Source organism: Schistocerca serialis, chromosome 12 (genome assembly GCF_023864345.2).
Source record: "Schistocerca serialis cubense isolate TAMUIC-IGC-003099 chromosome 12, iqSchSeri2.2, whole genome shotgun sequence".
Taxonomy (NCBI): domain Eukaryota; kingdom Metazoa; phylum Arthropoda; class Insecta; order Orthoptera; family Acrididae; genus Schistocerca; species Schistocerca serialis.
Window position 1 is genome coordinate 100,043,586 of NC_064649.1, and position 72,089 is coordinate 100,115,674.

The window sequence follows — 72,089 nt, forward strand, 5'->3', positions numbered from 1 at the left end:
GTGCGGGAACACGCTAGGATCGCTGGCGGCACGCATGGACTGGCTGGCTATGAGCACTATGGGACTTACCTTCTGAGGTCATCAGTCCCGTAGAACGTAGAACTACTTAAAAACCTAACTAACCTAAGGACATCACACACATCCATGCCCGGGGCAGGATTCGAACCTGCGACCGTAGCGGTCGCGCGGTTCCAGACTGTAGCGCCTAGAACCATTCGGCCACTCCGGCAGGCCACCGTTAACAATATGTTGGTTTGTACTTAGGATGATTTTCGCTTGATTTCTCGCTTCCATCACGGAACGTCGTCTGCTTGTCTGCTACCACATCGTCGACGTTTTTCTGCTTTTCTTAGATGTATAAAAACAAACAGAAAACAATGGTTCGTGGAAAAGTGTGCAGTCAAAAACGTTAGAAATCATAGTGCTACAGAAGAAGTAAAAATTATACTACAATTATCCATGTCTAAAGCAGAAAAATATCAACGATGTTCTAGCAGACGGCATAGTTAACGAACTGTTTTCGATCTTAAAGCAAATCAAAATGTAAATAACTTAAGTACAGACCACTGATGATGCTGTAGCCCTATAAAACGAAACGCGTCTGGTGAAAAACAAAACACAACGACAGAACAAAAATACCCTCAAGAATTGTAAAGCAACTGCAGACAATATGGCCACACAAATGAAGACTTTAAAAACTATTGCATTTGGAGTGGTGATGTCACTGAGAAATATGGACGGCTGTTGTATGGCGCCGCATCGTGTTCAGCGATGATTCGTGGTTCTGCACTACCTCGGATGGTCATCGTCGGCAAATAGGGCGCAACCGGGGTGAGCCGTGGCGAGCTGGCGCCAGTGTTATTTTGTTCATGTATCGTTGAGATCGACTGTAGTTGAGCTAAGCTCCCTTTGCTTCTCGCGTGTCTTATCTTCCGGGTTGACGGGCGAAGCGAGTTGGGTTGTTAGCCTTCGACGGGTAACCCTCGAGATCTCGTGACATTCGCTGGGAGAACAGTGTCAACGGCTGCCGAACGAGCGTGATGACCGATATGTTGTGGTGTGAAGTTGGACGGGCGTTTTGGAGACATGGGCAGGTTGGAGATACAAGTTCTGTGACTTCACTGGGAACAAAATTTGAAGTGAATCGGTGAAGCTGTGGAACCCGCTCAAAAAAATCAAATGGCCCCGAGCACTATGGGACTTAACTTCTGAGGTCACAGCCGCCTGCAAATTACAACTACTTAAACCTCACTAACCTAAGGACATCACACACATCCATGCCCGAGGCAGGATTCGAACCTGCGATCGTAGCGGTCATGCGGTTCCAGACTGTAGCGCCTAGAACCGCTCAGTCACTCCGGCCGGCGGAACCCGCTCCTTCGTATCGCGTGCGTGATGTGAAGTAAGTGGTCGTAATTGTGTTTGTTGATCGACGCAATCAGCCGCATTACATTTTATTATTATGGTGAGACTTTCACTGTCCAACTTTTAAGATAGTGTGGAAGAGTTCAGTTGGCCTAGTTAAATGGTGGCCGTTATCTGAAAGTTTTTTCAGATGTTTTACTAGTGCTCTGTGTTTCTTGTGATCAAATGATTTTATGTTGGCGTTTTCAAAGCCTGCACGCTATTAATACAGTTGTCCACGTGTAAAATGCTTAAAGTCAAAGTTGCGAAATTGTCAGTAGTGCAATGTGTTCCATTACACCCGTACCCATATATCTAGTCAAAGGTTCTGCCGAGTGTCTCTATGTTTCAGAGTTATTGAAATGTCTTTGTGATTCGCGCAAAAACCTTTGATTGTGCCAGCGCCATGGCGGGGGGCGAAATGTCATCCGAGGTCTAGGCCTGGCAGTGTTTAAGAATCTGGCCTCTACCGAGAGTTGTTCACTTACCGCCTTTCAAAGTTTACTATTTATCTTCTTTCCGCCAAGGCGGGCTAAGGTGGCAGATGTACAAATATATATTGTATGTAACCTGATACGAACCTGTTCCTTAAATACACTCCTGGAAATTGAAATAAGAACACCGTGAATTCATTGTCCCAGGAAGGGGAAACTTTATTGACACATTCCTGGGGTCAGATACATCACATGATCACACTGACAGACCCACAGGCACATAGACACAGGCAACAGAGCATGCACAATGTCGGCACTAGTACAGTGTATATCCACCTTTCGCAGCAATGCAGGCTGCTATTCTCCCATGGAGACGATCGTAGAGATGCTGGATGTAGTCCTGTGGAACGGCTTGCCATGCCATTTCCACCTGGCGCCTCAGTTGGACCAGCGTTCGTGCTGGACGTGCAGACCGCGTGAGACGACGCTTCATCCAGTCCCAAACATGCTCAATGGGGGACAGATCCGGAGATCTTGCTGGCCAGGGTAGTTGACTTACACCTTCTAGAGCACGTTGGGTGGCACGGGATACATGCGGACGTGCATTGTCCTGTTGGAACAGCAAGTTCCCTTGCCGGTCTAGGAATGGTAGAACGATGGGTTCGATGACGGTTTGCATGTACCGTGCACTATTCAGTGTCCCCTCGACGATCATCAGTGGTGTACGGCCAGTGTAGGAGATCGCACCCCACACCATGGTGCCGGGTGTTGGCCCTGTGTGCCTCGGTCGTATGCAGTCCTGATTGTGGCGCTCACCTGCACGGCGCCAAACACGCATACGACCATCATTGGCACCAAGGCAGAAGCGACTCTCATCGCTGAAGACGACACGTCTCCATTCGTCCCTCCATTCACGCCTGTCGCGACACCACTGGAGGCGGGCTGCACGATGTTGGGGCGTGAGCGGAAGACGTCCTAACGGTGTGCGCGACCGTAGCCCAGCTTCATGGACACGGTTGCGAATGGTCTTCGCCGATACCCCAGGAGCAACAGTGTCCCTAATTTGCTGGGAAGTGGCGGTGCGGTCCCCTACGGCACTGCGTAGGATCCTACGGTCTTGGCGTGCATCCGTGCGTCGCTGCGGTCCGGTCCCAGGTCGACGGGCACGTGCACCTTCCGCCGACCACTGGCGACAACATCGATGTACTGTGGAGACCTCACGCCCCACGTGTTGAGCAATTCGGCGGTACGTCCACCCGGCCTCCCGCATGCCCACTATACGCCCTCGCTCAAAGTCCGTCAACTGCACATACGGTTCACGTCCACGCTGTCGCGGCATGCTACCAGTGTTAAAGACTGCGATGGAGCTCCGTATGCCACGGCAAACTGGCTGACACTGACGGCGGCGGTGCACAAATGCTGCGCAGCTAGCGCCATTCGACGGCCAACACCGCGGTTCCTGGTGTGTCCGCTGTGCCGTGCGTGTGATCATTGCTTGTACAGCCCTCTCGCAGTGTCCGGAGCAAGTATGGTGGGTCTGACACACCCGTGTCAATGTGTTCTTTTTTCCATTTCCAGGAGTGTATATTGCATGTAACCTGTTCTGATACGAACCTTTTTCCTTAAATATTAGCGACTGGCAACTGGCTAAACTTTGAATTGCATAGCACCTGCTGAGATCCTTGCGCAGCTCTTTCTACTAGTCTTTACGTCTGAGCACGTGAACATTCATCTTTAAAGATCAGTGTTTCTGCTGTAGTTTTTTATGTAAGTTGTTCTATCATATTATGTAATTGGATCTTAGCTTGGCACTAGTGTTGAAGTGTCATTAAGTTATCCTTTTATTGGTAACTGTTCTCATCACATGTATTTTGGGGGAAATCCTATACGGGAGTTTGAATTTTTGAAGTTTGTCAGTAATTCTGTTTTCTTAATAAGGGGAAATAAAGCCAGGGGTATTAGTGCCCGGTAACGTTAAGTTTGTAACTGACCTTCTAACAAGTGCTTCTTTAACAGATTAAAGTAGTAAGTTCATAAGGGTATTTTAGTGAAGAATGTTAAGTGTGGCCGTCTTAATGTAATAGCTGGTTTTATGGAGTTTGATGAAGTGGCTATGTGAAGTAATTGATAGCTGCTATGCTTAAGGTTTCTATAAATAAATGATAATTAATTGAAACCCTCAGCTGCCGACAGGTGTTGTTGACATACCTTGCTGGGGACAGTCGAAAATGTGTGCCCCGACTGGGACTCGAGCCCGGGGTCTCCTGCTTACATGGCAAACGCTCTATCCATCTGAGGCACCGAGGACACAGATGAATAGCGCGAGTGCAGGGACTTATCTGTTGCACGCTTTCCGTGAGACCCACATTCCCAACTGTCCACAATCTACATACGTAATGTTCCTAATAGATACTATCTTATATGCGTAGTTTCTATAAATGCCTGGCACGTTAAGTTTTTTATAACTTTCTCTTAAGGGACTGTTTATTTGAGTACTGAGTACGTTGGGTTTCTAACTGCATTTGCAAAGCTTTATGTAGTGGCTCGTCCACATTTGTAATTGTTAAATTCTTTAAAAGCCGTAATGTCAATAAACTGTCTTAATTATAAATTGTGACTACCAACCACGAATCCATCCCGCTTCCTCTTTTACGGTATCTGAGATATGGTGGGTAAGTGTGGTACGACTGGGGAGCCACATACCACGGGTGAGACGTCCCCAATCTTCCGATGTTTTGGAGAGGCACAGAGCTGGTGTTTAGTCATCGTGTCGCGGTGTGGGGAGCCATCGCGTACGACTTCACCTCAGTGCTGTTAGTGACTGAGAGAACTGTGTCGGCACAACGGTACATAACGGACATCCTGCGTCCTCTTCTATTAGCTCTCATTACAATAGTGTGGTAGTGCCGTTGTTCAACACGAAAGCTCTCCTCCACACGTGGCACGAACCTATATGAAGTGTCTGCGTGGTGTTGAGGTACTTATGTGACCATTAACCTCCCTGTGTCTGTCCCCATTGGAACATTGATGGGACCAGATTGGATGTCAACTCTGTCCCACTGCTAGTATACATGAGATCATGGGTCAGCTGCAACAGGTGTGGCCCGGTTTGCGTCAGCAAAGGTGACAACAGCTTTGGACACACTTCCCAGCTGAATTAGTGCATGCATCTAGGCTAGAGCGGGTGAAAGGTGTTCTCCGTAAATTTAAATCGATTTTGCGATCAGCTAAATAACACTACATACTCCCTAAACCAGTGAAGTTTCATTCCGTTTCTTCAGGCCACTGTGGCCGAGCGGTTGTGGGTGCTTCAGTCCGGAACCGCGCTGCTGCTATGGTCGCAAGTTCGAATCCTGCCTCGGGCATGGATGTGTGTGATGTCCTTAGGTTAGCTAGGTTTAAGTACTTCTAAGTTCTAGGAGGACTGATGACCTCAGATGTTAAGTCCCATAGTGCTTAGAGCCATTCCGTTTCTTCCCTCCCCTTCTGCGTGCTACAGTTTATTTTGTTAGGCAGTGTAGTTGGCAATAAGAGTGATTGATTTCACCAAACGTGGTATCAAAGTTTGTTGGATGAACTTCGTTTTGCAGCAGTATTGTCTCACCAGCAAGACGGGTAGAGTACCGTTTGCTGTATCTCCAGGTGCATCGACGTGTGGAGAGGAATTGGGATACGACATCACATGGAAACGGCCCTGGGTCCCCTCGAGATTCCTGGAATGCCACGCGTGCTTTAGTCTGCCTGGCGTTACGGGAAGGGCGGGAGGAACCAGGGCCACGCCCCCGAGGAAAACGTCAGAGCAGCGAGAGCTGAGCCACGTCCTGAAGATTCTAGTCACGACCCTTCGTTCTCTTGTCAGTAACATGCTTTCCACTAGTCTGTTGCTTATCCTTGCACGTCCGCATAAACTGTCCTCAATATTCTGTTTTGCATCGTGTCAACTTGTCTTTATCTACTACTAGTAGTTATTCTCAATCTCTCTCAACCTAACAGTTGTTGGGGGAACATGAAGCTGTGATGCTAATTTTCACTGACTAAGCGATTTCTCTGACTAAGTAATTTAACTTACCAAGTAACTGCTTACCCGGATTGCCTGCGAGGTGCCGTGGCTAGCAGTGTATTTAACACTAAATTCTTCTAGAATCTCCATATGGAAATGACGCTCTAAGCCGCCCCTTTTCCAACTCAGACTTTTGCTGTTGCACATGGATTATGAAGAAACACGAACTGACTGTAATCTACCCTGCAAGTGGAGTAGAAAAGAGTTTGGCACCTGCAGTAATTTAATTTGATAGAAATTAAACTGATAAAGGAAAGTTTCATTAACGTTGTGAGAAATGAAAGGGTTGCTCTACCGATCTACAGAATGAAAGTTCTGTCCAAATAACAATTTCATTTATTATGGCTAAACTCAAAGTAATAAACAAAGCACATGAAACATTTACAATATGTCAAATTGGAGACTCAAATAAATGCTGTGAAGGTGAAGTTGTCCATAAACTATATTGTGACATTGATGACCAAGTGGTATGTGGAGCCAATTCCTTCCAACTCAAATCTTAAGAGAAACACCCAGCCAACCCAACATTAATTGCTACTACACTGGTGAGAACTCAGACAATGAACACCCAAGACGGAACCATGGTAGAAAAGACGGGAACAGGTGCGCTCTGCTGAGCTCTGATTATCACATAGCAAAATTCCCTACTCTGCCCGTGCTGCAGATATATATATAACCAAGCTGTCTTCTTAACTGCAAGGACACGATCTGGCGTACTGGAGGCGATGGCTGGTTGCTTCGACGTCCCATCGTGGTGATGATATTGTCGCGAGTATAGCCCGAAACAAATTATCCTGGTCTGGTTGTTCCAGACTAAAGACTTCCTAGTAATAAAAATGCGCCTCTGAGGGAGACATAGAAGGCTCGCCACACAAGCACTGACGGTACAGTGATTGGTTTTAACAAGCGAAGTCACACAGTAGCTCTGATACAGTCAACTTTACCCAAAACTGCTCAAGACGAACAACATAGGCCGCTTGTGCGCAGAACGCTCAATTGCCAACCGTACTTAGAAAGACGAAACTTCAGAAACTTCGTCAACAGTTACAATTTAATGAAATTATATTAGACAGCCGATGGAAGGCAGGCTGTCCAGAGCAGCGAGAGCTCAGTCTTGTAACCTACTCTGACCGAAAGGCGAGAGCTGACTCTACCAAAGGCACCCGTGCAAGCCGAACACAGAAAATTCCCGCCCCCACCACAGTGGCCATCGTTAAACGTGCGAATCAGCAACTCGAAAACCGGTGGAAAATGTCACTCTATTGCCGAAGCACTACTATTCCACCAATGGAGATACTTGGCGCCAATTTGCTACGCCACGGAGCTATCCCCTGGGCAAGCCAATCACAGTTATGATTTTGAAGAAAACGCGGGAATTTGCCCACCAAGACTGCCTGGGAACACAAGTCATTCCCACGCCTCGCTGGTAGCCCATCAGAAAGTGTTTTCACTAAGTTTTTACGAAGTAACGGAATCTCTAACCCCAGCCGCTCCTTCGGCCCCTGTGGGCGTGTCGTCCCCGCTCTTATGTCAATGTCGCCATCTGGACAGCATCCATTCGCCTCCCTCACACCTGTCGGCATAACCCTTTGAAGATCAGCAGAACCCACCTGTCAACGGACCACCCGGGTGACGAGAGACGCTGTGTGGGAAGTCCGTGTGTGAAGGAATAGCAACTTTTCACCGCATGCAATTAGAGAGGAAAATATTTGTATCTTCTGAGTTCTCAATACTAGCCTTGTAATGACCATACTCGGCTATACTTCCCCAAATCGAATTGCTCAGAGTTAGATATAAATATGAGAGGGGGCAACTCACTGTGTGCATCATAAAGGAATGCCACCTCTCATGCCCAATTTACTTCTTCATTCCAATCTTGTTTTGTGTGTGGTTGAAATTCCTCTAAGTGTTGCAGGCTTGTGTTATCCATGTCATCACTTCTACCACCATCTCAACATGTAGGATTGCCATCAATGAGTGTGGCGATAATGATGCTGATTTGCAATGGCCTTTAGGGATGTCCATAAATGCTCATTCGATATTCACCAGTCCTCCTGAATTTCCACCATTCTTTTCGTATTTGTTGGTGATTTGATGTTGCCAATCAGCTGATATCTTAGACGTCACATGCACTTCCCAGTTGCCATTTATCATTTGCACCCATTGTTAGGCAATCTCTGTTCATCCAGTACCCAATACAATTTCTTTTTCTTGTCTTACTAGTTTCCAGCATTAGCCTTTTCTTAATCATTCTTTGTAACATCATCATCATTCTTTACTTTAATCTTTCCGTTTTTCTCCAAATCCACATCTAAAAAGCCTCTAAAACTGTGTCGTCTATCACCGCTAAGATACGGCACAATGCAAGACAAAACTCCTTACAAAACGCTTCTCTAATCTTTACCTCTATTTTTACTTAATGGACCCCAGAATACATGACTCCTCCTGCAAAAGATATTGCTTACAACACGTCTCATTGCTTTTATTTCACGTTTACATATCACGTTATCGGTTATGTTGCATCTAAGGTACTGGATGTTATCACCTTTTTCAGTAATTAACTTTTATCTTTGTAACTGTATTATTGAAATAATTATCTCACTTTTCTTTTCATTACTCCACAGTTCATATTCCTCACAGCCGCTGCTCGGTACTCGTAACATATTATTATCCATTTTCTGTTATTCTTACATAGTTGACTATAATTGCTCTTGTTGACTCAGCGCTCTTTTGTTGAAAATAGTCTTTAAGTAAATCATCCAAATAGGTATTTAACAGACAGGTAAGAGAAAACAATCTTGCCCAACCCCTCACGTAATTTTAATTCCTTCTGTCATCTCATTTTCTATTCTTAGCGCCTAATTACCCTAACGACCGCAAAAAATACGTATTCGACTCTAACGCATACCATTTTAGACTGTTTTGTTTTCGACATCATTTTATTTCAGGATATTACGCAATATATGTACTCAGTTTGACAGAACTGCCCCGGAAGTTCTAGAGATATCTTTACATGTCACTGCTTTCAGATTCCCATCTGGACGGATTGATTAACCCCGCAGCTGCCACTAGTAAGCCTGACAACCTCAAAAATTGTGGACTCGACACTAATATAGGACATTTTGGATTATTTGTATATATCATCTCTTTCATATCATCACTGAAATCCAAAAGCATGCTCGAAGTGCCTTACCGCAACCACATCTATATACCGTTACACCTTTGCCACAGTTATACACGCTTATAGCTTTACCGGCTTCGTACTTTCATACCTTTGTTTCATTTATACCTTTAACTCATTTACCGTCATCACCATTATACTTTTACATCTTTACGATCTGTGTACCTTTTCACAACCACTGTACCTTAACACCTTTATATCTTTACACCATTACCACATTTATACGGTTACACGATCGCCCCACGGTTTTTGTCTCCTTGTACTATGTTACACAACAATCCAGAATTTCTAAAACAGTTTATAACAGGTGACGAAATATGGATATATGGGTATGACGCCGAAACAAAGGCCCAATTCACAGTCGTCGCAGTGGAAACTGCCTGAAGAGACCGAAAAAAAAAAAGAAAAAATATACTCGACAAGTTCGATCACACTTCTCACTGTTTTCTTGGTGAAGGTACTTCTCACTGTTTTCTTGGATTACAATGGGATAGTGTTCTTGCCTCATGATCGTACGATAAACAAAGGAATATTGCCTGGAAGTGGTGCGCCGTTTGTGTGAAGAATTTAGAAGAAAACGAAAGGAATTGTGGCAAAACCATTCCTGAATATTGCATCGAGTAAATGCTCTCGTTCACACCTCAATGCTTGTCCTTTTCGTCTCTTCTTCTTCACTCCTTTTTCCAAAGAAAACCGATATGTTGCCTCTTTCTATTCCCGAGACAGAAGAGAACCAAGACAGAACGTCGTTTTGCCGCTATTGATAAGATGAAAACAGAATCGATGTAAGAGCTAAACACCATAACGAAAAATGAGTTCCAGAAGTTCTTCAGAAACTGGAAAAAGCACCGGCACAAGTCTGTTATATCTGAGAGCGATTACTTGGAAGGGGACAAAATTGAAGTTGACGAATAAATAAAGATTCTTTTAAAAAGAATAAGAAAAGAGCTGAACATCAAAACGAAAAGTTGTGTCCAGAAACCCTTCCAAGATTGGAAATAGCGGTGGTACAAGTGTTTTATATCTGAGGTAGATTACGTTGAAGGGAACAAAACTGATGCTGATGAATCAAGATTCTTTAAAAGAAGCAAAAGTTTCCGTACGTCGTACGTTAAACGACGACCATATCAGAAGGCACTGAAAACTGGATAAAAGCAGAACGAGATGAGCTTTTATTTTAGAAGAAATACGTATTACGTAAATGCAAAGACCGACTTCCAGTAGCATTATTGTAAAGCGACTTATGACATTATGGGCACACTAACGAGGAATTATGCCCTACCAAGCGATCCCTTCTTCTAGTGAAGTTGGCAGGGCATATTCTGAGGCATCAAGGGATCACCAATTTAGTATTGGAGGGCAGCGTGGAGGGTAAAAATTGTAGAGGGAGACCAAGAGATGAATACACTAAACAGATTCAGAAGGATGTAGGTTGCAGTAGATACTGGGAGATGAAGAAGCTTGCACAGGATAGTGTAGCATGGAGAACTGCATCAAACCAGTCTCTGGACAGAAGACAACAACAACGAAGAATTAAATAAAAGAAAAATTAGTCGCACAGGTGAGCCTTGGGCAGAAGACACGGCCGTGAGGCGGAGGCTAATCTATCAGTTTCATGGAAACCTGCCACTGTACCGCTGTCCGACGGCGAGCAGGGAGCGCCCGACTATAAAAGCCACACACGACCGAGGTCGTCGGTGGTCTTGTGGTCAGAGTGTCTGGAAAGTTACAGCACCTCGGCTGGGGCTATTCACCACGGCCGTCACTGGAATTTTCAGATTTCTCTGCCCTGCAAGTGGAGCATGCCGGGAACCCCACTTGGGGTCCGTGCTACGGATCCCTCGTGGAGCTCACACCCGAACTGCAAACATTTATCATTTTATATTTTCTGTTTTTTTTTCGTCTAATTTCTGTGTATACACGAATACTTCCATGCTGTACTCCCACATTTTCAATGTAGATTATATACAATTCTCTTTTATGGCATACATCTTCGTATATTTTCAGGATACTTTTTCCGTGAAGTAACTCGCTGTTAAAACGGAATGCACAATATTACATATCTTGGATTACAACAAAAAAGGTTAATAAAAATGAAACTGGGTTATTCTTGTCGTTTTTAGTGTGCTGAATGCCAATATGATGAAAAATACTATATCATACTTTTCTCTTAGAGTTAATTCTCAATACTTTTTTCACCTATCTTACTAATACACATTTCATATAGTGCACTTCCAACATTTTCAGTAACGAACACAGCATTTTTTCCTAAATTATATCAGTGTCAAAACGAAATGCCATGCTATTACTAAGTCCAACAATCACAAAAAACTTTTTTGATACCTAAGCAACTTATTCTTCAATGTGTTGAATTTTGATATGATAAAAATATCGTTTCAGCCATCTTTCTTTTGCAGTTAAGACTGCACATAAAAAGCAAATGATTATCAGAAATTTCACTTATAGTACTATTTCTGCAGACGTAGTTGCAGTGGTGGTGTGTATAAGAGAATTACTACGACAAGTACTTTGGCTGTATTGTGTGGGACAGAACCTCGTCGACCCGAAAAAAAGTTTTGCAACTGTATTGAAATCCTTAAGGAAATATGGAGAATGTTTCGAGAATATCTACGAGACGTTTGGTAATTTATACAAAGCGAAACTAAAAATAAGAAACTGGTAGGATGTACATATTGTACTGTTATACAACTGCAGATGCATTGTCAAAAAGTTATTTAACGTAATTTTTGCTGTTTAAAGTCCTGGAAGCCACAATACTGTCAAATTATTTTGATACTGTATAATGTAAGAAAAAAGAGACCCCTTCCTCTACACTGCAGGAAAAACTGCAACAAAGCGTCGAAATTTTTCTACTGAAATAAATAATTAAATAAACAAATGAATAAGTAAATGAACTGCTGCATCAAATTCAGTGTCATACCTCCATTTTAAATGTTTAAAAATCGACGAAAAATGGTTTTATTAATATTAATTTACACAGGATTGCATTAAACGTTCTGCAAACGTTGAGGTCACTACACATACAGTTACCATTACCTCCTAAACCACCGGACTGATGGGAAAGAAACCCTTTTACCCTCCTGTTAGGCGACAATACCTGAGGTGGAGAAAACGACGTACCTGTCAAGGTGTGAGGGAGGGGGGGAAAAAAAAGCGGTGCCCTCGACGACTCGCTATATCTGTCCAGTATTTGTGACTGAGGTAACTTAGCGACTTGCAAGAAATGTACACACAATTTCAAACCTTTACAATTTTGTTTTTCTCGCTGGCAGTTCCTACAAAATAATGTAAGGAAAAATGTTTATCACTTACTATTTTTCCGCTGTTCGTGCAGTAAAAGTACCACATGTGGCATGACGTTATAATTTTTTACATATTTCCTAACTCTATTAGCGATATATATTAGAAAAGGGATGCACATACAGGGTGTTACAAACAGGTACGGCCAAACTTTCAGGAAACATTCCTCACACACAAATAAAGAAAAGATGTTATGTGGACATGTGTCCGGAAACGCTTAATTTCCATGTTAGAGCTCATTTTAGTTTCGTCAGTATGTACTGTACTTCCTCGATTCACCGCCATGGATTTCATACGGGATACTCTACCTGTGCTGCTAGAACGTGTGCCTTTACAAGTACGACACAACATGTGGTTCATGCACGATGGAGCTCCTGCACAATTCAGTCGAAGTGTTCGTACACTTCTCAACAACAGATTCGGTGACCGATGGATTGGTAGAGGTGGACCAATTCCATGGCCTCCACGCTCTCCTCACCTCAACCCTCTTCACTTTCATTTATGGGGGCATTTGAAAGCTCTCGTCTACGCAACCCCGGTACCAAATGTAGAGACTCTTCGTCCTCGTATTGTGGACGGCTGTGATACAATACGCCATTCTCCAGGGCTGCATCAGCGCATCAGGGATTCCGTGCGACGGAGGGTGGATGCATGTATCCTCGCTAACGGAGGACATTTTGAACATTTCCGGTAACAAAGTGTTTGAAGTCACGCTGGTACGTTCTGTTGCTGTGTGTTTCCATTCCATGATTAATGTGATTCGAAAAGAAGTAATAAAATGAGCTCTAACATGGAAACTAAGCGTTTCCGGACACATGTCCACATAACATCTTTTCTTTCTTTGTGTGTAAGGAATGTTTCCTGAAAGTTTGGCCGTACCTTTTTGTAACACCCTGTATATCACTGAATGTAAGTGCAAAATTTCTTCACTGTACAACATACTTCAGCAGATTTGACCTCATGCGTGAAAAACTACCGCATCATGCGTGACGTTTAAATGTATTACTTCGTTGCTGCTAACTCCATCCGCAACACATTTTTCAGATAGTATCCTTATATGCCGGTGAATGTACCTACAAAATCACTGTATGATTGCACGATGTACAGTGCAGGAGATATGGCGTCCACAAGGCCACACGCTGCCAGGTACGGACGTGGCCGCGCAGCTGTAAAGAAATAGCTGAGCAACGCCGAGTTCCTTCACTAGTAGGCGATAAAACAAAACTTAGTCCGCCCGACGTTCCCGAAAAGTGATTAGTGGTTGAATACTAAAACACCGGTATTATACTACTGATTCAAATTATTTTGAAACTCTGCTCATGCCACTATTTGGACGTTACGAATAGTCACTGCTAAAGGGTGAAAACTGAGGTTGGAGATCTCTGTTTTTCGTGCTAATTTTTCCGTTTCCAAGGGATACAAGCACATAAACGCATATTACGTAGATACAGGCAGCAGACCAACAAATTTCAAATTTTTATTGTGTACTACGAATGAACTGTTGTTGTGCGCCCCCAATAGCTGAGAGGTCAGCGCAACAGGCTGTCAATTCTAAGGGCCCGGGTTCGATTCCCGGCTGGGTCGGAGATTTTCTCTGCTCAGGGACTGGGTGTTGTGTTGTCCTAAACATTATCATTTCATCCCCATCGACGCGCAAGGCACCGAAATTGTGTCAAATCGAAAGACTTGCACCCAGCGAACGGTCTACCTGACGGGTGGCCCTAATCACACGACATTTACATTTAACTGTTGTTAAGTTTTTAATTTATTACTGATTCCCTAATTTCCTTTCTGTTTCATTATTTCATAGATATAGCAGACAAATCTTTAGCCTTTCAAAGCAAATCAAGCATTGTACTGCACTGATAAGCCACCTAGTGAAAATATTTCCGGACCACACTTGGTGCAACTGTGCAGTACAGCGGACGTCCGGAGATGACAGCGGGAAACTGCCGCATACTACGAGGGAGCAAGTCCGCCACACGGCACGTACACGAGTGCCTTCAGCCACGACACGCGGCGACAGCGACATTGCTGTCTCAGTAATCGTCTACAAATTTTAACGCCATGTGTTAGTTGCTCGTTTGTCTCGGTATTGTTATTAAAATGGCACCGATCGCATTTCCCATTTTCTACAACAACGCGCTATTCCAAACCAGTGCAAATTTTGCGTATAAAAATTAGACTTTTTTTTTAAAAAAAAAAGTGGTTTATTTTAAAAAAAATTTAGCACTGCTGCTATAGCTTATTGATATTTTCATTTTTCTACAAGGTTACTAGTAAAACAATAAAGAATAACTGTTATAATACGGACCAAACGAATCCCGAAAAATATCGGTTATTTAGAACTAAATGCCGGTATCATTTTTAACCGGTCGGTTTTTCCCATCCCTAAAAGCCACAGTGAGGTGCTTGACAAAGGGTACTTCCCAATGTCCAGTTATCAGGTCTTCTTTCCTTGAGATTCACATATGGACGCGTGAAAAATGGTTGCTTAAACACATCTGTGGTGCTGTAGTTAATTCTCACAATAAGTAAATGGTTGTTTCATAATTCTAGGTTCTTCATATTAAGTTGGCGTTTAAAACTTAGTAAGTAGGATTTCGTCTGCCTTGAAGTACCTGGTCAGTGTTTTCAGCATCTCTGTAACGCTGGCCACGCGGGGTAGCCGTGCGGTTTAAGGCGACTTGTCACGGTTCGCGCGGCTCCCCCTGTCGGAGGTTCGTGTCCTTCCTCGGGCATGGGTGTGTGTGTTGTCCTTAGTGTAAGTTGGTTTAAGTTTGATCAAGTAATGCGTAAGCCTAGGGACCGATGACCTCAGCAGTTTGGTCCCATAATCCTTACCACAAATTTCCAATTTTCTGTAACGCTCGGGCTCCCGGTAAACTAACTCGTGATCATCCGAGTTGACCTTCCCTGTATAGTTCAACTAGCCGACACACCCAGCATTGCTCGAGTATTTATTTTGTCACTTTTCTATTAGGAACCAAAATAAAAAAATGATCTGTGTTTATAGTGAAGTACTGAAACATTTCATTTGCATGTACTCATGACATCATCTTTGAAATTACGAAACAGCCGTACAAAGAAATAGGAAAAGTGTACGAATGTATAAGTACTGTATCCGGATTAAGAAACATGATCCCGGGCAGTTTTCTGTACGTTGGGAGCAGGTACTTCGCGAACGTCGCTATGCCACCGCCTTCTCATCGCTCTGTAGACGTTACGTTTTTCGTCTCCAGCCGTTTGTGCATCGCAGTTGAAAGCTCACAAAATCGCTACCAGGTATCCAGGATTTCCTTAATTCGACTCCACTATACGAGATTCTTAGTAGTAAAGAATAAATATATTGAAGTTTGATACATGGTGAGTGGTTATGACGTCGTATCTTCTAAACTATCTTGGGTAATTCCTTCTCCCACAGGGATTGTTGCCTGACAGTAAAGGATATGTGCACTAAGTTGGGTCCAAATCGCCACTGTGGTTGAGGATGAGATGTGGGTTAAAAAAAACACACACACACACACACACACACACACACACACACACACACACACACACGGGATGTTTTCTGACGGTATCTGAGAATTACCCTCTTGTCCTCCTTCGGTTTGGTGTTCCTTCTACAGGATGAACCAGACCTCAGGCCAGAAACACTCAGAGGTGGGAGTATAGACCAAAAGAAAAAAAAAAACGGTCTGGTAAGCATGAACTCTACAATGCTTACCGGTACAGGCTTATGAGCACTTGTTTCTCTTCGCTGCAGTGAAACATATCTCTTCCACTGAAGAAGTGCACATAGCTCTTAAGGTGTGCATTGTTGAGCCCACGTTTGCTAGACGTTTTTTCCTTGTTTTGGTCCATACCGGCATCTATGAAAATCTGTCGGAGGTTAATCCTGAATTGTCTTGTCTGTTAGGGCACTACAGCAAGGTCTGCGGCACATCACCTAAGCGACGGCTGCGGCGTCTTCTTCACATTATTGCCATCGAAGTACGTTCGTCTCCCGATTTCCTCAGTACTTCACCATTCTTTCCTTTACTTGTCCAGGGTATCCATACTATTCGGCGGCAGCACTGCGTCTTTTAAAAACTTGGACTCGGTGAATCAGTATGTGATTCCGAAGAAGTCAAGTAGAAGGAGTAGTACCAAAACTTACGTAATGAATACCAAAGAATGAATGAATTACCTCTTACACAACTATTTATAAACTGAGTTTCTTTTTTTTTATTTTGACAAGAAAAGACTAGTATGGCGTAATTGATCGAGAGACCCGTGCGGCCGGCCGGTGTGGCCGTGCGGTTCTAGGCGCTTCAGTCTGGAACCGCGTGACAGCTGCGGTTGCAGGTTCGAATCCTGCCTCGGGCATGGATGTGTGTGATGTCCTTAGGTTAGTTAGGTTTAAGTAGATCTAAGTTCTAGGGGACTCATGACACAGATGTTAAGTCCCATAATACTCAGAGCCAGACCCATGCGAGCTATTCACCGCCTAATCGAAATGGTAATCTTCCTCCGTTTACAGTGGTCTCTTCACAGGTGCCCTATGACAGTTGTCGTAAGTGTGTTTGTTGAGTGTGGGTGACTGTTGTAGGTGTTCATGTTCCTGCTGCATAATGTAGAGAGGAGGGACAGGGCGAAAACATGTGGCGACACTGCGTCTACTCTTGGAATAGCACCGTGGGCGGACTTAGCGACAGCATCAGACGCATGGATCATCAGCAACAACAGTTTGAAATTTTAGAAATCATTCGGTGACTGGAGCACAGCGATCGGTATAAAATGCTAAAAATCAAATAAAAACAAGGTTTATAATTTATATAAAAAACAGCTACCAGCCACATATATGGTTTAAAAAAGGTTTATTATCATCAGACCATGACCGGTTTCTGATTTTTCTTTACAAATCCATCTTCAGATGGCAGATTACAAGCACTCTTAGTTGGACCTAGTTTTGTTTGTGTTATTCGTTTGCTGCACTGGGAAAGAAAAGAAATATTTTTGTTGTCATATCGGTAAAGGTATTTTTACGAAAGATTTACTTCTTTTACAAAATCTAATTGCTCATGAGATGGTTTTTATAAATATTAGTAAACTTGCACGTTAGTGTACTTACGAGCTGTGTAGTTCTGCCTGACGAAATATTCATGCGTCTATGTTTTCGAACGTAAGCTTAATACACTTTTCAATATGCACTATGTGAGTCCTATTCCAGTCAATGGACGTCACTTCCAATCTCATCATCTTAATTACACACGCAGCACACACGAATAACGTTTACAAAATGTGGCCCAGCTTCACATTACAAACGAGAACAATATTTGCAAAGAGCTTACAGTCATAACGATGTTAACTTACAGATGCTGTATAGTCGATATGGGTACAGTAAAATATCTCTTTGCTGTTGTATGAAATTAATCTAAAACGGAATAAATAAAATTACATACAAATAAGATTACAAACATTATATGTAGTACAGAATTACTGTGTGTTACTAATTAGTTGTTACAATAGTAGGACATAAATTCTAATATATGACATAATATGCAATGCACATGTTTTCATTATGCAATTTTTCAGTGACATATAAGCAGTTTTTGGGGCCTGTATACTGAATGTTTTTGATGGAATATTAGGCTTAAGTTATTTAAAAAAAAGTGAAAGCTTCTTCAAAGTTATTTAGGAAGGGGGTGTTAACTGATTCTGTCTGTTCATTCAAAATAAGATCAGGGAACCTGTTTTGATGTGTATGAATCTCAATCTCCTCTAGGAGATTCAATGTGAAACCTTTGTCTTTGAGGTGTAATATCTGCAGGTTGTCTTCTATATTCTCAACTGTATGATTGTTTTCTGCAAGATGGGTGGCAAAAGCAGATTGGCTTAGGTTTTTCAGACGTAGGGCATCAAGGTGTTCCTTGAATCTTGTTTCAAAAGCTCTACCTGTTTGGCCAATGTAGAATTTAGGACAGTTGTTACACTTGAGTTTATATATTCCAGATCTTTTATGGGGTATGCTATTGTGTGGGAGTGAGTGTATGACTCTTTGTTGAAGTTTGTTATTGGTAGAGAAACTGATTTTGACATTCTTCTTCTTGAATAAGTTGGAAATTTTATATGAAAGTGGGCCTGTATATGGTAGAGCTACATATTTTACTGATTTTTTGTCTTTCATAGTTATTGTGGCTGTTGCTTGTTGCAAAGACTTATTGTTAGCAATTTTTACTTTTGTTTTTTTAGAGAGTTTGTCTATGATTGAAGCATCATAGTCATTATTTTGGGCAAAATAAAAGTAAAAATTGCTAACAATAAGTCTTTGCAACAAGCAACAGCCACAATAACTATGAAAGACAAAAAATCAGTAAAATATATAGCCCTACCATATACAGGCCCACTTTCATATAAAATTTCCAACTTATTCAAGAAGAAGAATGTCAAAATCAGTTTCTGTACCAATAACAAACTTCAACAAAGAGTCATACACCCACTCCCACACAATAGCATACCCCATAAAAGATCTGGAATATATAAACTCAAGTGTAACAACTGTCCTAAATTCTACATTGGCCAAACAGGTAGAGCTTTTGAAACAAGATTCAAGGAACACCTTGATGCCCTACGTCTGAAAAACCTAAGCCAATCTGCTTTTGCCACCCATCTTGCAGAAAACAATCATACAGTTGAGAATATAGAAAACAACCTACAGATATTACACCTCAAAGACAAAGGTTTCACATTGAATCTCCTAGAGGAGATTGAGATTCATACACATCAAAACAGGTTCCCTGATCTCATTTTGAATGAACAGACAGAGTCAGTTAACACCCCCTTCCTAAATAACTTTGAAGAAGCTTTCACTTTTTTAAAATAACTTAAGCCTAATATTCCATCAAAAACATTCAGTACACAGGCCCCAAAAACTGCTTATATGTCATTGAAAAATTGCATAATGAAAACATGTGCATTGCATATTATGTCATATATTAGAATTTATGTCCTACTATTGTAACAACTAATTAGTAACACACAGTAATTCTGTACTACATATAATGTTTGTAATCTTATTTGTATGTAATTTTATTTATTCCGTTTTAGATTAATTTCATACAACAGCAAAGAGATATTTTACTGTACCCATATCGACTATACAGCATCTGTAAGTTAACATCGTTATGACTGTAAGCTCTTTGCAGATATTGTTCTCGTTTGTAATGTGAAGCTGGGCCACGTTTTGTAAACGTTATTCGTGTGTGCTGCGTGTGTAATTAAGATGATGAGGTTGGAAGTGACGTCCATTGACTGGAATAGCACTCACATAGTGCATATTGAAAAGTGTATTAAGCTTGCGTTCAAAAAAATAAACGCACGAATATTTCCTCAGGCATAACTACACAGCTCGTAAGTACACTAACGTGCAAGTTTACTAATGTTTATAAGAACCATCTCATGAGCAATTAGATTTTGTAAAAGAAGTAAATCTTTCGTAAAAATACCTTTACCGATATGACAACAAAAATATTTCTTTTCTTTCCCAGTGCAGCAAACGAATAACACAAACAAAACTAGGTCCAACTAAGAATGCTTGTAATCTGCCATCTGAAGTTGGATTTGTAAAGAAAAATCCGAAACCGGTCATGGTCTGAAGATAATAAACCTTTTTAAAACCATACATGTGGCTGGTAGCTGTTTTTTATATAAATTATAAACCTTAAGTACAACAGCCACGTTTCTCAACATGTCGACTTTCGACAAAATAGCGCAAATAAAAACAGTCTCTATCGCGTTTTCAGACAGCAGACGGAGCGAGATCCGTAATGACAATCGTATTTTTACGGATCTCGCTACGTCTGCCGGCGCCAGCGGTGGAAAGCTTGAAGATGATCTTACGAAAGGTCCGAAACCGATCGTTAAGAAATGAAAAATCTGAAAACGCGATCGAGACCTTTTCTACTTGATTTTTATGAAGAACGGTGTCACTCGCCCTCGCTCGAAGAGAAATTGCACAGAGGTTTCGAATTTAATTCAGGATAATGGCGCAGAGACTGGTGATACGGAACTCCACACGCTGGCCTCTCCTCTCAGTGCCGATCAAGTGCTGGCTGCGAAAATTTTTCTTCCACCACGGAGATTCGAATCGGTTTACCTGTCACCCGAGAGCCACAGGCGGGCTTTAGCATTCTCAGCTGCGAAGGAGGGTCGTTATTCTGATGTAATTACTAAGTATATTTTAATTTATTATGAATTAAGTCCAAAAAGATACTTCTTTTTTTTTGAGCACAACAAATAAAATTCAGGCTATAACTTCCAACAAATATAGCCTATGATAGCTACGTCATAAAAAAACCTTTAAAAGACGTAAGAAAAACGCTTAAGTGAGTAACCAGCGATGTTATAGGTAAGTTAAGAATTCCATAAATGTGAGGTTGTCAATATCACACATGACAAGGAGGCTACCGTCTGCCCTAAAATGTAGTATATAATAAAACCATCACTTTCAGATCGCCTGATAATGGCAATAGTGCTGAAACAGGCCTGTCGTGATTAAATAAACATCTCAAAAAAAGAAGCAGCTTTTTGGACTTAATTCATAATGTCTGTACACGACTTATATCGAGCTGCGGGCCCATTGGAAACAAAAAAAAAATAGTAGTAGACGAGGTACTGGCGGAAGTAAAGCTGTGAGGACGGGGCGTGAGTCGTGCTTGGGTAGGTCAGATGGTAGAACGCTTGCCCGCAGTGAGGCACACAGTTTTAATCTGCCAGAAAGTTAAAAAAAAATATTTTAATTTGTGAATAAAAATTTTGTAAATAATAAAACTGTATTGGGAAACTGGTAGATTGCAAATTTCCTAAAATCAAAGAAGAGAATGATACAAAAACTGTACGTGGGACATTAGTAAAAATTCGACCTGAGCAAAACTCTCAGCAGTCTCGTCCGCTATCATCTACACTACGGGAACAGCATATACTAACGGTATCTGGTGGGTCGTTCGAATTTGCTGGCTTAACGGTGTGACTGGCTAACTTTTGCGCTAATTAACTCGGAAATGGTGTAAAGTGTCGAATTCTGTCTTAACAGTTGCTACTCAGTACGATCTAACCTGTAGCACCCTTACAACCTTCTCAGATTCTTTCTGACCACTCTAGACATATACATAAACACACACACACACACACACACACACACACACACACACACACACAGGGTGAGTCACCCAATATCACCACTGGAAACAACTCCCAAACCACAACAAACACTGAATAACCAATTCCACAGACCGAAAACCAGGAGAGGGGCTGGTATGATTGGTTAATACAAACCATTGAGAAATACACGGAAGCATGATTTTCAACAAACAACTATATTTTTCAAATGGAATCCTATTATTTTTAGCACAACTTAAAATAGAAAAAAAATTACTTAATGCCGTTTGTTACATTGTAAAGTTTTTAGTACGTCCGGAGTGACTTGTAACATAAAGTCAACGCTTGAAACCTGAGCGTTGGCCGCTGTGGCCAAGCGGTTCTACACGCTTCAGTCTGGAACCGCGCAGATGCTACGGTCGCAGGTTCGAATCCTGCCTCGGGCATGGATGTGTGTGATATCCTTAGGTAAGTTAGGTTTAAGTACTTCTAAATTCTAGGGGACTAATGACCTCAGATGTTAAGTCCCATAGTGCTCAGAGCTATTTGTACCATTTTTTGAAACCTGAGTCCTTCAGTCCCATGTTGTAACAAACAAGATCTCTGTTGTGGGTTGGCAGGAGAGCCAATACCGGGTTACTAGAGGAAGCCGAAAGGCACGCGTTTTAGCTCACGCAGGCTGGCGTGAGGTCTGGAACAGGACAAGGAAATTAGAATTTAGAAAAAACGGACGTAGCTGGTGGAATACTTAACTTTAATCCATTAATGGTGAATGTCGCTCTGGACGGTACATGCTTCACAGTATCCATAGTAACTGGTAATGGCGCCTTGCTAGGTCGTAGCAAATGACGTAGCTGAAGGCTATGCTAACTATCGTCTCGGCAAATGAGAGCGTATTTTGTCAGTGAACCATCGCTAACAAAGTCGGCTGTATAACTGGGGCGAGTGCTAGGAAGTCTCTCTAGACCTGCCGTGTGGCGGCGCTCGGTCTGTAATCACTGACAGTGGCGACACGCGGGTCCGACGTATACTAACGGACCGCGGCCGATTTAAAGGCTGCCACCTAGCAAGTGTGGTGTCTGGCGGTGACACCACATTCCTCCCCCGCAAATAGGCGTACGGTTGTGTTATAAGACTTCCGCCCGCCGTGGGGAAGACCCCATGTTGACGTATGCGACGAGGTGGGGAGCCTAACAACAGGCGAGGCTGTGCCACCCGCACCCTGCCATTCGGACCGCGGAGAGCTAGGAAACGCCCGAAAACCTGCTCCAGGGTGCACGCCAACATGCGGTGTATGCGCCCGCAGAGAGACAGGAGGGGCCGACCCAGGGAGGCGTCCGGCGGTTGCAGCGACGCGTCCACTGCCGGCGTCGCCGGCGGGAGAACAGGCGGCTGCGGCGGTGGCGGCGGCGCGTCGCCATGGGGCAAAATGGAAGGCAGCGGTAACACCTGGGGGCTGAGGCGAGTCAGTAGATGGGTCCCCAGGGCGCTGACCGAACGGCACCGTCGCTGAAAGCAGATGGCGAGCGGCAGATCCCATGCGACGACAGAGGCGCAGCTGGTTGAGATGCCAGCGCACCTCACCAGAGGCCCCAAAACCAGATACATAGCGCGTCCGAGGCAGCGAAGAATGCGCCCTTCGAGCCAACGCCGTGAACCTCGGTAGTGGCGATAGTAGACAACGTCGCCTGGAGCAAAAGCAGGTGTCTGCCGCTGCACAGGAACCTGATGCGGCGGATGTAGCAAAGACATCAAGGTTCGATGATGACGACCATGGAGCAACTCAGCCGGCGAACGACCATCTCGGGGCTGAGAGCGATACGAGGACAAAAAGAGCAATAACGCGTCCTCCCGAGAATGCGACTCTTTTAACTTCAACATCTGTGACTTGAAAGTCCTGACCAATCGTTCAGCGGCACCGTTTGACTGTGGCGAAAACGGCGCGGACGTCAGATGTTGAATACCATTGGCCTTGCAGAATGACTGAAATTCTGCGGACATGAATTGTGGGCCATTGTCGAAAACAATAGTCTGTGGAAGACCTTCAATGCAAAAGATAGCAGATAACGCTTGGATGGTGGCAGATGACGTCGTGGAAGATATCCGGACAACATAAGGAAAATGACTGAATGAATCTACCACAACCAACCATCGAGCATTCCAGAACGGACCAGCAAAATCGATGTGTAAGCGTTGCCAAGGGGAAGTGGCTTTTGGCCATGCAAAGAAGTTCCGTGGTGGTGCTGATTGTTGTTCGGCACACACCACGCAAGAAGAGCACATATTCGTAATCGCGGCATCGATTCCGAACCAAGTACAGTGCGGACGAGCAAGTTGTTTCGTTCTCACTATGCCCCAATGTCCTTGGTGGAGAAGCTGTAAGACAGAGGACTGTAACGAACGTGGGACCACGACCCTGGACTGATCATTATCATAACGCAACAGCAAAACACCACGTCGAACAAAAAGTCTCTCCTGGTGAGCAAAAAATCGGCGAACCAACGGATACTCAGGCTTGTGAAACTTCGCCCATGGAAATTCATGTAGTTCATTCCACTCTGCCCAGTGCCACTATCTTTAACAGTGACTGTGTTCGTCCCACAAATAGTGTACGTCGACATCACCGGAAATCCCATCCTCGTCGCCAAATGCGTGGGTTGGCAGGAGAACCAACACCGGGTTATTAGAGGAAGCCGAAAGGCACGCGTTTTAGATCACGCAGGCTGGCGTGAGGTCTGGAACAGGACAAGGAAATTAGAATTTAGAAAAAACGGACGTAGCTGGTGGAATACTTAACTTTAATCCATTAATGGTGAATGTCGCTCTTGACGGTACATGCTTCACAGTATCCATAGTAACTGGTAATGGCGCCTTGCTAGGTCGTAGCAAATGACGTAGCTGAAGGCTATGCTAACTATCGTCTCGGCAAATGAGAGCGTATTTTGTCAGTGAACCATCGCTAGCAAAGTCGGCTGTACAACTGGGTGAGTGCTAGGAAGTCTCTCTAGACCTGCCGTGTGGCGGCGCTCGGTCTGCAATCACTGATAGTGGCGACACGCGGGTCCGACGTATACTAACGGACCGCGGCCGATTTAAAGGCTACCACCTAGCAAGTGTGGTGTCTGGCGGTGACACCACAATCTCTAGGGGTATGTTTGAGAAAACTACGATGTTAACTAGTTTGGCTTTCCTCTTGGGTAAAATATTCTGGAGGTAAAATAGTCCCCCATTCGGATCTCCGGGCGGGGACTACTCAGGAGGACGTCGTTATCAGGAGAAAGAAAACTGGCGTTCTAAGGATCAGAGCGTGGAATGTCACATCCCTTAATCGGGCAGGTAGGTTAGAAAATTTAAAAAGGAAAATGGATACGTTAATGTTAGATATGGGGGTAAAAATCGTAGAGGGAGATCAAGAGATGAATACACTAAACAGATTCAGGAGGATGTAGGTTGCAGTAGGTACTTGGAGATGAAGAAGCTTGCACAGGATAGAGTAGCATGGAGTGCTGCATCAAACCAATCTCAGGACTGAAGACTATAACAACAACGATAAGTTCCTATGAGACTAAGCTGCTGAGGTCATCGGTCCCTAGGCTTACACACTACTTAATCTAACTCAAACTAACTTACGCTAAGGACGACACACACACACACACACACACACACACACACGCACCCTTGCCCTAGGGAGGACTCGAACTCCGACGGGGAAAGTAGGGGAAAAACAGCTAACACACCTATGTGTACCTATTAAGATACTACATAGAAGAATATCTGCAATTATACCAGTTACACCATGTTTATATACAGACGGGTAGCCAAATGACGACGAGACAGGTGGATGATATGTAAGTAAACTGTTTATTATGTCAATATTAATCGGCATAACTGTTTATACATTTATCCCACTGTGGGGCAGGACTGATCAGATCCATAAGTTGCTAAAGTTGTTTTGACTACACACCGAAAGTTACTCTGGCAAGGTCTCTCACTTCCTACATACATAAAGTCCCAGTCTCTTCCCGTGCAATTTGCATATTTTTGGAGCCCTGGAGAAAGACACTTGTGGGTGACGATAGACTCAGAATGAAGAAGTGGACGCTTGGGTACAATCGTGGTTCCGTGGGCAACTGTGAACATTTTTCAATGAAGACATCCATCAGTTTGCCTCACAGTGGGATAAATATATCAATTACGTCACTTACATATACTGCTGATAAAGTCAATCATGTGACGCCCATTGTCAATGGAAAGCTTCAGTTTGTTTCCTGTTACTAACATAATGGTTTTTAAATTGATAGTTCAAATGCCCATTCGACAGGGCGATCACAAATTAGTTTAGTGTGATGCTCGTGTTATCGATGTGTATCAGCGACAGAAAAACACGAAGGATAACCAGCACTCTAGAAGCCTGCTGCTGCCATCTTGCAGCGCTGCTCAATCGCTGCTGGAGTACTTGTCACTCTCCGTGTTTTGCCGTCCCTGTTAATACACATCGATACATCAAATCTTGCACTTTACTAATTTGGGACATCTCTGTCAAATAGACAGGTAAATGGTCCAATTTCAAATGGCTCTAAGCACTATGGGACTTAACATCTGAGGTCATCAGTCCCCTAGAACTTAGAACTACTTGAAGCTAACTAACCTAAGGACATCACACACATCCATGCCCGAGGCAGGATTCGAACCTGCGACCTTAGCAGCAGAGTGGTTCCAAACTGAAGCGCCTAGAATCGCTCGGTTTGTAATGGGACATCAACCGACGCTTTTCTTTGACAGTCGGAATCACAGGAAAGATGTGATCAGCATTATTTATTTGGGCTGACTCCACCTATACATTGCGAAAATGAAATTGCAAATATGTGTTTAAATATCAGGGAAAGGCCACCCAGTATACATACACTGGCGCTCCTTTCCACGCTGGTAGAGTCTACGTGTACCCTACAACAGACTCGGGTGACGAATTTTGAGTTAGATGGGTGAGTTGAGCGCCCGAGCGTGCACAGATGACGTCATAGGGGCCGCTGGCGCGTTTAAAGTGAGTGTACACACCTCATTTGTGATCTCTACAAAGTCATGACAATGGATAGCTTCAGTTCATTCAGACTTTTGCGAGATCAGCCTACAAATTCTGGTTCATTGTCGTCAAAATTGAATAGTGAATAATGGTGACTACATGGAAGAACGACAGTGTGGAGCTCAAATCTTGCAGCATCTGTTGTTGTTGTTTCTGTAGTAATGTACGGAAGGCACTCGAAATGGTCCTCTTACTCGGGCTTTATCGCTTCCTCTCGCCGCCTTCTCGCACCTGCTTCGGCCACCAGCCGCGGGGGAAGCGTTCGCCTCCCCTCCCCCCCCCCCCCCCCCCTCCCCCAGCGTGTCCCGCTTGGTCTGGGGCACTGCTGACAATTGAATTACGCCAGAGATATTCCGCGTGTCCGCTCCGACGCGCCGCCTAACGAGATCATTATCACCGTCTCTGACCTCGCTCCCCGCCCAAACCCCTGCCTAACCCCTACCAACTCTACTTTCACTCCCCTCTCTTTGTTCTCCAACTCCTGTCTGCTTCTCAACTGAACTCTTTAAAACCATGCTTCATATTAGCAGATGACAAAAGAGTCATATAGAAAACTATGGTATGCAATGTAAACAAATCTAGTAATTACGATACTCCAATCAGAGCATGCTTTACAGTGACCCGACTGTCATTTAACTGAAACAAAACAGAATATGCGTAACTTCCAACACAGGATTCTCGTAAAGGATTTTGTTATTACTTGCACCTACATCTGCATATATTCTTCACAAACCATTCTACACGGTGCATGGTGGAGGATGCTTCATACCAAATTAGCGGTGATAGTGTATGATGTTCCGAACAGAGAATTTTCACCAAGGCAAAATTTGATTTGCTAGACCTACAGCTAAAAATGTTTATCACAAGCCATTGTACAGTTTTTGTCTTAAGGAACGTCATACCACGATTAGGACACTCATATAATTGTATTAGCATGAAGCGACTTGAAAAAGTAAGTTCCACATTATTATGTTATGCTAAGCAACTTTATTGAATGATGCACTACAACTCAAACTGACACAAATATGTGATGGTATTTTCAAATACAGTCACCAAGTTTCTGTAAACACCATCCAGAACATTCTGCTAACCGTTCCGTTCTTCGACGATACAAGTCCCTTGCATTGCTATCCAAACACACTCATTGTTGAAAAATCTCTTTCCTACAAACATTCTACTAGTTTGCCAAAAAGAAGGAAATCGTGTGTTGCAAGATCTGGACAGTCCGGTCTGTATAATCCGCGTGTGTGCGGTCTTGGTCAAATTGGTGGTGTCGTTCCACTATGGCTGGACACGGCATTTGATTCGTTCCAAATACCGCAAGAATTTCATGCTGAATGTGCGTACAGTTTTGACGTTTCACCGCAAGGAATCGTTCTGTCACTCATAATTCAACTTTGGAGTTCGTTTCCGGTCACCCGGCCACCCGGTCATGAACGGAGAACTCGTATCTGCAGGAAACCCGGAATATGTACCCTCTTCTGATACTGTGCCACTGTTTTTGCGCTGTGGTCTTAACGAGAGCCGACATGTCTAACTCACTTTCTGTAGTTCCTACGATTTAGTAAATGTAGTTTTATTCCTCTATGGATTAACCCTACAGGAAAATTCGACATGTTGCATTACAATATAAAAACACAAAGAGAATTCATATATACAGGTCTAGTATAATAATGGGGCAAGTAATTGGCCATGCCCTTATAATAGGAACCAACCCAGCACTTGCCTGAAGTAATCTAGGGAAACCACTTAAGTGATAAAAAATCAGCTACACATCTCTTTACAAGCCCCTATCCTTCTTATCCTGTTCTTATAATCCCCACACGAGATACATCACGACGGCAGCAAAACTATCCCACTGTGTTTCTTGGATACGGTTTCTCAAAATTTATCCAAATATATCTTTTCAGAAAAAATGTTGTCTTTCATTCGGAGATTTCCATTTATGTTTCTCAAGAATCTCTGTCCCTATGATCTAGCCTACTATTGTATTGTCACCAGAGGATCAAATTATTCTCGCATTCGAATATGTTTAATTCTAAGAGCTGAGGAAAGAAGAAAGGCATACTTGGATTTATGAAATTCTGGCTATGATTCAGAAATTGGGTGCCGCTACCTTCACGATGAGAACAAACTTGATTATTCCGGTTACACACATGAGGAAGCTTAACTGCTTTGCTTATTTTCAATCCATTATGTCGTATGTCGTCACGTTTTGGAGTACTTTCGGTATATCGAAATGAATATGCTTTACAAGCTGGAGGAAGTCAGATGTGAGTTAATGAAGAGAAAGTTCAGAGTTCCTGAAGTGTCTAGGAAACTTAATTCCGTTATATTAGTAGACATAAACCATAAAAGCATTTGTGCTTAGTAATATAGACACATTAAAACAGAACTGCTGGATTTAGTCAGTGAGTTCTTGACAGAAAAAAACTGTTTGCCTCTTGGACAACTGTTCCTTAACGGGTCTACACCACCAGGGGGTGGTTGTGTTGGGGCAAGCAGAGGGTTCCTGTTTCTTACCAGACCTCTTCATAGTTTGCTTGCTCTCTCGCTTCTCTTTACGGGCTTCTAGACAAGAGTTCTTCACAGCACAAAATAATTGAAATGTTTAATTTCTTTGTGTGGAGTGGTAATGCAGTGCATGACAAGCGACAGGGAGTGGACGGAAATGTGGAAAGTTGGTGCTGTTGTATCTGATAACGAATGGCATCTGTGCAATGTCCTCTTACGTTGCAAGTGTCAGCCATGGTCAAAAACGGTGTTGTTTGTAAGAGTGGACGCATTTTGTGGGAAATGAGTGAATTCGAACGTTGGCAAATTATTGTTGTTCGTATGGTGGGTGCTTCCGTAATCAAAGCAGCCGAAGTGTTTGGTGTTTCTCGAGGCACCGAATCGAAGATTTATACCGCGTACAGGGAAAGCCGAAATACAAGAAGCGGACGGAAGTGCATGTTGAGTGAGATTGACCACCGGTCATTGAAGAGGACTGAGGAAAATTAAGAGGACGACAGCAGGAAAAGCCACTGCTGACCTACACTACTGGCCATTAAAATTGCTACACCATGAAGATGACGTGCTACAGACGCGAAATTTGAGCGACAGGAAGAAGATGCTGTGATATGCAAATGATTAGCTTTTCAGAGCATTCACACAAGGTTGGCACCGGTGGCGACACCTACAACGTGCTGACATGAGGAACGTTTCCAACCGATTTCACACACACAAACAGCGTTGCCTGGTGAAACGTCGTTGTGGTGCCTCGTGTAAGGAAGAGGAATGCTTACCATCGCGTTTCCGACTTTGATAAAGGTCGGATTGTAGCCTATCGCGACTGCGGTTCATCGTACCGCGACATTGCTGTTCGCATTGGTCGAGATCCAATGACTGTTAGCAGAATATGCAATCGGTGGGTTCAGGATGGTAATACCGAACGCCGTGCTGGATTACAATGACCTCTATCACTAGCAGTCGAGATGACAGGCATCTTATCCGCATGACTGTAACGGATCGTGCAGCCACGTCTCGATCCCTGAGTCAACAGATGGGGACGTTTGCAAGACAACAACCATCTGCACGAACAGTTCGACGACGTTTGCAGCAGCACGGACTATCAGCTCGAAGACCGTGGCTGCGGTTACCCTTGACGCTGCATCACAGACAGGAACGCCTGCGATGGCCACTCGATAACGAACCTGGGTGCACGAATGGCAAACGTAATTTTTTCGGATCAATCCAGGTTCTGTTTACAGCACCATGATGGTCTCACCCGTGTTTTGCGACATCGCTGAGATCGCACATTGGAAGCGTATATTCGTCATCGCCATACTGGCGTCTCACCCGGCGTGATGGTATGGGATGCCATTGGTTACACGTCTCAGTCACCTCTTGTTCACACTGATGGCACTTTGAACAGTGGACGTTACATTTCAGATGTGTTACGACCCGTGGCTTTAACCCTTCATTCGATCCCTACGAGAAGCTATATTTCAGCAGGATAATGCACGACCGCATGTTGCAGGTCCCGTAGGGGCCTTACTTGGTACAGAAAATTCTTGGTCAATGCTGGCCGAGCAACTGGCTCGTCACGATATGCCAGTCACTACTCTTGATGAACTGTGGTATCGTGTTGAAGCTGCATGGGCAGCTGTACCTGTACACGCCATCCAAGCTCTGTTTGACTCAATGCCCAGGCGTATGAAGGCCGTTATTACGGCCAGAGGTTGTTGTTCTGGGTACTGATTTCTCAGATGATGATGATTATTATTATTATTATTATTATTATTATTATTTCAGGACGCACAACAACGTCAGGATCTATGCACACAAATTGCGTGAAAATGTAATCATATGTCAGTTCTAGTATAATATATTTGTCCAATGAATACCCGTTTATCATCTAAATTTCTTCTTGGTGTAGCAATTTTAATGGCCAGTAGTGTACATTTCGGAGTGGCGCACCCCGTTAGCACCTAAACAACACTAAGGGACCTCAGTCCGCAACAAATTTCACAGGGAGCTGCAATTCCAGAACCGCTCATCAGTGTTGCAAATGAAAGACATTTGGTCAGACGAGTCTTTTTTCGCAAGTCCTCCTACTTCCGGCCGACTTTACGTCCCATGCGTGAAATATGGGAGGGGTTCGGTGATGATTTGGGCAGCCATATTTGAGTATTCCATGAGTCCCAGGGTTACTCGTTTTTTGGCTGATCACGTCCATCCATTCGCACAGTGTTTCTCCGCCAAGGACAGAGCCCCTGTTCACATAGCTCGCATCGTCCAGGACTGCTTTTGTGAGCGCAGGGATGAATTGTCGTCATATTCTGGACACCAAAATTACCGGATTTCAATATTATTAAACTTTTGTGGTCTATCTTGGAGAGAAGGGTGGGTCATCGCTTTGCACCTCCATCACCATTACCTGAACTTGCCATTATTTTGCACGAAGAATTGTACAACGCTTCCTTGAAAACCATGTAGCACATTTATGTATACACTCCAAGACGACTGGAAGCTGTTTCCAATGCCACTGGTGTTCCCACACCGCATTAACTATACTAATGCGTTCTGTTCTTGGTGTTACCTTTTCTTATCCACCCCGTGTACCTTTGCCACCGATAGTCGCTAATGATGTATTATCCATTGTTGATTAAATACTATACCGGTGCATCCTATTTAACACTTCAACTCTATTAAGAAATGGGTTCAAGTCGCTCTGAGCACTATGGGACTTAACATCTGAGGTCATCAGTCCGCTACAACTTAGAACTACACTACTGGCCATTAAATTTGCTACACCAAGAAGAAATGCAGATGATAAACGGTATTCATTGGACAAATATATTATACTAGAACTGACATGTGATTATATTTTCACGCAATTTGGGTGCATAGATCCTGAAAAATCAGCACTCAGAACAATCACCTCTGACCGTGATAACACCCTTGATACGCCTGGCCATTGAGTCAGAGCTTGGATGGCGTGTACAGGTACAGCTACCAATGCAGCTTCAACACGATACCACAGTTCGTCAATAGTAGTCACTGGCGTATTGTCACGAGCCGTTTGCTCGGCCACCATTCACCAGACGTTTTCAATTGGGGACAAATCTGGAGAATATTCTGCCCAGGGCAGCAGTCGAACATTTTCTGTATCCAGAAAGGCCCGTACAGGACCGGCAACGGGCTGTCGTGCATTATCCTGCTGAAATGTAGGGTTTTGCAGGGATCGAATGTGCCGTCAGTGTGAAGTAGAGGTGACCGAGACGTGTAACCAGTGGCACCCAATAACATCACGCCGAGTGATACGCCAGTATGGCGATGATGAATACACGCTTCCAATGTGCGTTGACCGCGATGTCGCCAAACACGGATGCGACCATCATGATGCTGTAAACAGAACCTGGATTCATCCGAAAAAATGACGTTTTGCAATTCGTGCACCCAGGTTCGTCGTCGAGTACACCATCGCAGGCGCTCCTGTCTGTGATGCAGCGTCAAGGGTAACCGCAGCCATGGTCTCCGAGCTGATAGTCCATGCTGCTACAAACGTCCTCGAACTGTTCGTGCAGATTGTTGTCGTCTTGCAAACGTCCCCATCTGTTGACTCAGGGATCGAGACGTGGCTGCACGATCCGTTACAGTCATGCGGATAAGATGCCTGTCATCTCGACTGCTAGTGATAACGAGGCCGTTGGGATCCAGCACGGCGATCCGTATTACCCTCCTGAACCCACCGATTCCATATTCTGCTAATAGTCATTGGATCTCGACCAACGCGAGCAGCAATGTCGCGATACGATAAACCGCAATCGCGATAGGCTACATTCCGACGTTTATCAAAGTCGGAAACGTGATGGTACGCATTTCTCCTCCTTACACGAGGCATCACAACAACCCTTCACCAGGCAACGCCGGTCAGCTGATGTTTGTGTATGAGAAATCGGTTGGAAACTTTCCCCATGTCAGCACGTTGTAGGTGTCGCCACCGTCGCCAAGCTTGTGTGAATGCTCTGAAAAGCTATTTATTTGCATATCATATAATCTTCTTCCTGTCGCTTAAATTTCGCGTCTGTAGCACGTCATCTTCTCGGTGGAGCGATTTTAATGGCCATTAGTGTACTTAAACTTAACTAACCTACAGTCATCACACGCATCCATGCCCGAGGCAGGATTCGAACCTGCGACCGTAGCGATCGCGCGGTTCCGGACTGAAGCGCCTAGAACCGCTCGGCCACACCGGCCGGCCTCTATTAACATTTATGGATTTGATACATTATGTTTACACTTACATGTCCTGCTGAACATAACGCGACATCTCTCAGAAACAGATGTGGCCTTCCTTTCGGCCAGAAATTGTGAGAGCGGCCTTAGAAGAGATAGTGCGTTTAAATGATTGAATAATGTTGCATAGTTCCGATCTTAGATTCCTAGCCCATAGACCCAACGCTGGTGCACCCGTGTCACGGAAATCATGAGGATGCATCAGCAGAACAGTACCGCAATAATTCTAGAGAAGCCACTCGGCAGGAGAAATACGGGCGTGCAGTCTGTGCGTGAAGGTGGCATCGCTGACGGTCGGCAGGTTATGTGTAGCGCCGTAAACAGCGGCGGCGTGTCACTCACACACACACACACACTGCTGCCAACATTGTGCGCCACTGCCGCGCGCGGGGTGTTAACGCGGCGCCAATGGTCGCGCCTCGCGGGTTCACAGCCGCAAGTTTGGCACCTCTGCTATAAACGGCGGCCATACTGTCTGCGGAACGCTCCATCCCCGCCTCTTCTGATTACTCTCTTTACAACTGGCGTCGGCGGCCGCGAAAGGGGCCGCACCGAGGGTGCAAAGTGGAGCGGTGTTCGCGAACGTCATAACGCACCGGTCTTTACGGGGCTGCAAATTGCGAAACCGCAGGTGCCAGCTCCACAACTGTGCCTCTGGCGCACAGTGCCGCCAACCCTTCAGTGGCACATTCACTATTCAGCAGGGCAGCCGTAGATATGAAATGCGTCATTCCGGTCCCGGTTATTGCCACTAGGTAGAGCGCTTGTGAAATTGTTGAATATTACGAAGCTCCTAACTCTCATATGCAAAGATAAAGTGAGGGCATTATTTAAAGTTTAAACAGAATGCAGCCACAGGGCTGGTATTTTTCACAGCTGAGAGAGGTAGTTTAAGGTGTGCTTCAAACTAGTCATTAAAATGCAGCAGAGTTTGATGTGTTTCCACAGCCCCAACTTGTCGCACTTTGTTGTGAGACTGGGTGATTATAATTAAAGTCCACTAACTCACAGAGTCCCATGTCGGCTGTAGTTATCATATGGCAGTGAAAGTTAGTAGATATTCTGAGGCGTAATGCGGAACCAATTTTAGCTGGAAAAAAAAATTAGTTCTAATTTCGGCAACCAGGTGCAAATCTGGTCCTGTGAATGCAAGAGAGTATTATAAAAACGTTTCCAAATGTAACATATTAGGAACGGGATGTGGGCAGTAATGATCAAACAAGCGCTTTTACTGTTAACCGCTGCTTACACAATTTGTTCAATATGAGCTTGGAGTCATCAACGAGATGCTGTACAGCGCCAGATTTGTACCTGATGGCCATAACTGGAACTAATTACTTGCAGCGTAAATCGGTTACGCATTAACGCACAAACTTGTCTACCAAGTTTCGCTGCCATGCGATAATTATGACCACAATGTGAAATAGGAACATTTATATTTTACTGTGCTGATAAACCCCTTACGTTATTTGGTTTTCAAACAGCTGAGCAGAATTGAACGTGCTCAGACATTTGTCTCTTTACTTATTCTGATCAACACTAAACTGACACGCAATATTTTTAGCGCAACGTAATCTGACTTTCAATAATCCCTACAAAAGAATGGCCCTGACTAACAATAACCTATACCTTTCATGAATCACTTACCTCACAAAAATCTTCGTTACTCGAACTACTGCAATACAGCGAGCGCCAATACTGCCAGCTAAATAAAAGATTCTAACAACTGAAGGCACTAACTACTGATAGGCATAGTTAGCAAATGAAAGATTTTGATGGAGAACAAACAATGTATTTACCTTAATAATCTTCAAAAGTCATATCAGTTCATGATATCCAGTATTACAAATTTCCTTTTTCTGACGGGCACACGTCCAGATCGTCCAGTCTCAAAATTCTGCCATCTCTCTCTCTCTCTCTCTCTCTCTCTCTCTCCATCCACCACTGCTGGCGGCTCACCTCCAACTGCACAACGCTATGCGCTGTTCACATCCAACTGCCCAACACTACAATAGCAAATATTCCAACAATGCAAACCAGCCACGGACTACACACAGCACAGTCAGTGATTTTCATACCGAGCGCTACGTGGCGTTACAAACATACAGGGTGTTTCAAAAATGACCGGTATATTTGAAACGGCAATAAAAACTAAACGAGCAGCGATAGAAATACACCGTTTGTTGCAATATGCTTGGGACAACAGTACATTTTCAGGCGGACAAACTTTCGAAATTACAGTAGTTACAATTTTCAACAACAGATGGCGCTGCAAGTGATGTGAAAGATATAGAAGACAACGCAGTCTGTGGGTGCGCCATTCTGTACGTCGTCTTTCTGCTGTAAGCGTGTGCTGTTCACAACGTGCAAGTGTGCTGTGGACAACATGGTTTATTCCTTAGAACAGAGGATTTTTCTGGTGTTGGAATTCCACCGCCTAGAACACAGTGTTGTTGCAACAAGACGAAGCTTTCAACGGAGGTTTAATGTAACCAAAGGACCGAAAAGCGATACAATAAAGGATCTGTTTGAAAAATTTCAACGGACTGGGAACGTGACGGATGAACGTGCTGGAAAGGTAGGGCGACCGCGTACGGCAACCACAGAGGGCAACGTGCAGCTAGTGCAGCAGGTGATCGAACAGCGGCCTCGGGCTTCCGTTCGCCGTGTTGCAGCTGCGGTCCAAATGACGCCAACGTCCACGTATCGTCTCATGCGCCAGAGTTTACACCTCTATCCATACAAAATTCAAACGCGGCAACCCCTCAGCGCCGCTACCATTGCTGCACGAGAGACATTCGCTAACGATATAGTGCACAGGATTGATGACGGCGATATGCATGTGGGCAGCATTTGGTTTACTGACGAAGCTTATTTTTACCTGGACGGCTTCGTCAATAAACAGAACTGGCGCATATGGGGAACCGAAAAGCCCCATGTTGCAGTCCCATCGTCCCTGCATCCTCAAAAGGTACTGGTCTGGGCCGCCATTTCTTCCAAAGGAATCATTGGCCCATTTTTCAGATCCGAAACGATTACTGCATCACGCTATCTGGACATTCTTCGCGAATTTGTGGCGGTACAAACTGCCTTAGATGACACTGCGAACACCTCGTGGTTTATGCAAGATGGTGCCCGGCCACATCGCACGGCCGACGTCTTTAATTTCCTGAATGAATATTTCGATGATCGTGTGATTGCTTTGGGCTATCCGAAACATACAGGAGGCGGCGATTCCGCCAGAGACGTTGTCAAAGGTTTCGGGTAATGTCATTCAGAGACTACGCCATATTATTGCTACGCATGGTGGATATGTGGAAAATATCGTACTATAGTGTTTCCCAGACCGCAGCGCCATCTGTTGTTGACAATTGTAACTACTGTAATTTCGAAAGTTTGTCTGCCTGAAAATGTACTGTTGTCCCAAGCATATTGCAACAAACGGTGTATTTCTATCGCTGCTCGTTTAGTTTGTATTGCCGTTTCAAATATACCGGTCATTTTTGAAACACCCTGTAAAAACCTAAACAGCCTACGTGCAAATTGACCTGTGTGACTAGCTGCACTTCAATTATAACCACCGAGTACCTAGGCCAGAAGTGCAATAGATAACATTTTCAGAAGTGTTTTAGTGGATTTGTAGAAGGTTTAGTGGGAAAAATCCCTTAAGTTGTCAGTTTCTTCTCTATTTATTGGGACAGCTTATTTCACAACGCCACACCCTGTATTTTTACCACCACTGCCCCAAGGACGCCATGTTCAGTAATTCCGCAATAAGAAAACAATAAAAAAAGCTTCCCTTTCTTCATCTAGAACTACATTCATATTCTGCAAGCCACCGTATGTTGCATGGCGGAGGGTGCCTTGTACGATTACTTGTGACTTCCTTTCCTGTTAGACTCGTAAACAGAGTGTGGTGAGAACGACTGTCTGTAAGCCTCAGGACGAATTATTATTTCTCTTATCATTGTGGTCCGTACGCGAAATGGACATTTGCTGCAGTGCAGTCGTTCTGCAGCCAGCTTCAAATGTTGGCGCTCTAAATTTTCTCAATACTGCTCCACGAATAGAACTTCGTCTTCCCTCCAGGGGCTACAATTTTAGTTAACGAATCATCATCACTGGAAGATTCAGGTGATAATCGAATCTACCGGTAACAAATCTAGCATCCCGCCTGTGAATTGCTCCAATGTCTTCCTTTAATTCCGTCCTGTTGAGGATCCCGAATACTTTAGTAGCTGTTTTCAAGAATAGATGGCAGTGGCGTTCTATGCGAGGCTCCTTTACATATGAACCACGCTGTCCTAAAATTCCCCCAGTTAACTAAAATCGAACATTCGCCTTTCCCTCTGCCGTCTTTTCTTGCTCGTTCCTTTTCACATCGCTTTGCAACGTTACGCCTAAATGTTTAATCAACGTGGCTATTAATTTTGTATTCGAACACTACGGGATTGTTTTTCCTACTCATCTTCATTAACTAAAATTTTTCCACATTTACAGCAAGCTGCTATTCAACATGCCGACTAGAAATTTTGTCTACATTATCTTGTATCCTCCTACAGTTACTCAACAGTGACGCCTCCCGCACACCACAGCATCATCAGTAAACAGCCCTGAATAGTTGCTAACCCTGCCTGTCAAATTCTTTACGTCCATAGTTAATAAGAGCGGCGTATCTCACCTCTCTTGGACACTCATAATGATACTACTGTCTCTGATGAACGCTTGCCATCGAGGAAAACGTACTGGTTTGTTGCATAAGAAGTGTTCGACCTACTTACATATCTGCGAACCTATTCCGCATGCTGGTACCTTCGTTAATAGTTTTCAGTGGGGCACCTCCTCAAACGGTTTCAGGATAACTAGGAATATGGAATGTGCCTGTGGTCCGTCATCCATGGTTTGAAACGTCCCCTTTGAAGAATTATACATGACTGTCCTTAAACTGATACACAATTTTTTTTTGTGTGCCCGACCGAGACTCGAACTCGGGACCTTTGCCTTTCGCGGGCAAGCGTTCTACCAACTGAGCTACCGAAGCACGACTCACGCCCGGTACTCACAGCTCTACTTCTGCCAGTACCTCGTCTCCTACCTTCCAAACTTTACAGAAGCTCTCCTGCGAAGGTAGGAGACGAGGTACTGGCAGAAGTAGAGCTGTGAGTACCGGGCGTGAGTCGTGCTTCGGTAGCTCAGTTGGTAGAGCACTCGCCCGCGAAAGGCAAAGGTCCCGAGTTCGAGTCTCGGTCGGGCACACAGTTTTAATCTGCCAGGAAGTTTCATATCAGCGCACACTCCGCTGCAGAGTGTAAATGTCATTCTGGAATATTTTTTTTAGCGCAACGCAATCTGACTTTCAAAAATCCCTACAAAAAAAATGGCCCTGACTAACATTAACCTATGCGTTTCACAAATCGCTTACCTCACAAAAATCTTGGTTACTCGAACTACTGCAATACAGCTAGCGCCACTACTGCCAGCTAAATAAAAGATTCAAACTACTGAAGGCACTAACTACTGATAGGGATAGTTAGCAAATGAAAGATTTTGATAGAGAACAAACAATGTATTTACCTTAATAGTCATATTATATATAGCAGTTCATGACAGTCTTACAAATTTCAAAACTCCGCCATCTCTCTCCCCACATCCATCACTGCTGGCGGCTCACCTCCAACTGCGCAACGCTACGCGCTGCTAACATCCAACCGCCCAACACTACAACGGCAGATATTCTAACAACAATGCAAACCAGCCACAGACCGCACACAGCACGCGCTACCAACAAGGAAACATAAACAGCCTACTTACAGGTTCGCAGCATATCGTGTGAGGAAAGAGCAAGCTGAGTTTCGCACATTTGATGCTTTCCGAAACTGTCCTGGTTTGTAGACAGAAGCTTTCCCGTCTCGAGGAAGTTTATTATAATCGAACAGAGCAACGATTGAATAATTCTGCAGCAGGATATTCATCTGTAATTTTGCAGGTCCGTCCTTTATATACGGGTGCCAAAAATCAAATGGGTCTGAGCACTATGGGATTTAACATCTGAGGTCGTCAGTCCCCTAGAATGAGAACTATTTAAATCTAACTAACCTAAGGACATCACACACATCCATGCCCGAGGCAGGATTCGAACCTGCGACCGTAACAGCAACGCAGTTCCGGACTGAAGCGCACAGGACCACTCGGCCACAGCGGCCGGCTATATACGAGAGCCCCCTGCTCTATTTTCCACTCTCACGGGAGTTTACCCTGGGCGAGAGATCCGCGACAAATGCAAGCTAAGTAAGGGACCAATAGCCGTAGAGTACTCTCTGTAAAAGCGAACTGGGATTCCATCCGGGACTGGCGATTTATTTGTTTTCAACTCTTCCAACTGTTTCTCTCAGCCATGGATGGCTGTTACTGTGTCTTCCCAACGGGAGTTTGTGCGACTGTCAAACGACGGTACGTTTGTATGGTCCTCTTATGTGAATGATTTCTAAAACGCAAATTTGAAAACTTCAGCTTTCCCTTTGCTGTTTTCTGTTTCCGTACCAGGCTCATCGACGAATGAGTGGGTAGAAGCCTTCGATGCGCTTGGCGAATTTAGGTAGGCCAGAATTTCTCTAGTTCTATGAGTGAACTTTTGCAAGGTTTGACGATTGTGGTTTCCGTATGTTTCGCGCATTGATAATGACGCACGAATTTTTACTGCCCTTTGCCTGTAGTCTTTCACGTGTCCACTTCTGAACCGAGAATGCAACAGCTTTTGCTTCTTCAGCATTTTCTGGATTTTGTTATTGATCCTTTCCCTCCTTAATCCACTTACTATGGACATAGTTTTGGAGAGCACGGTTTAAAATCAGTTTAAATTTTGCCCGTAATTCATCTACCTCCATCACACTGGAACTAAATGATGTCCTTTCATTGTCTAAGTGCGATGCTAGCAACTTCTTATCAGCTGGTTCTGATAAAACAACTCTCCTAGAGTTCTCGATGGATTTATTAACTTTAGCAACCATTGTCGCTGTAGTGACGTTGTGATCATTAGTCTCTATTTGCAGTTCATGTGGATTGTTGCACTAGCTGTTCAAGACAGTTTTCGGAAAACGATTTCAGAAGTACTTCACAAGAGTCCCAATCTGTACCACCTGCAATGAATCCGTAGTCGACCCAGGGTATACTCGCTAGGTTTACTTGCTTTTATTTGAAATGAAGAAGGTAGCACGCTGATTATAACTCATTGTAATGCAATAAGGTTAAACGCATTTTCTTTTTAACTTGAGCCAAAACAATTCTGTGCTCAGAGCGCTCCTGATCGCCTAAGTTAGTAATAGAGTGAATCATCTGTACACTTAGGTGCATTGTTTGCTATGTTTACTTTAATATCTCGAGCTGCATTCTCTACGAGCTAAATTATGCGAAATGTAAGAGGGAATGCCGGCCGCGGTGGTCTAGCGGTTCTGGCGCTGCAGTCCGGAACCGCGGGACTGCTACGGTCGCAGGTTCGAATCCTGCCTCGGGCATGGGTGTGTGTGATGTCCTTAGGTTAGTTAGGTTTAAGTAGTTCTAAGTTCTAGGGGACTGATGACCTAAGATGTTGAGTCCCATAGTGCTCAGAGCCATTTGAACCATTTAAGAGGGAATGGGCTGTTTGGTAAATTCTAGTGTTTTCATGTGTTTGGGGAATGGTTTTGTCGTCAGTTGTTCAAAATGTTCAAATGTGTGTGAAATCTTATGGTACTTAACTGCTAAGGTCATCAGTCCCTAAGCTTACACCCTACTTAACCTACATTATCCTAAGGACAAACACACACACCCATGCCCGAGGGAGGACTCGAACCTCCGTCGGGACCAGCCGCACAGTCCACGACTGCAGCGCCTTGGACCGCTCGGCTAATCGCACGCGGCTGTCTTCAATTGAATAACTATGATATTGAAACTGCATATTTTAAGCATACTGATTACCGGAGTAATAAATATTAATTTACACAGAGAACTGCTTCTGAGTCATATAAACAGTGCGATAAAGAAGTTTGGCAGAGGCAGTTTTTATTAGAGTAATTTGGAAACTTCAAAACTGCAATATTGAGCGTATTCCATTTCGATGTTAAAATTTGAAGTTTGGAACTGGCAACTTTTAGAGCAAAATTTGCGACATTTTGTTGACAATACAATGAATTTTCACTCTGTAGCAGAATGCGTCTTGATTTCAAACTTCCTGGAAAATTAATACTGCGGGCCTTTCAGGGGGCACGTGCTCTAACTGGATCGGCTATCCAAAGACGACTCACGACGCGCACTAGCAGATTCACTCAACTCTTCTCTTACATTCCTTTTTTTTTTTTCTTCTTCGCCGGAGTCGTAGTCTTGCAAATCACATAGAAAAACCTCTGTGAAGTCAAGACGGCAGGAGAAAAGTTACTGGCGCCAGTAGAGCTGTGGAGGTCGGGTAGGGGGTTGAGTCCTGCTTGGGTAGTTCATTCGGTAGAGTTCTTGTTAGATCTACATCTACATCCATACTCCACAAGCCACCTGTGGCGGAGGGTACCTTGAGTACATCTCTCGGTTCTCCCTTCTATTCCAGTCTCGTATTGTTCGTGGAAAGAAAGATTGTCTGTATGCCTCTGTGTGGGCCCTAATCTCTCTGATTTTATCCTCATGGTCTCTTCGCGAGATATACGTAGGAAGGAGAAATATACTGCTTGACTCCTCGGTGAAGGTATGTTCTCGAAACTTCAACAAAAGCCCGTACCGAGCTACTGAGCGTTTCTCCTGCAGAGTATTCCACTGGAGTTTCGCGATTACTAAATGATCCTGTAACGAAGCGCGCTGCTCTCCGTTGGATCTTATCTATCTCTTCTATCAACCCTATTTGGTACGGATCCCACACTGCTGAGCAGTATTCAAGCAGTGGGCGAACAAGCGTACTTGTTACTGAAATGATTGACTTTAAAATTCAGTAAGGCAGAGGACCATTTCATAAGGTGGTATCGCTTTCTTTCGTAGCAGAGAGACGTATTAGTAACGTGAGAAGCACATGGAAAAATCTTGTTGCTTCCATAACACTGGAAAGTGGTGACTTGAGCTGTTAACTATTGTTTTGTACCAAACAGGCTGTTTTGATACCAATTCTGCGTTCAGATGTGCCGGATGCTGTGGCCGAGCGTTTCTAGGCGCTTCAGTCCGGAACCGCGCCGCTGCTACGGTCGCAAGTTCGAACCCTGCCTCGAGCATGGATGTGTGTGATGTCCTTAGGTTAGTTAGGTTTCTAAGTCTAGGGGACTGATGACCTCAGATGTTAAGTCCCATAGTGCTTGGGCCATTTGAGCCATTCAGATGTATTTGTCATTTACTACATTTGCAGCCCTTTACAAAACCTTCCATAGCTTCTATTCTCTGCCACTTGGCGACAGTAAATCGAAATGGAATATACATCAATGTGAATCGGTGTATCAGGGTGCCGTATCACAGCACACACTAATGAGGTAAATGTAAGACTCTTACATTTACTACGTTAGAGGATTGGAAAACCGAGAGCAATTGTCATACACTGTAATCACATTCCTTCAGTTGATGCACCTCATTCTCTTATCTTTTTAAGGTCATTTGCTAGTAAATCTGCTTAAAAAATTCGAATTTTTTTCCGTCTTAATATTTAGAGTTTTGTGAACAAAATGGTAGATAAATGAATCGATTCGGACATCGGGAACATCTTTAAAAACAATTTCAAACACATGCTGGTATGCGGCCTTGGACACCAAAGAGCTTGCAAATGTGTTGGAAAATATGGCTTATGGCAGAACTGTAAAAATTGAAAAATTAGAGTGTGTTGATCATGTCCGTAAGAGGATGGGCACACGTTTACGTAAACTAATAAAAGATATGAAGGGGCAACTCAGCGATGGCAAACCAATTGGTGGTCGGGCTCGTCTTACTAAGGAAGAGGTGGACAAACTGCAGCTCTATTATGGTTTAGCCATAAGAAGGAATCGAGACAATATTGAGGCCATGAGGAGAGCAGTATGGGCTACCTTTTTCCATAAAGCTTCTATAGATGACCATCCACAGCATGCTCTATGAGACAGTGGTGTAGACACATGGTGTGGATACAAAAAAGGAAAAGCAAATGGTGAGACTTATGCACACCATCACTCCCTGCCATTTGAGGTATTGGAAGCAATTAAGCCCATATACAGGGACCTAATTGACACTAATCTGTTGTCACAGTGCTTACATTCAGACACAAAATGTTAATGAATATTACAACCATGTGATATGGGAACCCCTGCCTAAAACTGTGTTTGTTTCAGTACCACGAGAATAGGTGTATTAGATGCAGTTATTTGCTTTAATGATGGGGCAGTTAGCAGATGTGATGTTTTAGAATTATTGGGACTAACTCCTGGTTTCAATTTGAGACGAGCACTGATGGCAATTGATTCCTTGAGAGTGACCCAAGGCGAAAAATGGGCTCTTGAGGCGAGTAAAGAGGCCAGAGTAGCAAAGAGGAGCAAGAAAAGGAAGAGAGAAGATGAGGAAAACACAAACAAAGAACATTATGTAAATGGAGGGCTTTAAGAACAACAGAGGTGAGTAACAGATGAAATGTACCTTTAAACTGAATTTCCCAAGAATGAAATTTTCTCACATGTTTATTTTATGGGAAAAAATTATTTGAGCTTGAGGAGATTTTTTTGTGATATTTCGGGCTACCATTTGGAGAAAAGCAGACTACAGACACCAGCTTACTATCACCAGGAGGAAAAATATACCCTCATTAATTATAAAAAATTACCTTAATTTTGAATGACTAATTTATGTATTTATAGTATCACAAACTATTGATTGAGATCATTTGATTGTTGTCTACTTTTTAGATAACAATGTCATAAATGTGCGCACAAAGTTTTAAGCATCTAAGAAAAGTAGTTAATAAATCTATAGACTTCAAACATAAATTGGCAGCAAAATTTTAAATTACTGACCGACATAAATGTTTATATAATAAAGTTTATATCAAAGCTATTCTGATTATTCTTACACAAAAATCTTCGTCCTCAAAACACTTTCATTGCCCTAAAATTTCTTTGTATTCAGAGTTCACATTAGACCCTCATAAACTTTACGAAAATTCTCACTGTTTTTCCAGCCGTTCACTGGCAAGTCACCTTAATGCAAATGTCGTATGGAGTAATTATAATCAACGAATGCAACAACGTAAATTAGCTTCTCGTACTGGTTGTTGTAAAACGTCTATTTCTATATAAATACGAGGTATGTTACATAAGCAATGTAACATTTTTTTCGTCCAATTTTGGCTGAACAAAATGCGGGAACTGTTGTGAGACAAGTCCATATAATTTCATGAAATTCCGATAGGTGACGGCTCCATACGTAGCCTTCAAAATGGCGTCTTAACAGAAGTGGGTTCCAGGCAGAGACCTGTAACTGAGTTCTTTAGGAGGAAAACCAGAGCATCGCAGATATTGACAAGTGCTTCCAGAATGTCTACAGAGATCTGGCAGTGAACAAAAGCAATACAAAGTTGTTGGCCGAAGCGTCTGTCATCATCGCAACAAGATCGCGCTATCCTGTCCAACCTCGCGTGTGGTGGCCAGCCGCACACTTGACTTCTGCAGTGTTGGAACGTGCGGACACACTCATTCGTGGTGATCTAAGGATCACAGTCAAACACCTCGCTGCACAAATGGACGCCTCTGTTGGTAGTGCTAACACACTCGTCCACCCGTTGGGGTTTGAAAGGCGTGCGCCCGCTGGTTCCTCGCCCCGCCTAACAGAATACCATAAACAGCAACGGACTACATGCGCAGAACTGTTTGCCCTTTACGAGGCTGATCGTGGCAAGTTTTGATCGAACGTCGTCACAGCCGCTGAAACACGAATTAATCATTTCGAACCGGAAACAAAACGACAATCTACGGAGTGGCGCCACATCACCTCTTGTCTGAAGAAAAATTTCAAAGCTGCACCCCCCCCCCCCCCCCCCCCACGGTAGTGTCTTCTGGGACTCTGAAGCAGCTTGATGTCCTCATGGTGCAACAGTCAACTCTGGAGTGTATTGTGCTAATCACAGGAAAAGGAAGAAACAACATCAGCGTGTTTGTTGCCACAAAATTGCCAACGAACTTCTCCTTGCCGCGCGTAGTGGCCGCGCGGTTTGAGGCGCTATGACACGAATAACTCTGCCCCTCCCGCCGGAGTTTCGAGTTCTCCCTTCAACATGGGTTCTGTGTTGTTCTTAGTGTAAGATAGTTCAAGTAGGTTTGAGTAGTGTGTACGTCTAGGGACCGATGCCCCCAGCAGTTTGGTCCCTTAGGAATTCAAACACATTTTTGAACTACTTCTCCTCCGTGACAACGCAATGACCCACACAGGTCTCTGCACCTGGGAGGAACTCACAAAACTTCATTAGACCGTCCTGTCTCGTCCACCTCGAAGTTTGGATCTCGGATCTTCAGACTTCCGTCTGTCCCGCCCAATGGTGGCTGCACTCCGCGGGAAACAGTGCGTGGACGGTGCGGAGGTTAAAATGTTCAAACGTGTGTGAAATCTTATGGGACGTAACTGCTAAGGTCATCAGTCCCTAAGCTTACACACTACTTAACCTAAATTATCCTAAGGACAAACACATACACACCCATGCCCGAGGGAGGACTCGAACCTCCGTCGGGACCAGCCACACAGTACAGTCTACATTCTCTGACGTTACTTTAATAGTTACATCTTAGAGGTAAGTACTAGTCTTGTGTTTACCTGCTTTGGGCTTTACCAGATATGATATGATGTGATTGTACAATAATGTTCTGCAGTCCTAGAAGACGTTAACTTTTTTATCATTTGTATGAATGATAAGCAGATGTGTTGAACCGTATATTTGTCGTCCTGCACAGTACACAGAAAAATTATGTTAATGATCTAAGAGCATAGTACTCGATAATAGTATGAAAGCCGAAATCTAGATTGTACAGAAGAGAAATAAAGTCAAATGTCGATGTATTCCTTCAAAAAAATACTGTATGACTGTGGCTCAGGATCATCGAAAACTTATTGGGGTTATAGAGCGCGTCTTGAGGAATGAATTGAAGGTGGGAACCTGTTTCTGAAAATATCATCCAACGGCGCTACAGTGTGTCGAAGTTATATGTGCCAGCTTCTGCCACTAGGCCATCCCTTTGGCAGCAAACGTGCCTTTCGATGCCGACGGACCATAAGTGGAACGTTTCGCAATGTTGTTTGTTATTGAGTGCAGAAGTTATAACTGGAGTTCCTTCATAGAAAGGTCGTGTTCCTATTCATATGGTGCTTTGTTATCTTGGTGGATGACGAATTCAGGCATGGTTTCCATCCACAGTTTATTTTTGTCCTCAAACCCACTAAAATATCTGAATTCTGTTTACAGGAGAAAAATAAACTAGAGATAAAAACCTGTGTCCGAAACCTAAGCTTACACCCTACTTAACCTAAAATATCCTAAGAACAAACAAACACACACACACACACACACACACACACACACACACACACACACACAGCCATGCCCGAGGGAGGACTCGAACCTCCACCGGGACCAGCCGCACAGGTCCATGACTGCAGCGCCCAAGACCGCTCGGCTAATCCCGCGCGGCGGTGCGGAGGTGAACTGATGGGGCAAGACGTTGGCTCTGACGTTAACCATTAGAGTAGTACCTCGCGGGTGCCGTCCGCCACTAAGGTGGCGTTAGGCCCTCGCACTGAACGGAGATTATGTTCAAAAATAGGGTTCTGTAGCCAAAAGACAGGGGAACAATTTGTTGTATTGGAATCCTGAATAAAACGAACCTGCGTTCATAGAAATACGTGTTGTCTTACTTATTGAAAGCCCTTCATATCTCCACAATCTGCTCTTAACAGACTGTTCACTGCAAGTGCACACTTCTAGTTACGATTAAAGTCCCATTAGCAAAGACAATTATTTTGGATACAAAATTTTGCAGTTTTTTTGCATTCCGGTCATACGTTGTTTGGCCCATAGCTGACAATTAGCAATGCTGAAGTCTGAAAGAAGCATGAAGGTAATACGGTACAGCAAATAGACAGTAGAAGCGTACTGCCCACGTCTGCAGCAAGAGATGCACTCTGATGAGGCGTGAATCCTGTCTCATATTCTCATAGTCACCTTCGTTGTGTTATCCATCTTCTTCAATTTTAGCAAAATTTTTGTAGAATGTTCGTTTGCATGCTTCTGCACAAAGTAATCTTATAAAAATTGAGATCAAATATTGATTGTAACCGTGGTGGTGAAATTTTGTGTGTTGTGTTGCAGAGGCATAGAGAGGAACTAACTGAAGGAGAAAAATTAAGGTTCAAATGGTTCAAATGGCTCTGAGCACTATGGGACTTAACATCTATGGTCATCAGTCCCCTAGAACTTAGAACTACTTAAACCTAACTAACCTAAGGACATCACACACATCCATGCCCAAGGCAGTATTCGAACCTGCGACCATAGCAGTCGCGCGGCTCCGGACTGAGCGCCTAGAACCGCTAGACCACCGCGGCCGGCAAAAATTAAGGAATAATGGAAATGTTAGCATAGATCAATTCATACAAGATGACAATTATTGAACATGCGGAAAAGAAACGTAAATTAGTTACAAACTACTGCGTGCACATACTTTATTCAAGATGTAAACGTCACTGCGTATGTTTGGATTTAGGTTATGGCACGTCCGATATGCTTGCCATCATTGGAGATGATGCGGCGCGGACAAGTAACTGAATTCTGCATGACCTGCTGAAGTGCCGGAACATTGATGCTGTCGATGACCTGAATGGCTGCTTTCAGCTCAGTAATGGTTATGGTGTACAACTTAATGGGGATGAAATCATCTTCCAAAACAGTCACGTACCGTTCGGTAGTCCCCGTGCCATCAAGGAATGTCGCATCGATTATCCCGTGACTGGACATTCCACACCATATAGTCACCTGTTGAGGGGGGAAGACACTTCTCGATCGCGTAATGCCCATTCTCAGTCCCCCCCAATGCGCCAGTTTTGCTTATTGACGAACCCATCCAAATGAAAGTGGGCTTCGTCGCTATGCCCAACCACATTCACATAAAGTCCTGTTCGTCAATTTTGTAGACAGTAGTGTTGGCGAAACACAACCGCTGTTCCATGGGCCTGGGGCTTAATGACTGATGGGTTTGAATTTTGTATGGGAAGAGGTGCAGATCTTCAACAACGATTTGTCGCGGTGTATCACGGTTGATCCTCACTTGTTGTACAGCTCGTATGATCGATTTCGTGCACCTGGTTTGAAACACAGTGCGTGTCTTCTCGATGTTTTCAGGCGTTTTCACCCTTTTTGGACGACCGACATTGCCAGCACTGTCATCACGAACACTGCCCGTTCTCTCAAACTTACGAATCCTTGATTGTTAGCACGCTTGGACTGGTTGTCTTCTGCTTGAACTCGGGCTGAAATTTCAAATGGTTCAAATGGCTCTGAGCACTATGGGACTACTGTGGTCATCAGTCCCCTAGAACTTAGAGCTACTTAAACCTAACTAACCTAAGGACATCACAAACATCGATGCCCCAGGCAGGATTCGAACCTGCGACCTTAGCTTTGGCGCGGCTCCAGACTATAGCGCCTAGAACCTCGATGCCACTCCGGGCTCAAATTTCCTTTGAGCCGTAGGTGGGCTGTTATTGGTCGCATAGTAGGCCTTCAAAAGCGCTATACGCTCAGGCATGATGTAACGTGACATTTTCTTGTACAATTTGTAGACAACAAGAGGACGCGTGCGCAAGCGCATACTAATTCCCATCATGCTACACGGCCAACTGTGCAGTTTGAACGTCCTAAGGCAAACCATTCACAAGTTATAACGATTTTATCGCACATTTTTCAATAATTGTCACGCTGTACGTCAGTTACTGTATGAACAAATGGACAGTTCTGTTGAGATATCAATTAATAAACTATTTTTAGGTCTCCAGCTGCTTCAAGTAACTACATTGCACTGAGTTTTCATTAGACTATTCCTCAGCCACAGTCGACCGCTGTGGCCTAGGGGTTCTAAGCACTTCAATCCGGAACCACGCAGCTGCTACTGTCGCAGGTTCGAATGCTGCCTCGGGCATGGATTTGTGTGATGTCCTTAGGTTAGTTAGGTTTAAGTAGTTCTAAGTTCTAGGGGACTGATGACCTCCTATGTTAAGTCCCATAGTGCTCAGAGCCATTTGAACCATTTGAACATCAGCCACAGAGACTCACCACTTGACGACGGATGAGGCTGAAAGCTCATGGAAATTGAATCATTTTTTTGTGGTTGGCTAAGTGAAGAACTTTTTACTAATGAAATATTGTACTTATTCATAAAGTTGTCTATGAGTTGCCGCTGTTACGTGTAAGTAAGGCAGACAACATTCTATTTTTGTGCATCATTGTACGATCGTAGAGGAACTTGAAATAACTCGAAGTGTGGGAAGGCCGATTTCACCCCGCGAATAACAGGTAATGAAACGCCCATCTCAAAAATTTCCAATAAAGCGCTTGAGGCCGTCAGTCGAGAGTCGCTATCGGGCGCGAGGGAGGCCAGTGGATGGAAAACAGAGCGCTAGGAGGATTCATTAGAGACGCTAAAGCGGGGCGTCTAAATTAATCTGGCGATATTGACATCAAGTTTGCTCTCGCGAGCTGCCGGGCACTGTGCTTTAAAGGGGAGCTGCCACTATAGCGGGCAGTGAGGCGTCAGAAGGGCGGAGGGCGGGCAGATTGGGACGTTACTGCGCGCAGCCCTTATGAAAGCAGCCGGGAACCTCATCAAGCGAAAACACAGCGTCTGCCAGCAGGGCGCGGGCGCGGAAAACCGTTCAGCCGCGGTGCTGCTGCAGGTGCCGCCTGCGGCTACCTAATGACGACACACACACACACACACACACACACACCCTTTCACTAAAGCAATATTAGTGTAGAGTGGCGACGCTAACACAGTGGTAAGGTGGGTGATGGATGATTTGGGTTGAGGGCGCGCTCGACATCATAGTCATTAGCGTCCTGATGAAAAGTCAACATAAAAATCTCATGGTTGGGGATGAAGGCTGTCCCCACATGTGGAGCAGTTTACAACGTATTAAAGTCTGCCACCCTACCCTACCAGTTGTAAGACGTCGCGGTCTCCTGACCTTCATTGCTTACATGTTCCGCCCTCACAATCATATTCCGCACATCAAGACGCTTCATTCGGACCCAAACTCGATAAGACAAAGTCAGTGTCGTATGAATTCATGTAAACGATATGCAATTGAGAAGTGAGCGCACCGTGGTTGAAATACTCGAGGCTGGCGTGCACACATACATTCCAGATTCTACAGTCACAGAGGCTTTTAGCTCGGGGGAGAGGCCACACAGCAGGACGCCAGGCCCTTCAGAGGATGACCCAGCCCATGTCGCCGGTGACCGCCTGTAGCGAACAGTGTGGGCCCGAGTGGAAAGGGGGGAACGACCCCGTGTTCAGCTTAAAAGCAAATTCCGCTACATTGTGTGACAGTGCCCAGCCTACGCATTCTTTACACATAGCACCCAGTTTCAGAGATTTTCACAGGGAGACAGCAAACGCCGATGCTACAGATATCTGGATTGGTCGCCTTAAACGAAACGTCATTCTCCCGTTTTAGAAGAGCAATGCTGATTGGCAGACGATATTTCTGACGCCTTGAGCTGAAGCAGTAACGGAAGAGACCGAAAGATATACCCCTTCACGTCTGGCGTGGAGAGACACGGTTCCGTTGTCGCTCTTGGAGCGAGAACACGTAACGAGAGCGTGCGCGCTCATACGTGTACTCGAAAGAGCGAGGAACAAATCTCTCCTCAGTACTTCACTGGGAGAGCACCTCTGTCGAGAGCGAATCAAAGGGCGACTCTATATTGAGTCCTTGCGATTAAGCGTTGTTCACTTTGTTGGCCGACACACTTATTCTGCGGCGTGAACGGACAGAGTTATAGTTAAACGCCTGCGAGCGAATTTTGAGTGGCATCGCGGTGGACTGGTTATCTGACCGGTGTACCATGCCAATAGTTAGACTAAAGGCGAATAGGAATCCTTGACTTCATCAAGGCGTAGGGGGAGTTTGATTGGCGAAGGTCAATCCAGATAGAACGAGAGTTATCTTATTTGTCAGCAGCGAGCGGCGCAGACAGCAGTCATCGCAGCTTATGGTATTGTGCGCTACAGCTATTGCGAACCCCATATTTCCTCCACAACACTACACTTCACTGCATTTCACACACGACACCCTCAACCATACCTAGCAACATTCTAAAGGATAATTATTCAAGTTGAGTAGGCGTGCCTCTCAACCATTCTGCCAAGTTAACAACCATCTTAAACTTTGTGTAGAAATTTCATTAGCGAATCCTATCCTTGAAAGGTAACTTCACATTCCGAAAAGAACCAGGATATAACTTGTTCAACTCATAACTAAAAGTGTCATTGTGATTTCTCAGAATTTTTGCAAAATAAATAATAATTTTCGTTAGTTTCATGTTTTTCTTACACTAACTAGCACTACTCCAGTACCCAAGTATCCCACTAGCTACGTAAGAAATTTTGTGAATTTTTCTGTAATTTCCTTACAGCGGACGATTCCAGAAGATATTTATTGCTGACAGTTTTTCAGGCATTTCGCTTTAGAACGTTAGGAGCGTCTGTCTGACTTCTGTAGTAGTGTGGGGGTGGAAATTGCATCATGCAGGAGCCACAGGGTAAAGGGTACATCTCAGATTAATCCGTTGCGCAGAGTAACAGAATAATAGATCAACCCCACACCTCAGACAGTTTAGGGATGAGGCCTGACAGTTCACAAAATTTCAGTACTCTTGTAACACAGGTATCTGCGAGGATGTTGGGCAGATCTCCAGTGAGACCGAGGGCTGCCCTAATATCAGAGTACAGGAGACACTAGCCACAATATGCTGAACTGAAGGTGGCTCGCCACAAACTTCACAGAAAGGTGGATCCTCCCCCCGGACGAGGAAGCCATGTGTCAAAGGGCTATGCCCGATGCGCAGTCTAGGAAGCAAAACCTCCTTCCTGCAGCGAAATTGACATGAAGTCCGCCAAGCCATTTTGGTTGATTTGAGCGACCGCAGTTTGTTGTCTGTCATCTGCAATCATTCAGTCTCCAACTGACGCATGATGCATCAGTCATAAAATGAGATGATGGCGTGCAACGGAATGGGACATTAATGGACAGCATCATCCAAACATGCTTCCTTGGCAGCTTTGTCGGCCATGTCGTTACCCTGTATCCCGACGTGGCCAGGTACCCAGCAAAAGATCACCACCTTGCCACGGCGTTGGAGCCGATGTAAGGACTCACGGAAGAGCTGAATCAGTGGGTCTACCGGATACATTTGGTGACGTGCCTGCAGCGCACTAAGAGAGTCGGAACAGACAAGAAAACTCGTACAGTGATGTCTGTGAGCTCTCTCCAATGCCATCAAAATGCCATATAACTCCGCATCATAATTTGTAAATTGTTCCGGAAGACGCACTTTAAAAACCCTATCAGAGAAAACCGCAGAACAACCGAGAGCATTCCCCTGCCGGGATCCATCTGTATAAATAACGATAAAACTATGGCGCACTTAAAATAGACGAAAAGTTGTAAAAACCAAATGTGGAGTACAACTTTTCGTGTACTGTGTCAGGCTTGAAATCACTTTGGGCCCCTGAAGACACCAAGGTGTTAGTACGTTCCATCCCTGGTTGTGTATTTTCATGCCCGAGAGATCCAGATCCTTGAGGCAGGCCGTAGCACGTATACCAAATGGCTGGGTCGCTTGGAGCCGATTCCTGAACAGTCGTTCGAATGTGGGTTGGGTCACTGAACGAAGTGCCAGTGACTGAGAATTTCAGCTCCTGTCGAGCCAAAAGGATGTCGCCGAATCCAGAGTGGTCTGCACACAGACTCTGAACTGGGCTGTTCCGAAAGGCTCCAGTCGATATCCGAATGCCCTCATGGTGGACAGTATCCAACATCCGGAGGCAGGTACGCCGGGCTGATCCATAGACCACGCTGCCATAGCCTAAGCGTGACAGAACAAATGCCCTATAAAACTGCAGGGGGCGAGACATGTCAGCTCCCCCATGTTATTCCTCCAAGGCATTTCAAAATGTTCAACAACCGGAAGCTCTTTGTTCGTAGATCTTTCAGGTGTGGGAGCCACATTAGTTTCGAGTCAAATAGTAAACCCAAAACGCACACAGTGTCTTGAAAACATAAAATACGGTCCCCCACTGTAAGCTCTGGTTGGTTAAAACTTCGATGAGCACGATTAAAATTCACACACACACAGTCTTCTCAGATGAGAACCGAAAACCAGTTGTCTGGGCCCAGGTTTCCAGCCTCCTAATGGTCAGCTCTAGCCCCCTCGTCGTCGTCCAACACAGTGATAAGAGGCATCGAACTTGGACATACAGCGACGTGGAGAAGTACAGCGAACAGGTGAGCTAGAATGGATGGGTGACCATCCGGTCTGCCGAGCGCTGTTGGCAGACGGGGTTCACTCAGCCCTTATGAGGGAAACTGAGGAGCTACTTGACTGAGAAGTAGCGGCTCCGATATCGTAAACTGACATACGGCAGGGAGAGAGCTGTGCTGATCACATGCCCCTCCATATCTGCATCCACTGACGCCTGTAGCCTGAGGATGACACGGCAGCCGATCGGTACCGTTGGGCCTTCATGGCCTATTCAAGCGGAGTTTTGTTTAATCAACTGAGCTAGGACGCGTGGTATCAGTCACAAGTATATAATTCCATTCTGTGTCTAACCTTATGCTCGTTTCTTCCTCCGTCTACGCAAAGTTGCTGCTACCAGATGGTGTAAAACGAGCGTAAAGGAGCGCTGTCTATCGTACCAGTAATTTCACACGTCCGTGGATCATTTTTGAAGGATACTGGGCGTGTCCCACATAAACCAAGTACGCCTCACGTAATCATGTCTATTCGAATTGCTTGTGTAGTGCCAGGACTGTCTCTAAACCTGGCTATATCGCATTTTATCGCAGAATTTAGTGCAGCTGTGTTTTTACGTCAGTTGCTGTGAGAAGTTCCTGGTGTTGTGTTGTTACAGAAATGGGGCAGTGTGCATTAGAGCAGCGAAATGATATTGTGGAGTGTTACGTAGAGACAGGCTCCATTGAGGAATGTAAAGAAATGTTTGAAGCGAAGTATCCTGGTAGCTAACGCCCCACGATCAGCACTATTCAAGGTCTGTACCAGAAATGGAGAGCTGTAGGATCCATTAAGAAATGTGCAGAGGAATGGGCGAGCGATAGTTAGGACTCCTGAAACTATAGACAGAAGTCGCATGGACATTACGAGAAGTCGCAGCGAGTTGGAAAGGAGGTCATATCAGCAGGTTAGTGTATCTCATACATTGTTTCGTGGTGTATTAAAAGATATAAAATCAAAAGCCTATAGTGAGAGTGTGGTGCAAAGTTTAAGGTTTGAGGTCCAGGAAAAGGGCGTTCATCATTGTAGCTGGCTGTTAACATCAACTGCTAACTGTTACTTGGACCTCTTGATTTAGTTCATATCAGATGAAGCATAGTTTTATTTGTCAGGTTGTGTAGACCACCAGAATTGCAGATACTGGTCGCAGAACAAGCTTCATATTATGCACGAACCACCTCTCCACTCACAGAACATACGTGTTTGGTGTGGGTTGCCCGGCGTGCGCATTATGGACCCCATATGCTTCAATTACATCATAAACAGTGTCATATATCTAGAGGTCTTCGTCTCTTTCTATGCACAATTAACAGAAGCAGAGAAGCTCTATGCAATATGGAGCAACCGCTCACTCATCCAACCGAAGTATGGTTCACATCACCGACGTGTTCCCTGGAGGCAGTCTTGTCAGTAGAGGCCACTGGCCCCAAAGCTCGCCGGACTTAATATCGTGTGATTTTTGTTCATGTGGCATACTAAAAAGGAAAGTGTCTGCTAACAATATTCGCACAATAGACGATCTTAAACGGAACATTACCATAGAAATTAACAACATCACGCCTGCAGAAGTACAGCATGTTGCTGGTAACGTTATCACGCGAAGTCAGCGATTCCTGGATTCTCACGGCCACCACTTTCAGAATCCCTTATATCAGGTAGCTAGGTTTTTTTTTTAACCTTTCTATTTTCTCTTCTTTTTTAGTCATTTCATTGTTACTTGGATCTTGAGCGTGAGGCTTTCTGGTTTCATTACAAATTACTAGCTTTATTACAGATTACAATAAAAATGTACTTGCTGCATACAGGCATATACATACGTATTTCTCACTGGAAAGCTCTCATGCCTAGACAAGTCGATCAATCAAAACCTGCCGGCCGGGGTGGCCGAGCGGTTCTAGGCGCTACGGTCGCAGGTTCGAATCCAGCCCCGGGCATGGATGTGTGTGATGTCCTTAGGTTAGTTAGGTTTAAGTAGTTCTAATTTCTATGGGACAGATGACCTCAGAAGTTAAGTCCCATATTGCTCAGAGCCATTTGAATCAATCAAAACCTCATAACTATCTCTGTGACGAGATTCGCAGTGAGACCAGAAATCTTCTGGATTATGATGACCAGAGATACTTGCGGTGTGGTGCGACAGCGATTAACAAGTTGGAGTGTCTTACGATGAAGCCCCAGAGCTTCGAAATTCATAGTCGGTAAGACAGGAAACAAACCGGCAAACACAGCTGAGTGAAGACGAGATAAATTAAAGTGTTTGTGGGTGAAGATGAGGGTACCTCCAAAACAACCCACCGCCAAACATACATTTTTTTGGCTCGTGTTACCTGTGGTTGCCCGTTTGTGCACTTTACTGGTTGTTCGGTGGTAGCTGTTGCGGGGATGTGTGTGTCTGACGTAGTCCCTCTCCCATCGTGGTAACCATCACATCATCTTCGGTCTCTTCTCGACATACGAGGTGGTTATGGTTAAACTTTCGCTACTTGAACCAGCGTACACTGAAAATTACACTGAAGCGCCAAAGAAACGTATAGGCATGCATACTCAAATACAAAGATATGTAAACAGGCAGAATACGGCGCTGTGATCGGCAAAGCCTATATAAGACAACAAGTGTCTGGCGCAGTTGTTACATCGGTTACTGCTGTTACAATGGCAGGTTATCAAGATTTAAGTGAGTTTGAAGGTGGCGTTATAGTCGGCGCACGAGCGATGGGACACAGCATTTCGGGGGGAGCGATGAAGTGGGGATATTCCTATACGACCATTTGACGACAGTATAGTCAATATCAGGAATCCGGTAAGACATTAAGTCTATGACATCGCTGCGGCCGAAGAAAGATCCTGCAATAACGGGACCAACGACGGCGTTACAGAAGTGCAACCCTTTTGCAAATTGTTGCAGACTTCAATGATGGACCATCAACAAGTGTCAACGAGCGAACCATTCGACGAAACATCATCGATATTGGCTGTCGGAGCCGGAGACCCAAACATGTACCCTAGATGACTGCACGACACAAAGGTGTACGCCTCAGCTGGGTCCGTCAATAACGACATTGCATCGTTGATGACTGGAAATATGTTGCCTGGTCAAACGAGTCTAGTTTCATATTGTATCGAGCGGATGGACATGTACGGGTTCGGAGACAACCTCATGAGTCCGTCGACCCTGCATGTCAGCAGGGAACGCTTCAAGCTGGTGGGAGCCCTGTAGTGGTGTGGGGCGTGTGCGGTTGGAGCGACGCATCCTGTCTGTTCCTCTGCATCCATTCATGTACATTGTGCATTCCGACGGACATGGTCAATTCCAGCATGACAATGAGACACCCCACACGTCCAGAATTGCTACACAGTGGCTCCAGGAGCACTCATCTGAGTTTAAACACTCTCGCTGTCCACCCGACTCCCCAGACATGATCTTTATTCAGTATATCAGGGATGCCTTGTAACGTGCTGTTGAGATCTCCAGCCCCTCGTACTGTTACGAATTTATGGACAGTCCTGCAGGATTCATGGCAGCTCCCTCCGGCACTACTTCAGACATTAGTCGAGTCCATTATACGTCGTGTTGCGGCACTTCTGCGTGCTCGCGGGGGCCCTACAGGTTATTAGGCAGGTGTACCATTTCTTTGGCTCTTCAGTGCAGATTACGAATAAAAGTATAGTTGTTATATACAGACATTTACATCCGTATTTCGCGACTTGACAAATCGAACAATCAAAGCCTCATAATCCTTAAAGTTATCAGCTTTTCAGTGACACCAGAATGTTCTATTTAGCCCCATAAGACCTTACCACAAATTTCCAAAAATTTCCAGAACGTGCTGGATTACGGCAACCAGAGGTAGTTGCGGTGTAGTACGACAGCGATTACGAAGCTGCAGTGTCTGAAGATGAAGCTCTAGAGCTTCGAAATTCATCGCCGGTAGGACAAGAAACGAACCGACAAACATAGCTGAGTGAAGACAAGATGAATTACAATGTTTTTGGGTCAAGTTGAGGGTACCTCCAAAACCACCTACCGCCAAACATAACTTATTTTGTCTGGTGTTTTCTTTGGGTGCCCCCCTTTTTGCACTTCAGTGGTTGTGCTGTGCTAGCTGTTGGGGAGACGTGAGTGAGTGAAGCAGTTCGCTATCACATCGGTATGACTACCAGAACATCATCTGTGTCTTTCAGAGATACGGGGTGGTTATGGTTAAACTTCGCTACTTGTAATGTATTGCGAATACATAGAAAGAAGGATCCTTTGTTGTATGATTATACTCCGCACAACACTGGTAGCAGTTGCTTCTGTAAAATATCTGGGAGTATGCGTGCGGAACGATTTGAAGTGGAATGATCATATAAAATTAATTGTTGGTAAGGCGGGTACCACGTTGAGATTCATTGGGAGAGTCCTTAGAAAATGTAGTCCATCAACAAAGGAGGTGGCTTACAAAACACTCGTTCGACCTATACTTGAGTATTGCTCATCAGTGTGGGATCCGTACCAGATCGGGTTGACGGAGGAGATAGAGAAGATCCAAAGAAGAGCGGCACGTTTCGTCACAGGGTTATTTGGTAACCGTGATAGCGTTACGGAGATGTTTAGCAAACTCAAGTGGCCGACTCTGCAAGAGAGGCGCTCTGCATCGCGGTGTAGCTTGCTCGCCAGGTTTCGAGAGGGTGCGTTTCTGGATGAGGTATCGAATACATTGCTTCCCCCTACTTATACCTCCCGAGGAGATCACGAATGTAAAATTAGAGAGATTAGAGCGCGCACGGACGCTTTCAGACAGTCTATCTTCCCGCGAACCATACGCGATTGGAACAGGAAAGGGAGGTAATGACAGTGGCACGTAAAGTGCCCTCCGCCACACACCGTTGGGTGGCTTGCGGAGTATAAATATAGATGTAGATGTAGACCCAGCGTACACGGGAAACAATTTACCGTATGAGCATCCAACTACGTAGCAATGATGTTCAAATTGTGCGCTGCTGGGTTTGCGTCACGAGTAGTGTTACTGTCATGACTTAGGCGTTAGACGCGCGCACTGTTTCGGCGACCTTAGGGTTGAAACACAAGCGCCAGTGCGCGTTGCAACTGCAGCCAGTAAACATGGGTCTGGACAGCTTCAGCAGGCGTCTACTCGCAAAACTGTTTTACCCAAACGACAGCAGTAGTGCTGGGGCTCTTCGCGAGTATCGACGCATCAAGCGAATACAGAGGGGTCTTGTTTCGGCACCCCAGTTGAAAAGGACTCAGTCACTGGCCGATCATTCCAAACTGCGTGGCCGCCAAGATCAGCAGATCTCAACCCGTGTGATTTCTGGCGGGGGGTTACCTGAAAAGCGGGATCTATCAGCGGGACTCTTGGAAATTGGACGTGAGCATGGGTAGGGAAGTAGCCACATTCCACCTGGGATGATTTGGGCGGAAATACGGTGATCTATAGTGCTGTTCCTGTCTGTCGTGGATGCGTATGCCGTCTCGTTTGTAAGCTGGAACGTAAACATGTTACGCAGTTAAAACTCCAATGTGAGAATTAAAGTGCATCTGTTTCAATGGTTTATTCACTATTTCACTTCCGCACGTCCTTACAAATGTTTCCGCAGACTTTCATTACCCTACGGTAACTGGTTTTTCATGGGGGTCCTCACAAGTGCCGAAGGCTTAACAATAACCCCCCACCCCCCTCGGTATTTACAAAGGAATGTATTCTAGATAATAATTTCAAGATTTTTGCATGATGTTCTAGAGCATTTACGAAGATTCTCGAACATTAACGATTATTTTCAAATATTCTCTAACATCCGAGAACGAAACTCGGCAAAGGCACAAATCGCATTGATCCACGCCCTGTCAGAAAGTTTAAAATTATGAATAGTGCAATATAATGAAGACAGAGAACGCGTCGGAAAACTATGTACACTTACAGAGAGAAACTACACAAACAAAGATTTGTTCAGTGAGCCTATAATTTTAGTGACAAAAAAGGTGATATTCAGCAAATTAGCGAATACACATTATGATACGAGAAGAAGACAAAAAATTAAAACCTGTTGATGCAATGATGAAGCAACCCGGAAACGTAAGCGTCCCAAAGGAGTTTTTAAATTTCGTGAAAGTTCCCTGTAAACGCTCGCAAAACAGCTTCTAAAACAACGTAGAAGCGGAAATATCAACCGCAAAAGAAAAACGCAAATCAGTATTCATATCGTGAAGTCCTCTCATTTCAACTAAGTTACCTTTGAGCTTTAAAAGGCTCCCATTTCCGATAAGATGATAGTATATTACGGCTGTGAATAAAGCTCAAGGGCAAACAATCCAGAGCTGTGGAATCAATTAAAAAGACCGGTGATTCTCGCATAGAGAACAATATGTAGTGGATTCGCGTATTCGGCAACCGCAAAACATGTTCGTCTTTGTACTCCAAGGCAAAGCACCAAACTTAGTTTCTAAGAACACACATTGAATAAGTTATACGCTATACAAATTAGATCATTAACTGCACTTCTTTCCATTTCCGAACAAACGAAATAGTAAACAGCGAAGTGAATCCTCTTCAGCTAACAAGAGAAAAAAATATTATTGAAATCTGCATTTTTTCTCACGTTCTTAGTAAACATTTGAAAAGACTATTGTTGAACTACAATGATTTTGTGACAAAACTAAACAGAAGCACAGTAAGTTTGTTTAATATTGTTAAAAGTTTTTACACGTTAGCAAATGATGCCAGTTCATAACACTGTCGTCTTACATTATACAAATTACACACTCAAAAGATGGATAAGACGGGCGGAAATGCTCAGAAAAGGTTATGACCTGCAATTAGTTGTAGACCCGTGAATATTCTTGAATAAATTTTTTACCACGTGACAGATATTTCAATTTGTTATTTGAACTTTGCAGTGTAAGAAATTGAGCACGACCTTAAAGGTTAATAACAGTCGACTGTTACTTTCTTCCCCTCCGTTGCAATATATATTATAAGCTTCGATTTGTCTCCTAGTTTCTCTTATAGAAGACTTAGTTTTCTAACGTGTGGTGTGTTTTACCGTTATGCACATCCTGAAAAAAATCTAAAGCGACCTAGAAAAATGGTTGGATCCAATGTAACTTCTTACACATACACGACATACACGACAACCTTATTTGATTTGCAACTCTCTCTTTCAGGCAGACCAGCCACCAGAGGGCACCAGTGTTGTTGGTGTTTAGTGTTGCTACCACGCCCGGTTGGGTATATAAGGTGCTGAACAGTGTCAGAATGAGTGATTACTGAAGGACACGGAGTACTCGTATGAGACAGCGTCATCAGTATCTAACATACCTTGAACGGGACGTCATTGTGGGTCTCCATTTGACCGACAGGTACAACTGTGCAACATCCAGGTTTTTGTTGGGCATTCTGGTGCGACATTAGCCCGATGTTGGACTACTTTGGAACTTGCGGATAGGCATACTCGCCGTCAAGATTCCAGTCCACTCACGCCTGCTCAATACAAGGGAGGACCTCCGCATCGTGCACCAAGCCTTCCACCCTAGATCAACTAATGGACTCCCAGTAAGATTCTTTGTCGTCCTGCACCACTGGTCAGAGATAAGCAGCAACCGGGCTGAAGAATTACAGTCGCATGAGTAGGCCACCGTTAACACCACAACACAAATTGCTGTGTTCGGGGGAAGCGTGGAATGGTAATAAGCAGCATCACTTCGTGTTAAGTGATGAATTACTGTTTGGCACTACTCCAGTCAACCGTTGCCGGCTAGAATGATGATGACCATGGAGACATTCCAATTTCTCAATGTTTTCGAGAGGCACTACTGTATTAGTCATCATCCATCACGGTGATGGGAGCCATCGGGTATGACTTCAGGTCATGGCTAGTAGTTATTGAGAAAACTCTGATGGTAAAGTGGTACGTTATGGATACCCCACGTCCTCATGTGTTACCTCTCATATGGCAATGTCATGGGGCTTTTTTTCAACAGGACAGTACCCATCCACCTGTGGCATGTATCTCTATGGATTCCCTGGGTGATGCACCATGGCCAGCAAAATCAGCACATCTGTCCCCAATAGCACAAGTGTGGGACTAGTTCGACTGTCGGCTCTGTCCCAGTGACAGTACCTGGAATATCAGAGACCGGTTGCATCAGCTGTGGGCCAGTTTGTCTCGGGAGAGGATGACGGCCTTCCCAACCAAATGAGTGTATCTGCCCATGCCAGAGAGCTTACAGCATCATACTGGCAAGTAGGTTCGTACTGCCAAGTATATTGTTAATTTGACTCGAAGCTATAATCACTGAATGAACATCCCATACCTTCTGGGTACTTCACCTTTCCTGCCAGGCAGCGTATTTGTCATTAGATCCATATGGTATTGCTTTAGTTTTCTCTGAATGTTGGACGTTATGTGCATTCTCAACATCTTTACTTTGCCAAAAAGAATTAACACCTGTGGCTAGTTTTCTTGCTGTGGAGCAATAGGCCGGCCGGAGTGGCCGTGCGGTTCTAGGCGCTACAGTCTGGAGCCAAGCGATCGCTACGGTCGCAGGTTCGAATCCTGCCTCGGGCATGGATGTGTGTGATGTCCTTAGGTTAGTTAGGTTTAATTAGTTCTAAGTTATAGGCGACTGATGACCTCAGAAGTTAAGTCGCATAGTGCTCAGAGCCATTTGAACCATTTTTTTGTGGAGCAATAAGGACAATACTTCCATGTTCTCCTATTTACTTTTCTCAGTCAGAAATGGCTTTATGGCTCCTCCTCCCACCCACTGATTATTTGTGTTATTTATATAAATGGTGTCTGTTCTGCTTATGGCTGAAAGGAGAGACCATACACATAAACATATATGTATCTTGACGGCAGTTTATCATAATTCTGTGCACATCCATTCCTCGTCCGACTTCTTGCGGAAATCAGTGTGAGGTTGTATGCAATGAAGGTAATGGACAGGAGGTGCTACGACAGGAGTGTCCGAGAAGCTGGAAATAGGGTTGGATGTGAAGCGTGCTCGGGTAGCTGAAACAGTTAAAGCGACCACTTGTATAATGTGGGAAAGTCAGGTTCGAGTCCTGGTCCAACATAAATTTTCACTTGCTTTCATTGAATTTATTTCAGTACCCGATTGTGGCTAGCCTCGGAATGTTAATTTCGTCATCTGTCTTTTTATCACTTACACCTTTCCCTGTCTCTCCCATCCTCTCTCTCAAGTTCAGTGTCCCCATATCAAATTTACCATTTTTTTTGCCTGCCTTTGTTGATCAACTTCCCAAACAACTAACATAAATTCTGCTTCATTCTTCTACTACTGCTACTACAATCCGTTCATCGTATGAATATACCTGATACACAAACGCGATGACTGGTCAGAAGCCGTAGCACACGCACACTGGCGTTGTTACGATCTTGGAGTTACGACCTACTTATGTACTAGTTAGTTATCACTAAATTACGTTAAATGAAACTGTATTAACAGCCATCAACGTTTTTCTTAATCACGCTTTAGCTACGTAGTTTTTATTTCAAAAATCGTGTACAACCACAGCCTCCACAGCGTTGTGCTCTGATTGCCGTATGCAGTATGAAAATGGCTGAGGCTGCTTTCTGTTCCGTAGTGAAACACACGTGTGGAACACGGTTAACAAGTGCCGCGAAATAGACTGTTCTTACTGTTTTTCATACATTTACGGAGATAATCGGATTTGAAGTTTTCCAACGTTGTGTATACTGCAGATGATGAACTAATCCACATTGAACGCATAGCGCAATCGATAGCAAAATAGAACTGGAACCAAATGTGGATATTCGTGCGTTAGCTCACAACTCCCCAGTACCATTTTTTTTGTCCTCGTTCAATTTGGAATACCTACATCCCGTAATTATAAAACTCATCATTTTTATGAATAATGCACGTCTTCTTCTTTCTAATTACATATAGGACGCGAATTCCCTGTTTCCATTTCAAATACAAATTCTAAATTATTGATGTTTTATGAAAGACTGTTCATAAAAGTTGTTTAAATTAAGAAAACACAACAATTTAATTTCTTAAGACAAAAATGAAAAACCAAATCCTCTTTATCTGGACTATGTCCATTGTCTTATACCGCAGAGGTAGATAAGTATCGTAGAAACATGAAAAACAATCGTTTTCATAGCATCGAACACATCACACATAGGCTGCGTTTTTACATTCGCTACTGTACCATTACAGCATGAACCCAACAGAACTGATTTGGAGCCAAGCTGCGGGATTTGGCCAGAGAAGTAACAGGACTGTTAAGCTGCCAGACGTAGTGGAACTAACGCACACGTCACTGCAGAACCGTGGCGGGATATAGAACGGCTTGTCGTACCAGATCGGTCTGACGGAGGAAATAGAGAAGATCCAAAGAAGAGCGGCGCGTTTCGTCACAGGGTTATTTGGTAACCGTGATAACGTTACGGAGATGTTTAATAAACTCAAGTGGCAGACTCTGCAAGAGAGGCGCTCTGCATCGCGGTGTAACTTGCTGTCCAGGTTTCGAGAGGGTGCGTTTCTGGATGAGGTATCGAATATATTGCTTCCCCCTACTTATACCTCCCGAGGAGATAGCGAATGTAAAATTAGAGAGATTAGAGCGCGCACGGAGGCTTTTAGATAGTCGTTCTTCCCGCGAACCATACGCGACTGGAACAGGAAAGGGAGGTAATGACAGTGGCACGTAAAGTGCCCTCCGCCACACACCGTTGGGTGGCTTGCTGAGTATCAATGTAGATGTAGATGTAGATGTAAAAGGAAAGGTCTGCTTGGCTTCGTGGATTCTGTTCTTGATAGGGTCGTCATCAACGTAGCAAGTAATGTATTTCTCGGATTTGGATAAGAAAGGAGCTAAGAGATTACCAGACGACTGACTGTAAGTAATATCTTCTGTGGCTTCAATATTTAACTAATTTAACTATACGGTGAAATCCTTCAATACTCGTTTACGTTACTCACTGCTTGTGCAGAAAAATTACCCTGTGGTTAAGTTAGGAATTTTCATCATTCTTGTTTTTAATTACAATAGTTCGTTAGCTCAAAAGGATAACGTGTTGCGGTTTTCGTCTAAGGAGAGTATTGTGTGAGATTTTCAGTGTATCATTTCATTCTACTTAAAAAATAAATGACACTCGAAGCTGTATTGCTCCTCTGCTCGTCTCTTTTTTACGTGTGAGCAGCAGCTGGCCACGTCACTGCAGGCTAGCTGTACCAGCTGACTGGCCAGTGCTGTCCATGTTAAATGTGGCGGTGAAACTGCTGTCCCGTATTGTCGCCAAGTCGTTGTGCGCGTAACGCACAGCACAAAACGTACCCTTATTACCGTACTTGACAGTACTCAAGACAGCTTGGCTGCAGTCCCACGTGAAAATGAATTTCAGTGAGGTTCCAGCAGACGCGGAAGAATACATACTGCAATGTTTACATCATGTTTATTGTTATGATGAACGGATTATACCACCTTCAGTTATTCATGTTGTAGTTACATCTAAGTAGCGACATCAGACCGCCTGCACCAGTGGAGAAGACCTGTGACTTTTGGAACGGCTTAGATAATAAAAATCAGTCTCTTGGCCACACGCTACATTATTACAACTGACAAACATTTTAGTCATAGCAACCATCACTGGACCTCATGATTACATAAGCGATACGTGGGCGCATAGTCAGTCCATTGATCGCACAGCGATCACCAGTTCTTATGATGGTTGCAATCCCGAAACTGGTAAACGGTTTTAATGTGGAAACATGTCACCAAGAAATGGACGTTTGTAATATGATCGTTTGTAAATGTTATATTTCATAGTAAATGTAAGTTCCCTTATGGCATACATGTCGTAATGAACATTACGTAATACATATAGAATGCCTGCCTTTATATAAAGAAGTCCCAGCGCCCACAATCTTAATAGAATCGATACATCAATAAATAATTAAAATAAAAAATTACGTTGTATACTGAAGTTACAAAAGTCATGGGTTAGCGATATGTACGTATACAGAACGCGCAGTGGTAGTTGAAGCTAGACACGTGGGACAGTGTTTCGGAAATCGTTGTTGCTGTGTCTTCAGTCAAGCGACTGGCTTGATGCTGCTCCCCACTCTATCCTGTGCAAAAACTTCCTCATCCCCCAGTGCCTACTGCGACCTACAGCCTTCTGAATCTGCTAAGCGTATTCATCTCTTGGTTTCCCTCTACGATTTTTACCTTCCATGCTGCCCTCCAATACTAAATTGGTGATCCCTTGATGCCTCAGAGCATGTCCTACCAACCGATCCCTTCTTCTAGTGAAGTTGTCCCACAAATTTCTTTTCTCCCTAATTCTATTCAATACCTCCTCATTAGTTAAGTCATCTACCCATCCAATCTTCTGCTTTCTTCTGTAGTACCACATTTCAAAAGCTTCTATTCTCTTCTTGTCCAAACTATTTATCGTCCATGTGTCACTTGCATACATGGCTACACTCCATACAAATACTTTCAGAAACGACTTCCTGACACTTAAATCTATACTCGATGTTAACAAATTTCTCTTCTTCAGAAACGCTTTCCTTGTCATCGTCAGTCTACATTTTATATCCTCTTTACTTCGACCATCATCAGTTAGTTTGCTCCCCAAATAACAAAACTCATCTACTACTTTAAGTGTCTCACTTCTAATCTGACTCCCTCAGGAACACCTGATTTAATTTGACTGCATTCTATTAGCCTCATTTTCTTTTTGTTGACGTTTATCTTATATCCTGTATCCAATTCCGTTCAGCTGCTCTTCCAGGTCCTTTGCTATCTCTGACAGAATTACAATGTTATCGCCAAACCTCAAAATTTTTATTTCTTCTCCACGAATTTTAATTCCTACTCCAAATTTTTGTTTTGTTTCCTTTAGTGCTTGCTCAATATACAGATTGAATAACATCTGGGATAGGCTACAACCCTGTCTCACTCCCTTCCCAACCACTGCTTCCCTTTCATGTCCCTCGACACTTATAACTGCCATCTGGTTTCTGTACAAATAGTAAATAGCCCTTCGCTCCCTGTATTTTACCCCTGCCACCTTCAAAATTTGAAAGAGAGTATTGATGTCAACATTGTCTAAAGCTTTCTCTAAGTCTACAAATGGTAGAAATGTAGGTTTGCCTTTCCTTAATCTATCTTCTAAGATAAGTCGTATGGTCAGTATTGCCTCACGTGTTCCGACGTTTCTACGGAGTCCAAACTGATCTTTCCCGCGGTCAGGTTCTATTAGTTATTCCGTTCGTCTGTAAAGAATTCGTGTAAGTATTTTATAGCTGTGACTTATTAAACTGATAGTTCGGTAATTTTCGCACCTGTCAACACCTGCATTCTTTGGGATTGGAATTATTATATTTTTCTTGAAGTCTGAGGGTACTTCGCCTGTCTCATATCCTTGCTCACCAGATGGTAGAGTTTTGCATGGCTGGCTCTCCCAAGGCTGCCAGTAGTACTTATGGAACGTTGTCTACTCCAGAGGCCTGGTTTCGACTTAGGTCTTTCAGTGCTCTGTCAAGCTCTTCACGCAGTATCATATCTCCCATTTCATCTTCATCTACGTCCTGTTCCGTTTCCATAATATTGCCCTCAAGTATATTTCCCTTGTATAGACCCTCTACATACTCATTCCACCTTTCTGCTTTCCCTTCTCTGCTTATTACTGGTTTTCGTCTGAGCTCTTGATATTCATACAAGTGGTTCTCTTTTCTCCGATGGTCTCTTTAATTTTGCTATAGGCAGTTTCTGTCCTACCTCTAGTGATATATCCTTACATTTGTCCTCTAGCCATCCCTGCTTAGCCATTTTTCACTTCCTGTCGATCACATTTTTGAGACGTTTGTATTCCTTTTTGCCTGCTTCATTTACTGCATTTTTATATTTTCTCCTTTCATCAATTAAATTCAGTATTTCTTCTGTTACCCAAGGATTTCTACTAGCCCTCGTCTTTTTACCTACTTGATCCTCTGCTGCCTTCGCCACTTCATCCCTCAAAGCTACCCATTGTTCTTCTACTGTATTTCTTTCCCCCATTCCTGTCAATTGTTCCATTATGCTCTCCCTGAATCTGTCTACAACCTCTGGTTTAGTCAGTTTAGCCAGGTCCCATCTCTTTAAATTCCCACCTTTTTGCAGTTTCCTCAGTTTTAATCTACAGTTCATAACCAATCGATTGTGGTCAGAGTCCACATCTGCCCCTGGAAATGCCTTACAATGTAAAACTTGGTTCCTAAATCTGTCTTACCATTATATAATCTATCTGATACCTTCTAGTATCTCCAGGCTACTTCCATGTATACAACCTTCTTCCATGATTCTTCAACCAGGTGTTAGCTATGATTAAGTTATGCTCTGTGCAGTATTCTATCAGGCGGCTTCCTCTTTCATTTCTTACCCCTATTCCATATTCACCTACTACGTTTCCTTCTCTTCCTTTTCCTAATATCGAATTCCAGTCACCAATGACTATTAAATTTTCATCTCCCTTCACTATCCGAATAATTTCTTTTCTCTCATCATACATTTCATCAATTTCTCCGTTATCTATGGAGGTAGTTGGCTTATAAACTTGTACTACTGTAGCAGGCATGGGCTTCGTATCTATCTTGGCTACAATAATGCGTTCACTATGCTGTTCGTAGTAGCTTGCCGCACTCGTAGTTTTTTTATTCATTATTAAACCTACTGCTGCATTACCCCTATTTTATTTTGTATTTATAACTCTGTATTCACCTGACGAGGAGAAATAGTTAGGGAATGCAACATTCCGAGATCCACAATGTCTGGCGTGTGCCGAGAATTCCAAATTTCAGATAGTATCTCTCACCACGGACAATGCAGTGGTCGACTACTTTCACTCAACCACAGAGAGGAGTAGCGTTTGCATAGGGTAGTCAGTGCCAACATATAAACAACACTGCGTGAAATAAGTGCAGAAATCAACGTGGGCTCATACGAGAAACGTATCCCTTAGGACAGTGTGGCGTAATTTGGCGTTAATGGGCTGTGTCAGCAGACGACCGTCCGACTGCCTTAGCTAACAGCTCGACATCGCCTTCCGTGGGCTCATGAGCATTTCGATTGGACCCTACACGACTGGCAGATGAATCACGATTTCAATTGTGTAAGAGCTGATAGTATGGATTGAGTGTGGTTCAAAATGGTTCAAATGGCTGTAAGCACTATGGGACTTAACATTTGAGGTCATCAGTCCCCTAGAACTTAGAACTACTCAAACCTAACCAACCTAAGGACATCACACACATCCATGCCCGAGGCAGGATTCGAACCTGCGACGGTAGCAGCAGCGCGGTTCCGGACTGAAGCGCCTAGAACCGCTCAGCCACAGCGGCCGGCGTTTGAGAATGGCGCAGACCTCACGAAGACATGGATAAAAGTTACCATCAAGGCACTGTGCAAACTGGTGGTAGTTCCATAATGGTGTGACCTTTGTCTATGTGGAATGGACCGGGACCCTTCGATCTCCCGTCCAACCGATCACCGACTGGAAATGGCTACGTTCGACTTCTTGGAGATCAGTTGCAGCCATCATAGACTTCATGTTCCAAAACATCGATGGAATTTTTATGGGTTATAGTGCGTGATGTCACCAGGCTAAGAATGTTTGTGAATGGTTTGATGAAAACTCTGGACAGTTCGATCGAAGGGTTTGGCCACCCAGTGAACATTTATGAGAAACAATCGAGAGGTCAAAATGCTTCACTGGCAACACTTTCGCAAGGGACCGATGGCCCTAGCTGTGTGGTCCCTTCAATTCCAGTAACCAACCAACCAATCAACACTTTCGCAGTTATGGACGGCTATTGAAGAACCATGGCTCAATGTCTCCGAAGGGACTTCTAGTGACTTGTTTAGTCCATGCCACGTCGAGTATATGCACTACGCGCAGCAAAAGGAGGTCCGACACGATATTAGAAGGTATCGCATGACTTTTATCACCTCAGTGTATGTATTTTTCCTTGACTCTAATGTTGTGAGCCGGCCGCTGTGGCCGAACGGTTGTAGGCGTTTCAGTCCGTAACCGCACTGCTGCTACGGTCGCAGGTTCGAATCCTGCCGCGGGCATGGATGTGTGTGATGTCCTTAGGTTAGTTAGGTTTAAGTAGTTCTAAGTTCTAGGGGACTGACGACCTCTGATGTTAAGTTGGCTGGCTCTGAGCACCGTGGGACTCAAAATCTGAGGTCATCAGTCCCCTAGAACTTAGAACTACTTAAACCTAACTAACCTAAGGACATCACACACATCCATGCCCGAGGCAGGATTCGAACCTGTGACTGCAGTGGTCGCGTGGTTCCAGACTGTAGCGCCTAGAACCACTCGGCCACTCCGGCCGGCTGATGTTAAGTCCCAGAGTGCTCAGGGCCATTTAAACCATTTTTCTAATGTTGTGACTCATCAGAATTCTAGGTTCCAGTGCATTACTGAATTGTAATGATGGACATGTCATTCATTCCCCAATAAGTTCAGTTATTAGGAATGGTGGCCAGTTTGTCAAATGAGAAAATTTGTAAGCGCACTGAACCAGAATTAGCAACTACAATTGCAGTGCCGAAGTTAAGTGTTCTATTGTGGCACAAAAAAACAGTTCGCATTTTCTCGAAAAGGTCACCGCTTGACCTTGACACCGTACTGAAGCAGTTTATTAGAGAGAACTACGCTTAGATTGTTCAATTAATCACGTTCATTTAAGTTTCATGGAGTCCGTGAATCACTAGTTTTGATCGCAATGATATTCCAAATTCTTGCTAATCATAACACAGTTCACGTAAGATTTCCTTAATTTAGATTACAAAAATCACTCGACGGACTCCGGAAATTAAAGTTCTTGACTTTCTTTGTTGTTGATACGCATAATTTCGCCTACTAAACGTGAATAGTAGTGGCATGAGTCAACACCAGCTGCGTCCCCGACACAAGTCTTTCTCCTCAGCTTTCAAACGGCGAACTGCCAATTTTGGGTGGCGTCCGACTGCTTGTAGACGCTATGTAAGACGGTAGTAAGAACAAACTGTTATTTCATAAATTACAAATACTCCGAAAATGGGCTAGGCACGATTTTACGATTTTGTGTGGACTACAAGAACTATTGTGATTTCGGGTTAAAGGAGATGTTACTGGTCAAATTTTTAGAAAAAAACATGGACACTATTCTTGTTAGGAAATGTGAATCCCCTCGTTTCCATTTATGAGCACCATATTGAAAAGTAATAAAGCAGGTGCTGACAGATATGAAAATTACGGAACTATCAGTTCAATAAGTCACAGATGCAAAATACTAACGCGAATTCTTTACAGACGAATGGAAAAACTGGTAGAAGCCGACCTCGGCGAAGATCAGTTTGGATTTCGTAGAAATTTTGGAACACGTGAGGCAATACTGACCCTACGCTTATCTTAGAAGCTAGATTAAGGAAAGGCAAACCTACGTTTCTAGCATTTGTAGACTTAGAGAAAGCTTTTGACAATGTTGACTGGAATACTCTCTTTCAAATTCTAAAGGTGGCAGGGGTAAAATGCAGGGAGCGAAAGGCTATTTACAATTTGTACAGAAACCAGGTGGCAGTTATAAGAGTCGAGGGGCATGAAAGGGATAAATTGGTTGGGAAGGGAGTGAGACAGGTTTGTAGCATCTCCCCGATGTTATTCAATCTGTATATTGAGCACGCAGTGAAGGAAACAAAAGAAAAATTCGGAGTAGGTATTAAAATCCATGGAGAAGAAACAAAAAATTTGAGGTTCGCGGATGACATTGTAATTCTGTCAGAGACAGCAAAGGACCTGGAAGAGCAGCTGAACGGAATGGACAGTGCCTTTAAAGGAGGATATAAGATGAACATCAACAAAAGCAAAATGAGGATAATGGAATGTAGTCGAATTAAGTCGGGTAATGCTGAGGGAATTAGATTAGGAAATGAGACACTTAAAGTAGTAAAGGAGTTTTGCTATTTGGGGAGAAAAATAACTGATAATGGTCGAAGTAGAGAGGATATAAAATGTAGACTGGCACTGGCAATGGCAAGGAAAGCGTTTCTGAAGAAGAGAAATTTGTTAACATCGAGTATAGATTTAAGTGTCAGGAAGTCGTTTCTGAAAGTATATGTATGGAGTGTAGCCATATATGGAAG